At 39.2% G+C, this 72,089-nt stretch overlaps 1 protein-coding gene across 1 annotated transcript; it reads left to right on the top strand.

Annotated features, from left to right (window-relative positions):
• Positions 1–38,175: 38,175 nt before the first annotated feature.
• LOC149148075 (2-methylene-furan-3-one reductase-like) lies at positions 38,176–40,447 on the top strand. The gene is made up of 4 exons (XM_089442063.1): positions 38,176–38,235; positions 39,211–39,405; positions 39,515–39,998; positions 40,078–40,447. Exons 1-4 carry the CDS (start codon positions 38,176–38,178, stop codon positions 40,332–40,334), a joined length of 996 nt encoding a protein of 331 aa, XP_089298189.1. The 3' UTR covers positions 40,335–40,447.
• Positions 40,448–72,089: the final 31,642 nt, after the last annotated feature.

Below are 72,089 nucleotides of genomic sequence, written 5' to 3'. Positions count from 1 at the left end.
GCTCATTTCATGTGCCCTCGGGAAGATAACGATCAGACTGAAATCCACGCAATATCGCGCAAAGGCCATCAGATCTAGAAAGGCAGATCTACTGTGGAGATTTGACCGAGCAGGTTGGTGAGTGGATGTGCAATAGCCATCAGATCTATCAAGGCAGATCGACGGTTGGGATTTAAAGTGCAAAAAGTCAAACTCTAAAAGTGAATTCAGGCGGTGATTGGTCAATTTTGCTGTGTGAGGCGATCTACGGTTAAAAACCATTTAAACGTGGATTAACAGCTTCCGCTTAGCTTTTCATGCTGAAGGAGAATCACAAGTATGTGAGGGAGATCAAATGATGGGAAAAGAGCGAAGGAGAAGATGACCATTAAAGGAACAAAGTGATATGAAATGAGCTCAGTGACTATGTTAAACAACAAACTCCCTGTGAAAACCAAAACCCTGTGCTTTTGGGGTTGCTGCAAGGTTTCTTCCTCATGTCATGGTCCCAGAGGGAGGAGGTAAGGCCGAGACACCTGTGGGAAACCTTGTGGATATTTCCTTTGCTACCATGCTAAGTGAACAAAAGCATAAATAAATCAAACTGAAACACAACTAATATGTTCTACCCTATTGTAATGGAAATGCAGCTACTTAAACAAATAGACAGAAAAGTAGGAAACTGCTTAATTAAATGAACAAAACCAGAAATCTATGCTATCATGCTATAATGGGAATGAACTTACTGAAGCAAATGAACAATCAAACCATGCATTTATGCTACTGCTCTAATGGAAATGAACTACTTAAAAAAATGAACAGAAAGCTATGCTACTTAAAAATACAATAAAGAGGAGCTTTGGTTGCTAGGCTCGAGCCCTAATCCAAGAGCTTCAACCCTCTGAGTTAACTCAATGCTGGCTCAAAACAAAACTCATCTTCATTGTAAAAAAATTGAATTATATCAAGAACTGTTACAGGTCTAGTTCTACAGTCAAAATTTCGAATTCTTACTAACTCTTGGTAACTGACTACTGGTGACTAAAAAACTGAGGTCCTAAGCCTCTCTATTTATACATCTGAAGTTTCCAACAACTTCCCTCAAAATTAAGGAGGTACATCTCCCAACTTAATGATAAACTTGTGCTTTCACTTTCACTAGCTTGGCTGCCTTCTAGTAGGGAGGCTTGGCTCCCAACTCAAGATAAAGTCATACTTTCACTTGCTTGGTTGTCTTCTAGTATACCTGATTTGGTTGTTTGCACTTTCAGCTGATGGAGAGATATTCGAATGGAGGGGCAATAAATGAGGAGGATTTACCTCCTGTAATTCCTCTCCCTTGTCCCATTCGAGTTTTTACCAAGGTCGCTTACCATAGTTCCTTGCTTTTATCTTTTATTCTTGCAATACATGCGCATAAGACCACAAAGCAAAATATCCAACTCTAACTCGTCTCATAAGCAAAATACAATCGAAAGTATGCAATAAGTTGTGAGAATAGTTGGTTTGACTAAGCTAGGAGGTGAATTAAGGCCAATTAAGGCCCATATAATTACTCAATGATGAATCTCATCATCACCCCCCTACTGAAAGTGTTTCTTATCCTCTAAGCAACTTAGTGGCTCTGGTAGCCTCTCTAACATCCTATGCTTCTGTAGTGGTCTCTTCTTCTTGTTCATAGAAGCCTGATTTCCTTTCTACTTCTTCCCACTAATATTCTCTGATATTCAAGCTATGTGGTAGTGTTTTCCATCTCCTTATGCAGGCATGTATATTATCATTTCTTGGTAGCCTAAACATGTCCTCAAAATGTGAAATTGCTTGCTCTTGGGCAGCAAGATATCTAAGTGCCAGTTGAGGATCATTTGCACTTACATTATTGGTGAGGATTAAGGCCATGGAATGTGATTGTTCAACTCCTTCTCTATCCCTAAAGCCACTTAGCTCTTTTGTTTCTTGCTGGTCCTTTTTTTTTCAATGCCTTCTTCCTCTTCTGTTTCAGCATCATGCTCCTTTGTATTAGTGTCTTCTTCATCATCTCCCTCTGTATTAGTTTATTCCTTATCCACCTCATCCCTATCTAGCTCTGTATCTTCTTCTTCTTGTTTTTCCTCCTCCTCACTAATAGAAGGGCTAACACCATAGATGAAGGTTTTGATGTCATCCTCTGTTGGTAAGTCATTGAAGACTGTCCATGTTATAGGGATCCTGGGGTTTAGGAGGGCGTGCTCAATGAGGATTCTGAACAACCCATGGTGAGCCGACTGTTGGGAATTTCCTTTCTTTACTCTGCTGCTGGAGTCCATGAGTGATTGCATCAGAAAATAGGGTATGCTGAATCTTTGGTGGACTGGTGTTTCTACCCCAAAGCTTAGTTCTTAAAGCATTCTAAAATGGTAGCCATAAACAATATTGTATCTACCCTCACATGAGATATACTTGATGAGCATCTTGTTTTTGAGGCTTGAAGAGGAAATGAGAAAATTCTTGAGAAAACAGAGTTTCTTGTGTATGTAATCCACTAGCGCCCCCCCTTTTTTTAGAAGAAACTGGCCTCCTTTTTACTTGCAAACCAACTACCTCTTAACCTTTACAACTTTTGATCAAATGATGCATAGGAGTGAGTGAGCAGGATACTTACTTGTGGCCTTAATGCCACACTGCAATTGTCAAGATCAGAGGTGCTGTTGATAGTCATTCTTCTTCCTCCTCTGATGTTTGTTGATGGTTTCTTGACTGTAGATCTGATACTGCTGAATGGATAGAGGGAGTAGGAGTGTGTGTGACGGTAGGGATGATGGTAATGGATGAGATGAGGGGTCCCTATATAAAACACAATTTTCGCCTAAATTGGAGCAATGAAGGGAAAAAAAAATGGAACTTATGGAGGGATGCATGGTAAGGAGAGGACGAGATAAACATATGTGAGGTAGGGCCCCCTTTGGATCTTATCTTTGCTCCCTGATTGTCTTTTTCATCCTCCTGCAAATAACAATTATGTTTTTTTCCTTTTTCTTATTATATATATATTTTTAAAAACACCTAGGCTGCCTCAGAGAGGTTTTCACCCTAGATATTTGCCCTGGGTGCCTCAAGGAAGGTTTTCGCCAAGAGATATTCTTTTTCTTTCCATTTTTCTCATCCTTGGGTCGCCTCATGGAGGTTTTCAACCCAAAGATGGGAATCATGCACCTCATGGAGTTTTTCACCTGAATCCTTATTCTGTTTTTTTCTTTTTCAGTGACCTGATGAGGGAGAAGCTGAAACTTGCTCCACCATCATCATTGTCTTATTGACAATGTCAATGAACTCTTATTTAGATAAAGGCCTCTTGTACATTTTCAGTTTGTGTCCATTAACTAGTAATGGAATGGATTCTTCATCTATAGTTCATATCTGCACTGAACCGTTGTCATGGCATCTTTCCACCACATAAGGTCTGAGCCATCTTGTCCTCAACTTTCCCTTGAAGTCTTTATACCTAGAGTCATATAACAATGCCTAGTCTCCTTCTTGAAATTTCTTCACCTTAATGTGCTTGTCATGCTAGATTTTCCTTTGAAGTTGAAATATCTCTCTATGGAGGAGGGCCTACATTCTGAATTCATATAAGCCATTCAAATGGAACAGTCTTTATTTTTGTGCATGACTGAGATCCAGATCTAGTTGGGCTACCATCCTGAATGTATTATATTCAAATTCAATGGAAATCAAAGCCTTTTTCCCATAGACCAGCTCATAGGGTGTAAATCCAGTAGTGCTCTTCCATGTTGTATTATAGGACCAGGTGGCCTCAACTAGTCTTTATGCCCAATCCTTTCTATTGTTGTTCACTACCTTGGTTAGGATGTTCTCCAGTGCATTGTTGGTCACCTCCACTTGCCCATTAGATTATGGATGATAAGGAGTGGAGGTCCTATGCTTGATTTTGTGATGCTTGAGCAGTTCTCCAATCATGTTGGAGGTAAACTGGCTACCTTGGTCTGTGACTAGCTCTCTAGGGTACCCAAATTTGTAGAATATATTCTCCCTCAGGAACTCAGCCACCTTTTCTTCTGTTGCTGCCTTAATTTCCTTGGTTTCATCCCACTTATTCAAGTAATCAGTGCACACAATTATGTGTTGTTTTTGCTTTAAAGGAGGATTGATAGGCCCAATGAAGTCCATGCCCCACTTGTCAAATGGCTCAAAATTCACTTGAGGTTGTAGGGGCATTTCATCTCTTGGAGTAGGCTTTCCCATCCTCTGGCACCAATCACACTGACTAATGTACTTCCTCACATCCTAATGAAGAGTAGGCCAATAATAGCCTACTTGCAACACTTTGAATGTTGTCCTCTTTGCTGCAAAGTGACCTCCATAAGGCCCATCATGACAGGTCAAAAGGATGTCAAAGACTTCCTCTTCCCTTACACATCTTCTTAAGATTTGATCTGGGCCAATTTTGAATAGATTGCCCCCAATCATGGTGAAGGGGGCGTCTTTCCTGATTATCTTTTTGCTTTCTCTGGAGGGAAGGTTTGGTGGGAATTGTGTTGATACCAAATAGTTTGCTATATCAGCAAACAATGGGGAGAGCGTTGAAACAGTGAACAAATTCTCGTCTGGTAACTGATCATCCACCATTCCTTCTTCACCTGCAAGTAGATTCATCCTAGATAGAAATTCAACAACAACATTCTCCATACCAAGCTTATCAACAATAGTTAGATAAAACTATTACAGTAAAAGTAACCATCTTATGGTTCTAGCATTTACATATAGTTTGTTCATTAAATATTTAATTACAGCAAGATTAGTATGTATAAATGTCTGATAGCCCGTAATGTACTTCCTAAACTTGTTCAATGAATGCACAACATCCAAGAGTTCTTTTTCAGTCATAGTATAATTTAACTCAGCCTTTGACAGGTTTTTAATGGTAAAATAGATGGCATAAGGAAATTTCTCATCTACCTAACCTAAGGCTGCTCCTATGGCTTTATGTGAGGCATCAGCATGGATATGAAAAGGGAGGGCCCAGTTCGGGCCTCTAAGTATTGGTGCAGTCGTTAATTTACCCTATAGAATGTCTAGGTCCTCTTGACAGCTCTTTCACCATATAAATTCAGAATCTTTGGCCAACAATACAAACAAAGGAGAGGCTAACTTGTTGAAGTCCTTTATGAATCTTCTATAGTATCAAGCTAATCCCAATAAACTCCTGACATCTCTCTGCTTTTATGGAGGTGGGACCCTTTAGATGATGGCTATTTTGTTTGGGTCCACCTGCAGTCCTTGCTGAGATATGGAATGACCTAGCATAGTCCATTCAGTCATTAAGAATTCACATTTTTATATATTGAGAGACAGGTTCATTTCAATGCATTTGCGTAATACTTTGCCTAGGTTAGTCAGGGCTTCTTGGAAATCACAGCCATAAGGTGTAAAATCATCCACAACTTCATGCACTAGTTCAACAAAAATACTCAAGACTGCTCTCTGAAAAGTGGCAGGAGCATTGCATAAGCCAAAAGAAAGGACCCTATAGGAAAAAGTACCCCAAGGACAGGTGAATGTGGTTTTATCATGGTCTTCTGGGCAGATTTGGATTTGGTTGTACTCACTGAATCCATCTAGGAAAGAAAAGAACTTCTTCCCTGCCAGGCCATCTAGCACTTGGTCAATGAAGGGTAGGGGAAAATGATCCTTCTTTGTGGTTTTGTTCAATTCCCTATAATCCACACAAATCCTCCACTTACCATTCTTCTTGGGAACTAACACTAAACGAGAGACCCACTTACTATCAGAGATAGCGTAAATGAACCTCGTATCTAACAGTTCTTGCAGTTCTTCTTTGATGATGTCTTTAAGGGATGGATTCATTCTCCTTTGTGGTTGTCTGACTCGCTTGCAACCTTCCTTGATGTATATGTGGTGAGCACACACTAAGGGGTGTACTCCCTTCATTTCCTTATAGCCCCAAGCGAAGGCTTCTAGGTTCTCTTTCAACAATTTTCATAGTTGTTCCTCTTCTAAATTAGAAAGAGATAGATTAATCTTCAAGGTTTTGTTTGGGCCAAATTCTATGGTTTTGAGTTAGAGTGGGTGGGAATCAGCCAAGCATAAGTCAATTTGATGATTGTTCAGTGTTTGCTTTACTTCTTCTTCTAAGGGTAATGAACTAGGAGTTGGACTTTGGAGCAGTTGTTCAATTAAGTCATCTTCCTCTTGTTGTCCTCTTCCTATGATTGCTTCCATAGCATAAAGTTGGGCAAAATAAAGCTCATCTTATTCCTCCTCCTCCAACCATAAAGGTAGATCATGTTCTAGGGAGGGTTGAGTAGGAGGGTATAAGACTATCTGTTTGGACATATGCCCATTCTTAATGGTCATATTCCCAGCTCTGTAGCTAATGTAGGCATCACCTGTGGCAAACCATGGCGTCCCAAGGATGAGAGGGTAACCAGTAAGCTTAGCCTTATGCTAGAGAACTAGGAAATCTGCAGGGTACTCCTAGGAATCAATGGAGACCATCACATCCTCCACAATTCCCTCAGAGGTGACTGTGGAATGTTCTGCAAGCTGCAGCACTGTTGTGGTCTTCCTTAATGACCCTTGGAGGTTAAGCTTGAGCATGGTGTCCTTGATCATCACATTAATGGCAGCCCCAAGATCAATAAGAGTGTGTGGGACAATGGTTCCATTGATGTGCACATCAACTACAGGGCTTCTAGGGTCTAAGTATTTTGGACATATTACCTGCCCCAACATTAAGTCAGATAACTGCCCAATGAAATTAATGGTAGGGGCATCCCTTTTTCTTCTTCCTGGATGCTTAAAGAACATCTCCTTAATCAATTTATTGTAAATAGGAACATCTTTGATTGCATGGAGAAGGGGGATCTTTACACATGTGTTTTTCAATTCTCCCAGAAGTTCAATTTCTTCTTAGGTAGACTGGAGTGATTGGGCTAATCTTTCAGGAAAGGGTGGATTTTCTTTAAGGTTGCTTTCCTCTCTTTCTTCCTCAACCTCCTTATGTGGAGAGGGAGGTTGGTTATCTGGGAGAATTCTCCCATATCTTAAGTTGATCTCTTGGATTTGTACAGCATAAGCTCAGTATGATGTCTCTCCACCGTATCCTTGTTGATATTTCCTATCGTTTGGGTTTGGATTTGGTTGGGTAGGCATCTAGGGTTGCCTAGGTGGAGCAGAGTACAGGAGTTGTGGTTGGGTAGGTGGTGGAGGCAATAGGGCTGGAACATTGTTGGCTTGGGGCCACCACCCCTGGGGTGGGTTATTCCACTGGTGTTGTGGCTGAATGTAAGTGTTATAGACATTTTTGTGCCTTACAGCATGAAGCATGAAATGTCCATAATCTAAGGGATCCAAAGTCCCTAAACATGTTGTTCCTACCCCTAGAGGAACAAGGTCAGCAAACCACAACAATTCAAATCAGTTCTCCACTGAAAAACACTCAAAAAAGAGGCAATTCTGGATCATGTCAACTGCTCCACTGAGCATCTGCGCTGAATGTCAATTGCTTCATGGTCTACCTGCGCTGAATGTCAACTTCAACAAAGGCTACCTGCGCTGAGCGAGTTTTGACATGTGGAGGTATCATTCCTCAATGTGTCAGTGCCCAGGAAGCTTCCAAAATGACACTTGGATCAAGGAATTCGCCTAGTGATGAGTAAGAGGTTCTAAAACTCCAAGTGGAAGCTAGGATCTCCAAGTGGACTCAAGAACTAAAGAAGAACTGGAGTTGAAGAGGACACTAGTCACACCTCAAGCTGACTCATCTTCTCTTCAAAACTCTATATAAGGATCTCATCCCATGAGATCTGTAGAGGCGGGAATTTTGTGCAAAGAATTGCTGTTGGTTTACAGTTGGAATTATTGGGTGATTGCTTGGAGGTGAAGAGGAGATTTCTTTCCGTCGGGAAGGTGATGCTGGATTGGGCCTCTTATGGTTGTATCGCCACCTGAACCTTACTTTCTTCCATTAATAAAGCATTTGAGGTTCTTCTATTCGCATGTGTTTCAATGATGTATTGTTGTACTTGCATATTTGATTTATTCTAATCCTTGAATCAATTATGAATGCATGCTTCTTGTAGTTTCCTTCTCTTGTCTTTTTGCAGGATCTTGGTGTAGCTGGGCCCGTGAGAGAACAAGGAGCTGGGAGCAAGCAGCAAGGAGAGAAGATTGGATCAACCATTAGCGCAAGACATTGGTTAGTGGATCTCTTTCTTCCTCCCTTTTGCATCTCATAAAGAAGTAATCTTAGATAGCTTTGCTTTGATTGTTGCTAAGGATCTATCACCCTTAGAGTGGGATAGGGTCACTCCGTATTGGATACTTTTCCCAACAACAAACTGGTGACTCCACTGGGGATCGTATCTTGTTGGTAGCTTGTGTTTCTTGCTATTCATTTCCTAAACACAGGGAGTTCCGAATCGAACTGCATTTGAATCTTTCAAATGCAAAGTAGAGGGCAGCTACTCTAGCTTAGTTTCTGGGCATGTTTATGATTTGAAGAGCTGATCCACAAGGACTCTAAATAGCTCTTTGTGATAGTCTTCATCTTCCTTTAATCATCCTCTAGTATGTACTTGATTGATAGCCTTTGATTTGGCCTAAAACAGTTGATTTTTGAGCAATCTGTGACCCGGAACCTGAGAGAAACGAAAGTTTTCTCTTCAGCGCAACTGCAGTGAAGGCAGTCTGCATTTCAACGCAGGTCCCGAAGGGGCTACCTGCGCTGAATGTCAAACTGACAGTGCAGAACCTGCGCTGATCCAGTTTTGACTTGTGCAACTGGGGTTCTCTGCTTTCTGTTGCCCAGTTTTCAGTATTGTTTTTGCAGCCTGTTATCAGCCATTGTACCTATCTGAAACTACCTTTCTTTGCCACTATTCCGCCTCGTTTGTATAAAGAAACTGTGATTGTTCTTTTTGTATTTCTTACTTCATTTATAGTTTCCCATAACGAAAGTGAACTAGTCTTGCTGTGGCCTCTTAGATCTAGACCTGTGATAAAGTGTCGTTTTGATCCTAAGAGTTAGTTTGTTTGCTGTTCATAGCTGATTAAGCTTTTTCTTTCATCATATGGTTCGAATTTAAGTATTTCTAGTGTTGAAACAAGTAAATCTTAAGGTGTTCTTTTGATTTTGGACAAAAGCTTGTTTGCTTTCACTTGAAATTTAATTCGAAATTATACAACAGCTTTCTTTTTGTAATACATCAACATTAAGAAAGAGGAAAAGAAATACCTGCATTGTGCATGTGCATTTTGACAGCTTGCATGTTGATTTAGGAAAAAGTGCATTAGTGTGTGCTCTATGATCTGTGTGAAAAGATGATGTCTTTCTTTTCCCTCAGTAGTTAAGATTTTCATAAGTTGAAAGAATTGAAAAGGCTTTCTTATCATTCTTAGACTGCATTTAGGAGTTGTACCATACATCACATGGTTATCCATAAAGGCAAACTGCTAAGCAAGATCAACCTAAAATGAATTGAATTTACATAACAACGCTTTGAAACATAACGAAAACACATAGAGGTCTAAGCTAGAGACGTGTTCCGGCGTCGTTAAACGTGATATCTTAGCGTCGAGTGGTTGGGTGATTCCTCCACGGTGAAGCGATAAGTATCAATACGGACTTGTGCTCCCACGTACCGTCGCGTATATATTGGGAGACCCCTATAGGAATAAAGCCTTTATCCATAGGAAGCCGTGTCGGCCGCCCTACTGATCGCAATGCAGTGAACACAGCATTCACGAAGATCGACCACCCGTACCGTAAAACGTATTCTGTGGTTTTGCGAAAGGTTTGGCACACCCTATGCCTAGAACTCTAGAGCAGTTTCTTTTGGCCTTTTTCAAACTCTATAACTGAAAAAGTCCATCCGAGCATTTGTCACTTCGGGCTCGTTAAAACATCGAAGGAGACTAGAGTCATCTTTAGCTTTTTCTCGACTCTTAAAAAGTGAAAAAGCAAGTTGTGTCTAAAAAGCGTCTAAAATTAATTCAATTCAGAAACACATTTTCCCCTGTGTATTTTGGTTGATCGAGTAGTCCGCAATCGTGGAAGAAAGTCAATTGAAACCCCGTCATTCGCGGAGGCTTACAAGTCAACCGTCTTTGTCTCCGGAATCGAAAACAGTACGAGCAAAGCGAACTCGTTTAACCAGTTCAAAATCTCCTATCAAAGTTAGAACGAGTGTTCCAACAACATCTGAGGTTCCGGTTACTCCAAACATTTATGGGAACCCTGCCTCTATTGAAGAAGTTCAACAACCCCAGAGGGACAGTAGCACTGATCCTAGTCTGAGAGCAAATACTTGCGTTACTGAATCAGTTCCATCTGTAACCGGTTCAGAGAGTCTTGCTCCTCAAACAACTGTCGCTGTCGAAACAACCCCTTCTTCGGCACCAGAAATATTTTACGGACCTGACGGTCTTCCTCTTCCACCTGGTCTGATTGCAATAGAGGAAATTGTAGAAGATCCGCAAGCAACTACTCCAACCCATTTTGGAGTAGGGGTCACTCTATTTCCCTCTACATCAGAAGCTAGCCTATCACCAGGGGAAGTTCCTGTAGAATCGCTAGGCAATCTATTGGATAGACTCAAAATGTCTGAACAACCGTCAACATCTAGGACTGTGTCAAATGACACAGCGACAGCAGAACCTCCTGCCGTCACTCCGACAATGTTTGTCGGCATACCATCTGTCCCAACTAGCTCTCAACAGCTGGAAGGAACCCCTTCAGGGGCTATAACGACAATGTGGTTTGTTCCAGTTTGTTCTTCCGGGATAATACCCAGTAACTCTTATGTTGGAACTCAACAAATTGATCCTTTTGGAGGCCAGTTTGGGCAATCCGGTCCTCAAGGTTTAGTAATTCCTTTCAGTTTCGGATCACCACCGTATGGGGGGCAGTATGCCCTTTCATTACCCCCTCCGGGAGGTTACCCATACGGGAGTTCACAACAGTATTCAGGTTATACTGGAATGACTACAAGCGGTTGGGTACCTATGCTACCCCAGCAACCAAGAGTTGTGTATTCTATGCAACAATGTGTACCTATGACGAACATCTCGACAACACCAGCGATTGTAACCGTGTCGCAAGTTCAAACGATGCCTATTGTATGTCAACCTCAGATTTCTCAGGTTGTAATGCAACAGCCCTTTGACCCTGCAACTCAACCACAATCGCCAACTGGCGGGGCGACACAAGTACAAACAGGTACCATTACCCCTCATCTTGGTCCCACGGTTAGTATAGCACAACAGCACATGGCTTCGCAACCATGGTTGGTGCAGTACCAGCAACCGCAATTCCAGCAAGTGTATCAAGGTTCTGAGCAGCAGATTTTTGCGAACAGTGGATAACCGTATATACAACATGGTCAAAACCAACCACTTTATAGTGGGGTAGTCCACCAACCGTATCAATCATACCAACATCAATTACATTATGCTGGTATGCAAAGACCAACTGCTCAGGCGATTCCGTCGTATCCTGGATATGCTTCGCCTAATCTGAGTCAACAGTTACCATTCGTGGCAACTCTAGAGTTACCCGATTTACATCGGTTGACAAACGATCCGATTGCTTATGCCCCTTGGTGGCCAGCGATTCCTCACAAACTTCCTTCGGACATTCCTAAATTCAATGGAAATCCAGGTGAAGACCCGTCGAATCATGTGATGACTTTTCATCTGTGGTGTTCATCGAACACTCTAAACGATGATTCGATAAGACTTCGCCTCTTTCAGAGGACATTGACAGGTCCAGCGGCTAAATGGTATATTGAATTGCCAAGAGCCTCTTTCGACAATTTCAGCTCCTTAGCCACGACTTTCTTAACCCATTTTCAATTACCAATAAGGTATGAAACGGGAACCGAAATATTAACCAACTTCAAACAGACAACAGCTACTCACATATCTGATCATATACATGAGTGGCGTCGTCGTCGTAGGATGGTGAAAACGTACGTTCCCGATCAGCTATTAGCTGAATGGTTTATAAAGTCGTTACTTCCGGCTATAACGGAAGATGTGGCCAAGGGGGGGGTCATAACAGAGGAGCAAGTCATTGCTCGTGCTCAATATTTAGACTTAGTATATACTCAGTCTGGCACGCTCTACGACAAAATACATGATGCCCCTAGACCTGAATTTTCAATTCCTCCCCCTCCTAAATCAAATATTGACTCTCATGCCGGCGATGGCGTGATTGGCACTGCAAGCGCGAAATTGAAAAGGGCTTCGTCTCAGAAAGCCCGTAAGACTTCAGATCAAAATGCAAACGAGGAGATTCTTGCTTCGGAAGTAAATGCCATATCAGCAGATAAAGGCAAAGAAACCAATCAACCAGGAAGCAAGAAGAAGCAAAACAAAGGGAAGAAGAAGAAACAAGATGAGTCATCACCTGAAAAACCTTCTTCGAACCCTCCTGGAAATAAGAAATTGCCGTGTCAGATATGTGATGAAGAGGGTCATCGGACAAAAGATTGTCCGTTGAGAGCTGAGCTCAAGAGATTCTTTAAGAGCCCTAAGACCTCAGCAGTCCTAACTGACCCATTTCCTAATCCAGGTCAAAATCTGGTTGATAGTGGAAATGCTTCCCCGTCACAAGTGCTAATGTTGTCGATCTCTAAGCAACAGAATGATGCTTTGATTTCGACAAGGAACAAAGATTACGGGAATCCGCAACTGTCGAACGACAAAGGTAAAGATCAACCAAGTAGTTCGACAACAACTTCGACAGAAGTTGTCCCACCCATAATTCCTGAATTAACAATAAAACCGCCAAAGGGAGTAGTACACAAGTCGACATTTAATCCTCGCGCCAGAGCGGCGCAGCATTATAACATAGTGGAAGATTTGGCCCAATCGCCATCCGCTATGTCGACTCTTGAGGTACTACAAAATTGTCCATCCCAAAGGCAGGCATTGTTATCAGCAATTGGTGGGGTTGATCCTAAGGATTCCAATCTTGTATCCTTTGATCACAAAGGATACGACCCTCAGTTACCAGCTCAACTAGCTTTCCTTATTCAAGTGAAAGCCCTCAACAAAACTGTTCACCGAACAATTATTGATGAGGGGGCATCTACATGTATTATGTCGATGAGTTGCTGGAAAACTTTAGGGTCGCCAACCTTGTCAAGATCTTCGACAACATTAAAAGCATTCGATGGTAGGACATATACCCCTTACGGTATCCTAAATAACTTGAAGGTTGAACTAGGTGGAAAAACAGTAGAAATAGATGTTGAAGTCATTGATGGGAATCTTGATTACAACATCCTACCTAATGGTTCACAAGTTACAGGAAGCATTCCCATGATCCATGAGAGCGACCATTCAATTCAAGATATCGGAATAGTCCTGTTGAAAGACCCCACAATGATGGGAACTTTCGCACTACCAAATCCTATCTACATAGGAAATATACCGTTTGTAGCAACCTGCAACATGATATCTTCCACGAAGGTCGCAAAAGACAAAGTCAACATGGATCGTACAATGGTTTTGCCCCCAAGCCCAATAGAAATATTGTAGAAATCAATGTTTCAGGCATGGGAGGCGAGCCCAAGTCAACGCTCGTCAAGCGTTTGGGTAGATAGGTCTAGAGAATATGGCACCCCTTTGGATCCCTGGTCACGAGTGCATGGAAGTGACGAAGGAATCCTGCAATCAATGTTGATTGAAGGGGCACCATGGAATGATAACCACCATCGTTCCCTTCCTCCGGAAGATACTCAGGATGACCTTTATCACCCTTCAGTATTTGAATTCCTAACAAATACTGTAAATACGGTGGATTCCGAGCGAAACCTATCCAATATTGAAGAGACTACAACCATAAATATCTCGACCAAAACAGATGTTGTAGAGAATATTTATGTCGGCAAAGGTTGTTCCCCTTCAGAACTGGAAATATATAAAGCTCTTTTCCGCGAATTCAGAGATGTCTTTGCTTGGTCATATGATGAAATGCCAGGCATTGACTCGAGTATCGTTGAACATGAAATTAAGATGTATCCTGATGTCAAACCAGTAAGAAAACGGCTTTGGCAGGTGCAACCCAAGAAAGCCGCTGCCATCAAGGCAGAAGTTGAGAAACTTCTCCATGCTGGTTTCATCTACCCGGTTCCTCTAACTGATTGGGTATCGAATATTGTCCCTGTTATGCAAAAACAAGGAACAATAAGAGTGTGCGTTGATTATAGGGATGTAAATCAAGCTTGCCCGAAGGACAACTACCCTACACCCTTTATCGACCAGATAATTGACGAATGCGCCGGATGTGAAATCTTTTCATTTATGGATGGATTTTCCGGGTATAATCAAATAAATATCCGCCCACAGGACCAGTCAAAGACTGCATTTATTTATCCGTGGGGCACATTCGCTTATCGAAAATTACCCTTTGGTTTAAAGAACGCAGGGGCGACGTTTCAGAGAGCAATGAATTATGCTTTCCATGACATCAAGAACATCGTTCAACCTTATCTCGACGATCTTCCGGCTCATTCGCGAAAACGGACTGATCATCCGCAGCATTTAAGAGCGATATTTCTACGTTGCCGACACTACAAGATAAGACTCAATCCGCACAAATGTGTGTTTTGCGTCGGTTCTGGTCGTTTACTTGGCTTTGTAGTCTCCAAGGATGGGATTCGTCTCGACCCTTGCAAGGTGCAGGCAATCATTAATTTGCCTCCACCTTCGAATTTGCTTCAGATTCATAAACTCCAAGGGAAAGCAAACTTTCTGAGGAGGTTCATTCCAAATTACGCAGAACTTGCTAAAGGTTATACCCGTCTCTTAAAAAAGGATGTACCTTTCATCTGGGACCAGGTCGCGCAAGATTCCTTTGATGCTCTGAAAGATTCTCTAGTAAAAGCATCATTAATGTACGCCCCGGACTATCAAAGAGACTTTAACCTGTATCTGGCTGCAGCAGATACGACTATTGCAATGGTTTTAGTTCAAGAAGCCGATGGAATTGAACACCCTATATATTATTTAAGTAAAAACTTAAATGATACAGAGAGTAAATATTCTCACGTTGAAAAGCTAGCACTTGCTGCTGTTCAAGCGATACAAAGATTTCGGCATTATGTCCTCTTCCGGAAGACTACCGTATTGTCAGATTGCAACCCCATGACTTATATACTGTCGCGACAGTTGCTTGGGGGCAAATATTCAAAATGGATAGCAATCCTTCAAGAGTTTGATCTGGAATTTGTAAAATCCAAATCAAAGAAAGCTTTAGTTTTCGCAGAATTATTATGCGATCTCCCATCGTCGTCCAACGATGAAACATCCCAGGATTCAATCGTGGATGAAAGTTTGTTTCTGATATCAGCAAATGATGAGTGGTATGGAGATATAATAGTTTATCTCCAAACCCAAAGGTTTCGGCCAAACACCTCCCACTCGGAACAAAAACGCATTCGATACCAAGCAAAAGACTACATGATCGTCGGTGATACGCTTTACCGTCGTGGTGTCGATACGGTTCTGAGAAGGTGTCTCACCCATGAGGAGGCCGAAAAAGCGCTGAATGAGTGTCATTCAGGCGCCTGCGGGGGGCATCAATCTGGATATGCTACAACACAAAAAATCTTACGAGCAGGATACTTCTGGCCAACCATGTTCAAAGATTGCATAACCGCAGTTAGAAGTTGCCATGCTTGTCAGATTTTTGATAGCAAAACCAGAAGACCCCCCGCTCCTTTACAGCCAATAATAGCTGTGGGGCCTTTCGCCAAATGGGGCATCGATTTCATGCAATGTAACCCCACCTCGACCAGGGGGCATGGGTATATTATAGTCGCAGTTGACTATTTTACCAAATGGGCCGAGGCGATGCCTACATTGGATAATACTGGTGAAACAGCTGCCCTATTCTTTTTCAATCATGTAGTCGCCAGGTTCGGCGTACCACAGGCCATAGTCACAGATCATGGATCGCATTTTCGCAATCACATGATGGTTGAATTAACTGCCAAACTAGGGTTGTCTCACGACAGCTCTACCCCGTACTATCCGCAAGCTAACGGACAAGTTGAAGCAATCAACAAGGTCCTGAAGCGCATGCTGCAAAGGATGGTTGGGGTTCACAAAAGAAGATGGCATTTAATCCTGTACTCGGCTTTGTGGGCCTACCGAACGTCGGTAAGAAATGCGACTGGGTTCACACCGTTCCAACTGGTGTATGGCCTGGAAGCAATTCTACCAATCCAGTGTGAAATTTCGTCTCTTAAACTCGCAATTGATCTCCTCCCCGGAACTTCAGAAGAAGAGGCTCGTTTCTTGGAATTAATCCAATTAGATGAAACCCGTCGTGATTCCGCATTGGCTAACGAAGCCCATAAGAAATGAGTCAAGGCGCAGTTTGACAAAAATGTCAAACCCCGTGTCTTCTCAGAAGGTGATTTGGTCTTGCTTTACGACCAAGAATCCGATAAACTGGGAGTTGGTAAATTTAAGTCTTTATGGATGGGCCCCTATATTGTTAAAAGAGTATTAGCAAAAGGAGCCTACGAGTTGATGGATTATGACGGAATTCCACTGGCGCAACCCCGCAACGGGTTGTACCTCAAGCGTTACTATGCCTCATAGTAACCTGTATGCTTTTGTTACATTTTTGTTTTCGCTAAAGTGTTTGTTTCAGTTAAGTAATCCACTTTTTACGGTTAATGCAGATGTCAAATCCATTGGAACCGTGGGTTGGATATGCCGACGGAGCGAGTCGTAGTTCGAGGAATCTATCCTCTGCAGCATGGGCCATTTTTGATCCAAGCGGCGAGTCAGTGAGTTTCAGAGGAGTTTGTATTGGTCAATCAACGAATAACATCGCTGAGTATAGCACGTTGATAGAACTCCTCTCTGATGCCATCACCCATGGCATACGCCGACTAATTGTCAGGCTAGACTCACAGCTCGTAGTACTGCAACTCACTGGTACCTACTCTGTCCGAAATCCAGCTATTTATCGCAAGTTCCTAAGAGTTAAAATCTTGGAAAGACAGTTTGATTTCATTCAATATCAACACATTTCCAGAAACTTAAACACATTAACCGACTCATTAGAAAACTATGTGTTAGATAGACATTTGCAAAATTGATAAAAAGAGAAGCATCATCAATGTTTCGCACATGGATCACATAAAAACTGAAATAAACCCCGAAAATAAAAAATATATAGCTGTTTACGGTTTACATATAATGTTCTGTAACCAAGACAAAATCGGTCATATGACCCCAAAACTCAAAATGGCTGGGGGGCACCCTAGCCTAGTGATGCTCATGATAGCAAGTCACGGCCTGTGCAATCATGCGCAAGAGACGAGTCCATCGTCTGGGTACACCAGTGGTATGCCGCTGCAACCGTAAAGGTAACTCGTCAATCCGTACATCCGGAATGCCAAGAGTAAGGCCTTCAACCTGTTCTTGCACAACTGCAAGAGTCTCGGCCAAGTCAAGGTCGCGAAGAATAGCTCTCCCAGGAGCCTCCCCTGCTGGGGCAACAACTGGAGCTCTCGGGCGAACTGCTGGACGGACAGGACCAACATCTGCATGCACACATGAGTTTGATTAGAGTCTTGACAGAATAAAGCACAAAGACATTATAAATGAAAACAGTAAACAGTGATATGGTCAAAGATTTTACCAATAGCGCCCCACTGCTCGCCATCCGGTAGCACCAAATCTGGATCACCTCGGAAATCCATACCAACATATGGATACTCGGAAAAAGCCATCTCCTGGCGCTCGAACCACCTGAAGAAGGTATCAGTGAAAGTAATCTGAGATTGACCAGCATGTCTAGACATGTGGTCAACCCACCTCTGCATGCGTGGCTTAGTGGGAGAAGGCAAGTCGAGTGCAAAATATTGAGGCTGCATCAGTGGTATCTTCTCCAAAGCGAAGGCAGTCAGAACTGAACCAAAACCAAAGTTCTTCAGCTTCCCATCCTTTACTTTGGTCAATTGGCTTTTCATCTGAACAAGTACTGCATCACACCAGTTAAACACTTTCGGCTGAAGACACTCCAGGGCGTGCTGCACATAAGACCTGTTGGCAACATGAAGGGATGCACTACCGGCCATCCTACCAATCGTGTACAGTATGGACCTGAGAGACCTGTCAGTAATCTCACGGATAGTAATCTTTCCGTCTCTACTCGGCTGGGACCCTTCCCTACAATACTGACAGACATAATCTCTCACGGAATCACTCCCTCGGGCCGAACCAGACAAAGAAATGGGGGCACCCCGCCTTGACAACCCAGTCAAGAAGTAAATGTCTACTATGGTCAAGGGGATGGACTTGCCCCTGATCTGGAATACTTGGTTGACAGGATCCCAAGCATCAAGCATGTACTGCAGTAAAGATATCTGTGCTCTCATGCTAGAGATACGGAAGAATTTCAGCAGGCCACAGTTCCGCAGCGCGTTCACCGTGACAGGATCATGGAGGGAAATCATGTCCTCTTCTTCATGCTCTCGTTCTCGCCATGTAAGGGTCATTTTGCTCCAATAAACTCTGCAAAACAAACAAGAGGAGGAGTAAGATCCTAGATTTGATGAGAAACTGGCGAAATTTTCATCAAAAAATGTGCAACAGAAGTCCTTTTCTACGCCCAACGCAGGTAGCTAGGTGTTCCACTTGCGTTGAAGGTCAAACTACCCTTAAGCAGCTAGAATTTCAACGCAGGTTTCGAATGGGACACCTGCGCTGATGGCAGAACGCCCTAATGAAACCCCAGGGGCTCATGGGAACAGGAAAACAGGCACAAAATGGAAGAATGAAACCATGAAAAGAAAGAGCTAGGGTTTAGCTCCTACCTGGTCCAGACGGCGCTGAGAATCGTCCACAGAATCTCCCGAAATCAGCTGGTGAAAAATCAAAAGGAAGAGGCACCTCCAGAGCTCCAACAAGCCAAATGCAAATGAAATGGTAAAATGAGAGGTAAAAACACCTTTTAATTGCTTTTTACGTAGTTCAAAGTGAAATATTAGAGTTTTAACCTCATGTTGTTCATTTCTAACTAGTTTGTTGCAGCAATTGATGATACAGTACTATCTCTGAAAAGGGCAAAGCTAGTCATGGTAAAATATAAAATTGACCTTATCAAACGAGAAGTTTTGGCAAAGTTCATGCTCGTTAAAAAATAAACGCAAAATTGAGCAGTTTTAGCACGAGTTCATGCTCATTAAAAAACAAATGCACCTGTGAGCAAGCTTCCCCCAGAGTTCAAGCTCATCCAGAAAAAATGAACCGGTAAATAACCATTTGAGACCGTAAATTCATCAGCCATAAAAGCCTTGGTCGTGTTTGCACCGTCACCTCCACTTTTCATTTGGCCGATCATTCACCTCCACTTGATTGTTTACCTATTTTGAGGAACAGCTGCGAAGAGTGATTTCACCTAGCCATCCTTGTGACATTGCCGTGATTGGAAAATTCCAACCTGTACCTGGAATCTGCTGCTATCCCTGTTTATCACTCGTCCCTCAAAATACGAGTCTTCTTTGAGCTCTTTTCATTGACTCGTAAAATATGAAAAGTTTGCCGAGTTTTGGCCTTCCAGCTCGTTAAAGCGACCGGAAGAGCTATCCCTCCTCTAGATTTTAATCTTTTTGGACCTGAGGGATTATTGCACAAAAAGATCGAGCGCTTGTCTAGTTCGGCTCGATAAAACTATCGAACATTCATCCCTTCTGTATTGTTTTATACTTTTTCGGACTTAAGGGATTAGATGACGAAAAAGGACCTTTGGATTTAACTTTACGTACCTTTTCAGACTCTCTAAAAATGAAAAGGACCGAGTTGTCTTTGTCGCTAGACTCGTTAAATACATTAAATAGCGACAAACTTGTCTTTAGACGAGAACGAGTTTCCCTATCATTAGGCTCGTTAAAACATAGCGATGGGCTTGCCCGAAGGGCAGGTTATAGAACAAGCATATGTTATCCTCCTCAAGCTTGACAAAAATAAAGAGGTACTGGTCAGAAATGACTGGGGAAAAATTGGGAGAATCTCAAAGCTGTAATGGTAGCAAGTCGCTCTTGAACATGACACTTTTGCCTCCGTACCACATCGGGTTGGGTTGTTTCATTCACCGGTCTCATCACCATGGTCTCGCCATACCATCCACATTTGGGGTAATGCTACCGATCCATCACATCAGTGTCGTTATATGTTCAAGAGATGTCGTTCAGAAAGAGTCAACCGTGTCCCATCCACTGCCATACATCATCTTTCATCCTTTCATGACCGCCACCCTGAATCATATTTCACAGATCGTTTTCACCTTCATCACAATCATTAGCTCCATTCCATGTCACTGATGTGGGATTCATTAAGGCCCTCCTTTGACGGATCGCTTCTTGTGGACATCAGCTCATTATCCGAGAAGTTGATCTAGGAACACCCCCCTCAGTACTTTCAAGCTTGCATGCCTCAATGGCAAGTTTCTCACTTCTGGCGACAGGTATACATCAATGACCTTTGACCAGGAGATTTTGCGTGGTGTTCGACGCCAAGTCCTCTATTCACACCACGTGAATTGTACTGCAGTACCTTGAGGGTCATCATCATTATCGGTGATTCCTCTCGTGCTTGTTAATAGTTTACATCATTGACTGGTAATCAAGCGATGTCTTTCCATGTTCGACTCCAAGAAATTCTCACATGGATCGACTTGTACTTAGAGTGAAGATCGAACGAGTTTGAAGACCCCAGATCTAGTTTCATCCATCTGGGCTGCGATATATATTCAGGAAATAAAGACATTGACATGTGCAGCAGATGATCATCCTACTCAAAGGATGATAATTTCAGCAGAGGATTATCAGTCTACCATCAGACGATTGTCTGTTCTATGTACAGAAAATGTATTTATAAAGCTGAGCATGGGAAATGCCCGACTCAGCTAGATCATGAAAGCAGTATGGAAAATAATGTATTGTATTGTATCTTATTATAGGTCACCTCCCGGCAATTGAATGAACTTCGGATCCTCCTGATAAAGCATTTCACCCGATAAACGACCTCATACTTTAGGGGGCAGCTGTTATAGAAATTTTTGTGCCTTACAGCATGAAGCATGAAATGTCCATAATCTAAGGGATCCAAAGTCCCTAAACATGTTGTTCCTACCCCTAGAGGAACAAGGTCAGCAAACCACAGCAATTCAAATCAGTTCTCCACTGAAAAACACTCAAAAACAAGTCAATTCTGGATCATGTCAACTGCTCCACTGAGCATCTGCGCTAAATGTCAACTGCTCCATGGTCTACCTGCGTTGAATGTCAACTTCAACAAAGGCTACCTGCGCTGAGCAAGTTTTGACATGTGGAGGTATCATTCCTCAATGTGTCAGTGCCCAGGAAGCTTCCAAAATGACACTTGGATCAAGGAATTCGCCTAGTGATGAGTAAGAGGTTCTAAAACTCCAAGTGGAAGCTAGGATCTCCAAGTGGACTCAAGAACTAAAGAAGAACTGGAGTTGAAGAGGACACTAGTCACACCTCAAGCTGACTCATCTTCTCTTCAAAACTCTATATAAGGATCTCATCCCATGAGATCTGTAGAGGCGGGAATTTTGTGCAAAGAATTGTTGTTGGTTTACAGTTGGAATTATTGGGTGATTGCTTGAAGGAGGTGAAGAGGAGATTTCTTTCCGTCGGGAAGGTGATGCTGGATTGGGCCTCTTATGGTTGCATCGCCACCTGAACCTTACTTTCTTCCATTAATAAAGCATTTGAGGTTCTTCTATTCGCATGTGTTTCAATGATGTATTGTTGTACTTGCGTATTTGATTTATTCTAATCCTTGAATCAATTACGAATGCATGCTTCTTGTAGTTTCCTTCTCTCGTCTTTTTGCAGGATCTTGGTGTAGCTGGGCCCGTGAGAGAACAAGGAGCTGGGAGCAAGCAGCAAGGAGAGAAGATTGGATCAACCATTAGCGCAAGACATTGGTTAGTGGATCTCTTTCTTCCTCCCTTTTGCATCTCATAAAGAAGTAATATTAGATAGCTTTGCTTTGATTGTTGCTAAGGATCTATCACCCTTAGAGTGGGATAGGGTCATTCCGTATTGGATACTTTTCCCAACAACAGTAAGGTTGAAATGACTAGTTGGCTGGCTAGCTGGGAATGATACTGATGTGCATAGGACCAAGGATGGGGTGTAGACCATGAAGGTTGAGCAGGGAGTCCCCACAAAGGTATAGTTGTGGTTTGGTTGGGTTTGTAATATGCATGGGATGATCCTTGCATACCCTACTGGTATGGTCTAGGCCTAGGAGGTCTCCTTTGGTTGATGTAGCAAAGCTGCTCAGTGACCCTTTCATCTCCTTGATATACAACTTTGAGTCCAGTTAAAGAAGGGTACTTGTCTGTGGAGTGGTTTTCTTCACAGAATGAGCAAATCTCAATACAATTTAATGGGCATTCATTCCTAGGATGCCTCCTGGTGCATCTAGGACAAAAGATGGCCAAGGCTCTCTCCGCTTCCTCTTGCTTCCTTTTGATATTCATGGAATCTAATTGCATGTCAAGGGTTTGTCGTATATCACTTTTGAAGTCCTCCAGCATATTTCCAATTTCACCCTTGATGGATGAGTTGGAAGATGATGTACTGGTCATAGGTTGACTACTCCTACCCTTTTTCCTGGTTTCCCTAGAATGGTTTCTAAAGACAGTCCTTAAATCCTCATAGAGTAGTTGGTAGATATATACTCCTGCTAACAAATGCAAGGTATCTAGGATATTCTCCCTTACTCCTCTAAGCAGGACCAGCTTCAGCGACTCAGGATCAAGTGGGCACCTGACCCTTTTGTAACTGAGCTGTAATCTTTCTTCATAGTCTTCTAAGGATTCATCCTGACCTATGGTCATCCAAAAAATCTATTCTTGACTGTCTTTTGACCTACAGTATTCCCTATATTTGTTTTTAAAGGCCTGTTGCATATGAGCTCAAGTTATGATGATATCTCCGGGTAAACCCATGAACCAACACAATGTCGCATCCTTGAGGGTAGATGGAAACAATTTTAACTTTTTCTCATCCTCTGTATAGTCATAGGTTCGACATATAACAACAAACTCAAACAAGAAAGTGTCAGGGTCCTCTGTGGTCAAGAAATGGAAATAAGGTAGAGCAGAGGGGCTTATATTCTTCATTTTAGTGTCCCCATTGGTTTCCCTAATGGCGAAGGCACTCTCAAATCTCTCTTTATTTCCTCTGTCATCTTGGTTTTCAGCCATTGGTTCAGTAGGAATGGGTTCTTCCTCTTCTTCTTCCCCTATAGGTTCTTCAAATATGTCAGGTTGCTCACCTAAAGGTTCTTCCAATTCACAGTCACTGAAGAAGAGAGAAGGTTGACTGTTGGATGCATTGAGGGTATCTGGCAAGAATTTTCTTGAATTATCCCTATTCCTACTAGGCATGAAAGGGAATGTTTTTGGTTTTTTGTAAGATTTTTCTTTAAAGCTGGAAAGTACTCTGTAGAAAGGAAATTGCTGATTGAATGAAAACCACTAACAAAAAGGAAACTACCTACTGAATTGAAATTGCTGAATGACAAACTACTAACATAAAGAAAACTACTTACAGAATGAAATTGCTTAATTGAATGAAAAACTACTAATAAGAAGAAAACTACTTGCTGAATTGAAATTCTAGTTGCGTAATGGAAAGGAAAGTAGATAAATGAAAAATGAAAGAAATAAACTAGATTACTTTTGTAGAAATAAACTAATGGAAGAAAATTGAAGACTAGAAGTAGAAGAAAAGAAAGTTAGAGACTAGAAATAGAAGAAGGAGCAATAATCACTCCTACTTTGGCACCTCCCCGACAACATCACCAAAAAGTGATGAGCCTAGGCATTGCAACAAGAATTATGCAACTCCAAGGGCTACCATCTTTACTTATCAACCCGAGGTTCTACAAACTTGGAGGTGACTGTGCTATATACACAAGAAGAAGTGAAGGTACTTCCTTTTGTCACTGCTCATCTAGCAAGAGACCCCAGGGGTTCCAAGCCAGACTTCTATAGGGTCAGAAGAATCTTGATTTTGATGGAAGGAGAGAAAATCTATTCTAAGGGAGAGCTATTCTACTGCAAAAATGAAGAAAACAACATGCAATCCTAAATCACACCATAACCTAATTAACCATGGAAATAGCTAGAGTAAGCAGAATTGCTAAACAACACTAATCTAATGCCAACTATCTAAGTTGCAGATGTAAAAGAGCATAAATTATCCTAAGGTGAAAGCAAAGGAAAATAAGCTAAGTCTGTGCTTAAGCAGAAAAATTGTCAAAGATCAAATGGTCAAAGGAGGATGTGAGGGAGCAACAGCGCATAAGAACCGTTGAATCAAGCGGGTGAAAGGAAATTGAACAGTTGAGATCGGATTGCAGGAGGGTACGTAGGTAGATGGGCGAACAAGGTTAACTAACAGAATGGACAGTTGAGATTATGTCCCGAAGGTGAAATCAAGAAATGGACGGGCAAAATCAATCGACAGATGGACAGCGGAGATCGACCAAGCCAGTGGGTGATCGGGTGAAGCGACGATCATCGGATTAGAAGAGGTAGGTCAACGGTGGGAGTTTAAGGCAATAAAGTGATTGGGTGATGCGATGGTCGTCAGATCAAGAGACAGATCGACAGTGGAGATGGGAGTGCTTAAAGGAATGTGCAGAAATGGGGGAGCGGGTTTAGAGGGCAGTAAGTAGTATATCACGCACCCTCAAAGTTGAAAGTGGTTTCCTAAAATTTTACGCGATTAGCCTGCCCAGGCGACATGTAGCACAGGGAAACTGCTCATTTCACGTGCCCTCGGGCGGATAACGATCGGATAGAAAGCGACGCGATATCGCGCGAAGGCCGTCGAATCTGGCAAGGCATATCTAAGGTGGAGATTTGACTGAGCGGGTTGGTGAGTGTGTGTGCGATAGCCATCAGATATGTCAAGGAAGATTGATGGTTGGGATTTAAAGTACACAAAGTCAAACACTAAAAGTGAATTCCGGTGAGGCGATCTACGCTTAAAAATCGTTTGAACGTGGATTAACAGCTTTTGCTCAGCTTTTCATGCTGAAGGAGAATGACAGGGATGTGAGGGAGATCAAATGACACGAAGAGAGTGAAGGAGCAAATGACCATTAAAGGAACATAGTGATATGAAATGAGCTCAGTGACTGTGTTAAACACCAAAATCCCTGTGAAAACCAAAACCCTGTCTTTTTAGGGTTGCTGCAGGGTTTCTTCCTCATGTCATGGTCCCAGAGGGAGGAGGTGAGGTCGAGACACCTGTGGGAAACCTTGTGGATCTTTCATTTGCTACCATGCTAATTGAATGAAAGCATAAATGAATCAAACTCAAACACAACTAATATGTTCTACCCTACTATAATGGAAATGCAGCTACTTAAACAAATAGACAGAAAAGCAGGAAACTACTTAAGTAAATGAACAGAACCAGAAATCTATGTTATCATGTTGTAATGGGAATGAACCTACTGAAGCAAATGAGCAATCAAACCATGCATCTATTCTAATGCTATAATGGAAATGAACTACTTCAACAAATGAACATAAAGCTATACTACTTAACAATACAATAAATAGGAGCTTTGGCTGCTAGGCTCGGGCCCTAACCCAAGAGCTTCAACCCTTTGATTTAACTCAATGTTCGCTGCGAACAAAACTCATCTCCATTATAAAAACACTATATTACATCAAGAACTGTTACAGGTCTAGTTCTATAGTCAAAAGTTTGAATTCTTGCTAAGTCTTAGTAACTAACTACTGGTGACTAAAAAAACTGAGGTCCTAAGCCTCTCTACAATGACTTCCCTCAAAATTAGGAAGGTACAACTCCCAACTTAATGATAAACTTGTGCTTTCACTTTCACTAGCTCGGTTGCCTTCTAGTAGGGAGGCTTGGCTCCCAACACAAGATAAACTCGTACTTTCACTTGCTTGGTTGTCTTATAGTACACCTGATTTGGTTGTTTGCACTTTCAGCTGATGGAGGGATATTTGAATGGAGGGGCAGTAAATGAGAAGGATTTACCTCCTATAATTCCTCTCCCTTGTCCCATTCAAATTTTTAGCAAGGTATTGTACCATAGTTCTTTGATCTTATCTTTTATTCCTACATTACATGCACATTAGACCACAAAGCAAAATATCAAACTCTAACTCATCTCATAAGCAAAATATAATCAAAGGTATGTAATAAGTTGTGAGAATAGTTGGTTTGACTAAGCTAGAAAGTGAATTAAGGCCAATTAAGGCCCATATAATTACTCAATGATGAGGCTCATCAGTTGTATCTACATAGAACCAAGGTAGATGGCTATACTAAATTTATTGAGTGTGCTGACGACAATGGAGAACCAAGAGTCTTACAAGGTAAGAAGAAAGCCACATCAGTTAGGATGGTGACAACTATGAAAGAAAAACGTAGCTACAGGAAGAGGTGCAAGTTGCTTTTAGTACACATTTATAGTGATAAGCGTAAGGAGGTTGAGGATGCGGATGTGTTGAACAAGTATCCAGTTTTGTAGTAGTTTCATGATATATTTCTTGAGGACATTACAGAGTTTCCACTTTACAGGGAGGTAGACTTTTGTATTGAGTTAGTGCTAGGGGAAGCTCTAGCATCTAAAGCACCTTATAGAATGAGAAAATCTAAGTTGGTTGAGTTAAAACTGTAGTTGAAGGAAACGTTAAACAAGGGATACATTAGGCCAAGTGTATCACCATGGAGTGCACCCGTATTGTTTGTTAATAAGAAAGGTGGTACTCTCAGATTATGCATTGATTACAGATAATTGAACAAAGTGACTGTCAAGAACATGTACCCTTTGTCGAGGATTAATGACTTGTTCGAGTAGCTGAAGCGAGCAACACTGTTCTTGAAGATTGAATTGAGATCCAGATATCATTAGGTACGCATCAAAGAGGAGGACATTTACAAGACTGCATTCAGGACTAGGTATGGGCATTATGATTTTGTTATTATTCCATTTGGATTAACTAATGCTCCAACTACATTCATGTGTTTGATGAATAGTGCGATGTGCCTATGTTTGGATAAGTTTGTTATTGTGTTCATTGGTGATATACTGATATATTCTAAAAATGAAGAAGATTGTGTCGAGAATTTAGCAGCAATGTTGAGGTTGTTGAGGGCGCATGAGTTGTATTCTAAGCTCAACAAGTGTAGTTTCTTCCAGACTAAGGTGCACTACTTGGGACATGTTGTCTCCAAGGAAGGCATTATAGTAGATCCAGAGAAGATAAGGGCCCTCATGGAGTGGGTAGCTCCTAAGAGTGTGGACAAGTTGAGATCTTTCATGGGTCTAGCAGGATATTACAGGAGGTTCATAAAGAACTTCTCGCAGATTGCTTATCCCATTACATCCTTGTAGATGAGAGGTAAGAAGTTTGAATGGTTTGAGCAGTGTGAAGCTAGCTATAAGAAACTTAAGTAGTTATTGACACATGCACTAGTACTACAAGTTGTATATCTAGACAAGGAGTTTGTGGTATGCACAGATGCTTGCAAGAGAGGGTTTGGTGGAGTCCTTATGGAGGATGGATAGGTAGTAAGCTAAGAGTCCTAGAATCTAAACGAGCACGAGCAGAACTACCCCACACATGACCTTGAGTTAGCAGTAATCATACATGCATTCTAGATGTGGAGAAACTATTTTCTTCACAAGAGGTTTGTACTTATGAGTAATCACATTGGGTTGAGATATTTGTTTGACCAATTGAATTTGATGCCACACAGGCTAAATGGTTGGCCACAATTAGCGAGTTTGATTTTGAGATTAGGTACATCAAATGTAAAGAGAAAAGGGTGGCATATACTCTCGGTAGATGGGTACAGGTACATCACTTAGCAGCTTTGAGCTCCTATGGGAAAAACTTATAGGATAGGATCTTGCAGGCAGGACAACATGATGTCAGGTATATGGAGATTGTGTACAAGTTGCAAGAGGATGATAATACAAGTATAGGTACAGGTACATGTAGTGTTATAGGTATAGGTGGTAGTGCAGGTACAGGTACAGGTCCACATGTGTAGGGCATGGAATATCGTTTTACAACAAATGGATTGGTCAGGTTCTGAGACAAGATATATGTACCAGATAGGAGTGAGCTCAAGAAGGTGATATTGAGGGAGTTTCATGCAAAAGCATCTTTAGGTTACCCAGGTTATCATAAGACACTAATAATAGTGAAGAGATATTATTATTGGTCAAATTTGAAGATGGATGTAGCAACGTTTGTGGCGAGGTGTTTTGACTATCACCGAGTGAAAGCAAAGTGTAAACATCCAGGTGGATTGCTACCGCTGATCGTGATTCCAGAGTGTAAATGGGACGTTATTTCCATAGATTTCACCACAAGGTTGCCGAAGACAGTGAAGCAACATGATTCCATCATGGTCATTATGGATAGGTTAACAACGGTTTCCCATTTCATTCTAGTGAAGTCTACATTCTTAGCTAGTGATGTAGCCTAGGTATTCATCTGAGATGTGGTCAGACTACATGGTGTTCCAAAGAAGATTGTGTTAGAAAGGGATGCAAAATTCACTTGCTTGTTTTGGAAGAAGTTATTTTCAAGTTTTAGCTTAGAGTTGGCCTTCAGCACAACTTATCATCTGCAGATGGATGGACAGACAAAGAGGATCAACAAGATATTAGAGGACATGTTGAGGATGTATGTGATGCACCAGTAGAGGAAATGGGAGGAGTATCTTCCATTGGTTGTGTTGGCATACAATAATGGCTATCAGGAGTCCTTGAGGATGACTCATTTCGAAGCATTGTATGGATGGAGTTGTAACACTCTCATTAGCTAGAGTGATCAAGTGAGCAGGGTAATTATTGGACCGGACATGTTGACAAACATGAGAAAGAAATTTAGGTGATCAAGAAGAATATAAATGTAGCACAGGATAGGCAGAAGAGTTATGCAGATAGGAACAGGCTTTTCAAGGATTTCCAGGTTGGGGAACAGGTGTACTTGCACGTCAAACCAAAGAAGAGCTCCTTGCAGATTGGCTGATGTGCCAAGCTGGCACCACGATTTTGTGGACCCTTCAACAACATTGAATGGATTGGGCTAGCATCCTATCGACTTGCACTACCTCCGATAGCGAAATTCTAGGATGTTTTCCATGTATCTTTGCTTAAGAAGTATGTTAAGGATGTTGATCATGTGATTGTCTGGTTTTTATTGCAGGTGGAACAAAATGGAGAATTCTAGTTGCATCTTGTGTATATTGCATAAAAAGGTGCTCATGCTCTGGAACTGAGAAATTGAGCAAGTTAAAGTGTAGTGGAAGCACTTTGGGCCCGATGAAGCTACATGGGATATGGTGGATTAGATGCGGGCCATGTATCCTTTCTTGTTTTTTGTTTGAGGCAAGCAACTTCACATGGTAGTTTGGTATTTTCTTAGGGTGGTTTGGTATTTTCTTATAGTGGTTTGGTATTTTTTATGGTGGTTTGGTATATGCTTTATGGTGGTTCAATATATGATTTCTGATGGTTTGATATATGCTATATGATGTTTTTATATGTGCTTAGATATGATGACTAGTATATGTTTGATATATGTTTTGGTATACCATTTGGCATATGTTTTGGTATCTATATTTATGGTAATGTTTCTATATGTACCCATGTGTATAGGATGTGTATAGGTGTAAATATCGTAATGAGTTGTGTTATAAGGCTCCACTATGCGGTATGGGTGTCATGTCATTATGGTTATGTTATCATGTTATTATGTTATCATGTGTTTATGTTATCATGATGTTATGATGTCATGTGGATTGGCACTCAACATGATGATCATTGTAAATACCATAATGAGTTATGATATGAACCTCCACTATGCGGTATGTTGTCATGTTGTCATGATGTTCTTCTCTTGAGTTGATATTTCATTGTAAATGCCGCATCAAGTTCTGTTATAAAGCTCCATAAGAAATATGTCTTCTTTCAATGGGTCGCTGAGGTATATGAGTGATTTAATACCGAGGAAGGTGTCCCCCAAGGGGGAGGGTTCTTTAACAGCCCTGTTGAGAATTCCATGTAATAAAAATTAAAAACAATAACCACGGTCGATGGGACACTTATTCCAAGCTAAATGTTGGGCAAGATATCCTATGGGGTGTTCATTTGTTTGTTTATGGCTAAGGAAATTGGCAAAGGAAATGACTAAGGAAAAAAGGCATTTTTGGCACATTTGTTTATGAAAAATAATGGAAATTGGGAGAAAAAGGAGGTGAAAGGTCATAGGTTGCATGCAAAGAGGAAAATGAAGGAAAATAATGGAAAATGAAGAAAAGAGTGGTCTTATCCATAAAAATGCTTTTGAGGATCAATTGGTAATCTTTTTTCAGTTCAGTTTTCGATCTCTCTTATTACTCTCTCTCTCTCTCTCATACTCTTGGAGACTTAGAGTTTTCTTGGGGCACTCTTGTAGGGTGTGGAATACTTGGATTCTTGGAGAAAGAAGCCAAATGAAGAGCAAGAAAGTGCAAGAAGGCTTCAACATCAACATCTGATTCATATTTTCTTGCAAATACAGATTTGCATGTATGATTTCTTCACTAGTTCTGGCATGCATGGCATATGCATGTGGTTTATTGGTTGTGATTTGTCATTGGCATGGAAGATTTCTTGGATCGACAGTGCATTCCCTAGCCTTTCCATTTCCTGGATAGCCATGGTGATTGTGGGTTTACTTTCATTGTTTGTTTTTGGTTGGTTCTCATATTTCTTTAGGTTGGGTTGAGTTATTAGTCCTGGAAGCCTTGGTTGAAAAAACACTTTGGAAGCCCTATAACAACTTTGGTTGAGTTACTAGTCCTAGAAGCCTTGGTTGGAAAAACTTTTTGGAAGCCCTTGGTGGGTTGAGTTACTCATACTGGAAGAATTGGTTGGACAAAAACTCTTGAAGCCCTGTATAAGTTGTGGTTTGAGTTACTGGTTCTAGAAGCCTTTGTTGGACAAACACTCTGGAAACCCTGGAAGGCTTCGATGGAGACCAATCTGATGATGGTTTTTTGATGTCTGACTATGAGGTGGAATCACTGTTTGATGGATTGAGGTGGATGGATTGAGGAAGCCCTAGATGAGTTTTGACTGATTTGTTCTATGAGATCCCACATTCATGCTTGGAATATGGAATGAGGGTGAATGGCTGAAGAGAGATTTGGCTTAGCCATTCTATGGTCAGGTGGAACATGGTAGTCCCATCTACAGTTGGTTTATTGCATTCATTAATCAGAAATTCATTCCCTTGATTTTCATGCGAAAATGTACTCATGTATCTATGGATTTTGATCGCTGATATGTTTATGGTATTTCTATTCCTATTATGTTGGTTATATCCACATTGTGTTACAACAACTATGTATGTTTCTTAGCATGTTTTTACGTGTACATGAATGGATAATATGTTTATGACCTACTAGATGAAAATGCAAAAAATGGCATGAGAGGACAATGGTTCATATCAATTCTCATATAAGTATGAGATCCCTACACTTAATTATGTTGTTTACACTTGTAGGTTACATGTTCGCGATATGTTTAATGAAATGCTTGTCATGGCTAGTAGGTGTTTGGTTAAGTTCTTGATCAACTTATTGTTTTTGCATGATTGTTTACCTATACATCTCCTAATTCTAAGGTATCATTCCATTCTGGGCAGTGGCATGGGCTTTGGGCATGAAAAAGTGGCTTAAATCAAGGGGTCGCTAGCATAGAACTGGAAATTCTGGTCCACGGTCACTAGCAGGTAGGCCTATGAGAGCGAATTTGGGTTCTGGTCACTCCCTTACCCATAGCATGAGAAAGACTATTGTCCAAGAGTTCTAGAACAACAGTGGGACCCAGGGACAGGATGTCTTAGTGGTTGACTTGTCTCCTAAGGGTTTTGTTGATGATGTTGGATGACTGGTGTGATGTTCTATCGATTCCATTTCCTTGAGGTCATATAGGAGGTCAAATCTGATCATACTAACCTCTCGTCTCATGTTTACCTCGGTTCACACGGTTACATGGGTGGATGTGCAAGGACGTTGTTACAGTTGTGGGTTGAGACAAAGGTCTCTGGAGCCCTATAATAGCTTGTGTCGCTGGAGGCTATGGGTTGGGATAGAATATCTAGAGCCCTATAACAGTTTGGATCCCCTGGAGGCTCTGGATTGAGATAACAAATTATCGAGCCCTGTAACAGCTTGAGTAGACACCATCCTAAAGCAGAAGTTGAGGATGATCATAATGAAGACCAATGGTTAATGCCCAGATGGCACAACAGATTTTGGACTCCTTGGAAGGGGGTGAATCTCTATTTGAGCACCTGGGGTTGAGGTTGGGCACCTCTAGACTCCCGGTGTCGACTAAGTAAGAATTTTCCAGCTGGTGGAATTGAGGAAGGAGGCCCTCTAGAGTCCTGGAATCATATCCATGAGTCACTTATCATATTCCAATGATTGCATACATACCCTACAACGTGTTAATCTCATTCCCCTTTGGATGTCATATTCATACCTTAGTGTCTATTATCATATGTGACGATTATAGAGCACCAAGAAAAGTGGTGGTATCTAGAAGCACGGTTTCTTGATCCCACTGGCCAACAAGACCAATAATCATGGATATTTTTGGCCTTTAAATATGTTACATAAAACACAAATACCATGGGAAAAACCATGGGTGCCCATATACCTGGAGCTAAAAAACCACCAAGAACTTGACCAAGTCAAGTTCACTAGAACAACCCTAACAAATTAGTAATAATATATTAAGATATTATGGGACATTATTCATTGGCTATAAGACTAGAATAATGGAGGTACTGATATTTGAGTTTATGGGTTAAAAATAATGGAAAATCAAAAGAGTAGTCATGATGCACACAAAACTATTCGTATATTACCTTCAAAAAGAAATTACAAGCCACATAAATAGTGCTCATGAGATTCAATAGATTCCAAACAAGGAGGATATTGTTGAGAAAATATCTCATCAAAACTCCAACAACCACCAAACTAATCCTACATATATACTATTGTAAGCATTATTTCCAAGTCCCCACTTTAATGCTTACATTACATCATTACAAAGATTAATGCAAAACTAAAAAATTACAATTCACATATGAGTTGACTGATTTTCAGCGTTACTTATTGCCATGCTAAGTCTCCTAGAAAACGTTCTTTTCACCATCATAATCTTCGAGCTTCCCATTCAACTCATTTAAGACATAACCACCTTTGACCATCATTGAGGAACTTTGTATAATTGATGCTTCTCGATGCGTTTGAAGGAAAATCTCGATATTAGACCACCATATGGACAACTCACATCCATCAAAATGTAGCGAACTACACTTTGATAGTTGTAGGGGTGAGTTGTGTGATTACTATGCATTTTCAGCAGCCAATTATGCAACTGACCTTTCTACACACTAGGATTTCATAACATAACCTTTAAGTGATGCTCTTGAAGCTCGAAGCACAAAAAAATCCATCAATATATAACCAAGAGAACCATTAATTTAATTATATTATTCTGTTGATTAATTCGGCACCTCTTACAAGTAGACTAAAAAACAATGAAACAACGACCTCATAACTACAAAAGCAGTAACTACTCTCCTTTAAGCCAGTCAACTACAACAAGTTAGAGAAACCTCCTCGTCGCCGGTTTGATTTCTGTGATGGTTAATGACAGTTGTAATCATGCCCACATGGTTTATAAAAGAGCAGTATGATTTCCTGTAGCGATCCTCTTTGGCTGAGTTGATTCCATCGAGAGTAAGGGTTACACTCTTCAATTTGGGATTTGGTGAAATAACATCTCAATTATGGAAGGGCCATATTAATCAATTTGCGATCCTTTGATGCCATTAAAAGGAGAATGACCCAGGTGCTAGTAGGTAGAGAACTCATAACTATAAATATCACAATGTGCCTTTGAAATTTCCTACGATCCTCCTTGGCTGAGTTGATTCCATCGAGAGTAAGGGCTACACTCTTCAATTTGGGATTTGGTGAAATAACATCGCAACTCTGGAAGGGCCATATTTATCAATTTGCGATCCTTTGATGCCATTAAAAGGAGAATGACCAAGGTGCTAGTAGGTAGAGAACTCATAACTATAAATATCACAATGTTCAAATTTCCTACGCATTATAAAAAATCATCTACATGCTATACTTAATCCCCGTATACAAAAATCAGTGCCATTACTATTGGCAGAGTTCGATTAGGATATTAAAGTGTTTGCTCGGTATTTTCACTGTAACAACGATCCAATCACTAGAATTCAGGTTGAGATTATAATTGTGATATATCACCAATTCTGCGTCCACCTTCCATAAATAAACACTGCAGGGATAATCTAGACCAATGACCCCATTCTCATTTTCCACAGATTGGTCGTAATGGTAGGAATTATTTTAAGTATATTTAAACAACGTAGACAAACAAACAAAAAAATGGAGTTGTATTTAGAAAACGGAGTTAAATTCATAAAAACCCACCCTATAAACTTCCAAAAAAATCGCACTAAAAACAACTCAAAGAAACGGCCTCTAACCCCCAACGAAATTACAAAATTTCATAAGGTGCTTGACCACATCATTGTGAGATAGATCGAAAGAATCTATCGGCACACTAAAAGAAACTGGGGAAGCTTGTGAAGCTTGTGGTTTACGCACAGAAAACAACATTGTTCAACATAATCAAGGGAGATCTCTTGCTTGAACTCCACGTAGATACACAAACAAATATACACGCACAATAGCTAAACAAAATCTACCCAATCCACTCTCTTATGTTATACTTATTTAAAGAGGATCAGCGAATATTCGCTTCACATATTCTTGGGCTCTCACATGAGAGAGTTCTAATACCATTAGAGCTTATGTAGAAAATTGGAGGAGCAGTCATGACGTACACAAAATTATTTTTAGATTATTTTCAAAGTCAAATTATAAGTCACATAAGTAGTGCTCATGAGATTCAATATATTTCAAACAAGGAGAATATTGTTCATAAAATTTATCAACAAAATCCCAACAACCAACAAACCAATCCTCCTTATATATCATTTTAAGCATTATTTCCGAATATAATATGGCAGAAATTACAATAAATATCCATTCAAGAACTACATTAATTTGAAATATAGCACACACTCCCTCATTTGAAACTTCATTTGAAAATATAGCACACACGCTCTCATTTGAAACCTCGTTTGAAAATATACCACATTCTCATTTGAAACTGGATTTTTATTCTCCACATGAATTTAAAACTTCTCTAATATTTCATTTCTTTTATCTTCAAATTTTTTGTTTTATAAATTTTGATGATCTAATGATATTGATAGACATATAATATTTATATAACATTATGTATGTTATATGTTTTTATTTTTTAACTGAGCCTACCTTATATTATGGCTAAATACTTCTACTGAAGAGACATATGAATCTTAAATGCTAAATGTTTATGTTTACAAACATTTACTCCTACACGTATCCCCATAAATGTCTCCCTAAATATTAAATGTTGAATGTTTACAAATGTTTGTGTACACATCCCCTATATTGGGATGTAAAACACCTCTGGCTACAACAATAATTGCATAATCTTAACACTCAAATAAACAAGTTCTAATATTATAATTGCATAATCATATATATATATATATTTCAAGTTCTCTGTGATCCTTTAGAATTGACATGTGGCTTGAGGAGCCGCGACTTACCGGCATTTAAGCCATCAAAGTCACCTAGGGATCGCATCCGGCCTAGGCCACACTAGCCCTTAATTGACTGTATTTTTTAGCATGTCTGCCCCACTTAGCACAAGGTACAACCACCCCCTGTGAGTTTTGATCCTATGTGATCCTTTAGGATTGACATGTGGCTTGAGGAGTAGCAACTTACAGGCATTTAAGCCATCAAAGTCACCTGGGGATGGCACCCGACCTGGGCCACACTAGCCCTTCATTGAATGAATTTTTTAGCATGTCTGCTCCACGTAGCACAAGGCACAACCACCCCCTGTGAGGTTTGATCCTGGGTCGCCTTGCTGATAAGGCTCATCTTCAGATGGTTGTGCTAGTGAGACTTGACTTAATAATAAATATTAAAATAAACAAGTACAATTTTATTTATTATTTGTTTATTTGAAAGTAAAGAAAGTTCAGAATTTATATATATATACACTCAACAACTACTGACATGTAACTACTATAGAACTTGTCCTCATTAATATAAATCAAGTCACTTCAATGTATATCTTATTTATGATTTCACAAATTTCTAATTATATTCATTAAAATTTTAATAAATTTAAATTAAAAAAATGATTTATTCTCATTATTTCTCAAAAACAATTACTATTAAAAATATTTCAAGTTAAATCGCAAAATTAATAATAATATATATCTATAACTTAACCAAAATTGAAAACATATTGACTAAAAATGTAGCGAAAATGCTTAAATTAGAGCATACAACCACTATAGATACCAAAATTACCAAAATTTCACGGCATAATAGTCCAAATTTTATACTAACAAATTGCCTATTAAAAGCAAAGGTGCTTCGTGATTGTACTTAGTAATATATATCTTGCGAAAGAAACTTAAAATTTTACACTTCCAAAATTACCAAAATTTCACGGTATAATAGTCCAAATTTTATACTAACAAATTGCCTATTAAAAGCAAAGGTGCTTCGTGATTGTACTTAGTAATATATATCTTGCGAGAGAAACTTAAAATTTTACACTTTATAAAACGTGTATATCAGTTTAAATGAATATTTGGAGGAACTTGATGTTGCACTCCTTGTTAATGGCGGTGTTGATCCAACGCTCCCGTGTGTTTCATGGCATGTGTTTAATACTAGCGATGTGTTTGTTTACTAACACCTGTAGGTTTTGGTGTAATGGCAATCGTGTCTCCAACAAGTGGTATCAGAGTCAAAGGTCTCGAGTTCGAAACACACCTGGCTCGGATTGAGGGGTGAGACTGTTGCGCTCCCCGTTAATGGCGGTGTTGATCCAACGCTCCCTTGTGTTTCGTGGCAATCGTGTCTCCAACACTTGAGTAAACCCACCCATTCTAAAAATAGCATTGTAATAGCGGTAGAGTGATCCTGCTATAGAATGGTTTCCAAATTCCCTTATCACGATGGAACATTGATATATGACTACGTTTAATTCGTGACACGTAGTGTTGCACTCTAAACTTCCACCTTATGCAATGGATGTTCTTGTTGAATTACAATGTCAAGCATGGACAAGTTATGTGGAGACACTTTGAAGACAAATATGAAGGCAGGTCACTAAATCGTGCAGGTCCTCCAATTTGTACACCAGAGAATTATGTACCTTCCCTTTGCTGACAATTTGCGAAGGGATGAAGATAAGAAGGGCAAAACTCCAAAGTTGCGTGAACAAGAGAAATAAATATGTTGCAAGAAGGACACACCATACCTAGATGCATAACCAAATGCAAGGCATTCAAAACTGTTTTGTATATTCAATCACCAACAAATAACCACGAATCCAATTATAGTTCCTTCAACACATAATGATTCCTTTGCAACCTATACATGTACCTTGGCTTAGGCCATATAGTGGACATTTAATGGAATATGGGTGGGGTTTTGCATGATAAGCTTCACATATATTGACATTCTTTCATATGATTATGGAGAGTGGAGTTAACTAATACCCCTTCCTCTTTTTAATAACATTATTTGCACATTTTCATATGATTATGGAGAGTGGACTTAACTAATACCCCCTCCCTCTTTTTGATAACCTTATTTGCACATTGATCATCCTTATATTTGTTATCTTGAAGGACATGGTAAATATAAGAAAGGTAAGATGCCACTGAGTGAAGTCTCGAGGAAAAGAGTTATTAGTTTAATTGTGTTTTTCGATTCAACAATAATGATAAATTTAAATAACAAAAGTAAACTAATCACTAAAATAAAATATGTATTTTTATTGAGAATCACAATTGTTGTTAGACTAAAATAGGTATTAGTCAACGATAGCATTTTTCAGAGATAAGGAACCATGTCCCAAAACACACGGAAAGTATTGGTTTATCCAATGTCCAACAATCGCCCTCCTAAGGTGAGTCGGGTGTGTATCGAACTAGTGACCTACCCTCTAATACCACTTGTTGGGAATCACAAGTGTAGTTAGACCAAAACCTGCTGGTATTAGTCAAAGATCGCATTGTGAGAGATAAGGATCCACAAGAGGCCGATAGCATCCTTCAGAGATAAAGATCTATAAGAGGCAGTTAGTCCATGTCCCCCCGAAACACACGGGAAGCGTTGGTTTATCCAATGTCCAACAATCGCCCTCCTAAGGCCAGTCGAGTGTGTATCGAACTAGTGACCTACCCTCTAATACCACTTGTTGGAAATCACAACTGTAGTTAAACCAAAACCTGCTGGTATTAGTCAAAGATCGCATTGCAAGAGATAAGGATCCACAAGAGGCCGTTAGTCTATCTCACTAAACAAACGAAAAGCAATTCTTTATCTACTATCCAACGACTTTTATTTGATTATTAAATACTAAACCAAAATTCCAATTTCCAAATTTATAATGAAAATTATTTTCTCCAGAATTAAAAACCAACCATAATTACACACAAAAATAATAATATAATAAGCACATTCATGATGACCCATTAACGGAATTAAAAACCAACCCAAAAAATAACAATAATTAAACACAAAAATAATAATATGATAAGCACATTCATCATGACCCATTAACGGTCTCACTCATTTTCATATACGTATCTCATAATCCGTATTCTAGAACATTGTGGAACGCTTGGCAGATAATATATATTCAGGATGTAGCGGGTGTAGGGCGAATAATCACTATCTTATCAAAACTGTTTGAATGACAAGTCAAGGTTTTTTCTGTCTAGATGCAATGCATTCTATATAAGTTGAATGTAAAATGCTCCATCGCCAATGCTATATATTGCAGCTTATATCATCATTAATAAAAAAATGCACACTCTTGAGCTCCCCTTGACCACAACACTTTGAAAGTTGGGTTAAGTACGATCCTATCAAAACAAAGAAGTTAATAAGTGCACTCCAGAAGGAGTGGTTCTACAACGAATATGGATCCGTGGACGTGTTGCAGTTCGGGGAAGTCCCTGTGCCAAAGCCGGGGCCGGGCCAGCTTTTAATTAAAGCCCGAGCGGCTGCTCTCAATCCCGTGGACTTTAAAAGGCGGGAGGGCATATTCAGAAACAGGGATTCCGACTTTCCGGTATTGACATGGTTCCATCCCAATTTGCAGCAGTAAATTTATCTTAATCTGGAATTCTTCTATGTATTTTTTATTAGGGTCTTTTCACTAGTTTGTTTGTGTTATGTAGGCTGTACCGGGCAGTGACGTGGCAGGTGTGGTGGCTGAAGTTGGCGATGGCGTTACCAAGTTCAAGAATGGCGATGAGGTCTACAGCGACATCTTGAACTACGCAGGGGGCAGGCCAAAGCAGTGGGGAACCCTTTCCCAGTACACCGTGGCGGAGGAATACCTAGTGGCGCCGAAGCCCAAAAATCTATCGTTCGAGCAAGCGGCGAACCTGCCGCTTGCGATCCAGACTGCGCAGAAGGCGTTCGATATAGCCAAATTTGAGAAGGGGAAGAGCGCGTTCATTGTGGGAGGAGCGAGCGGAGTTGGCAGCCTGGCCATTCAGCTGGCGAGGCATGTCTATGGAGCTTCAAGGATCGTTTCCACGTCTAGCACTCTGAAGCTCGACTTCGTGAAAAGCCTGGGGGCGGATGAAGTCATCGATTATACGAAGCAGAGCTACGATCAGATCCCCGAGAAATTCGATTTAGTATTTGACACCATAGGTCAGTCACTCACTCCCCTTGCTTTGCTTGACTTCTAATACAACCATGAGTTAACCTAATCTTTTTATTTAATTTGCAGGGGATTCGGCCAAGTCTCAGGTGGTGGCCAAAGTTCTGGACATAGCTTCGTTTCAGCCTCAAGGCAGAGCTGAATTTTTTGGGGTCACAGCCAACGGCCAAAACCTGGAGAAGCTGCAGCCGTACATAGAGAGTGGGCAGCTGAAACCTGTGCTCGATCCGAAGAGCCCGTACTCATTCGCTGACGTGAAAGAGGCTTTCAAACATCAGGAAACCGGACGAGCCAGAGGGAAGATCGTCATTTCGCCGATCGATTAGGACGAGTTGATGCAGGAGACTCCATGTATGTGTGTTTGTGATACGAATGGTTGGATGGTTAAATAGTAGTGTGAGGGTTAATGTGTGTTTGTGCTCCGGATGGTTGGATGGTTAAATAGTAGCCTGAGGATCATATGTGTCTGTGATCTGGATGACTGGATTCTATAAAATAATGTATGTTTGATGAGTAATAATGATAAATTGCTTTTTTCAATGCGGAATTATTTTTTTTCATTAATAAAAAGACAGTACATTCTCTGTACATTTTCTCGTTGGTCTGTAACAATGAGTATTTTACCATATGTCTCATACAAAATTTGTCGCTAAATTTCTATACCAATGCCTCAGTCTGCATAGATTCCCCATCTTATTTATGAGAGTGCTACTATATTCTAGTAATTCATAGTTACAGAATAGAAATAAGTTTACCATACCAGCTCATGTTTATCAACAAAAAGGATGTACCAGCCTAGTAATGATGAGTTATTTGGTAAGTAATAATGATGAATGGGTTATTGTACAAATATTGTAGTAATTCATTGTTACAAAATAGAAATAAGTTTACCATACCAGCTTATGTTTATCAACAAGAAGGATGTACCCGCCTAGTAATGCTGATGAATGGGTTATTGTAAAAATATTATTGAAATAGGTTATTGATTCAAACCTTTATATTCATTAAAAAAAAAGCAAAAAAACAATTGGAAAATTTGCATTTATTTTTAAACATTTTTAAAGTATATTTACATATTTATAGAAAATTTGTGTGTTTTTTACACATTTTTTGAAGCATATTTACATGTTAATTCACTTAAAAAAAAAGAGCAAAAAGCAATTGGAAAATTTGAGTTTATTTTTACACATTTGTGTTTTTTACACACTTTTTGAAGCATATTTACATGTTAATTCACTTTAAAAAAAGAAGAAGCAAAAAGCAATTGGAAAAATTGTGTTTTCTTTGCAACTTTTTGAGTAAAAGATATTTGTATGTGTAAGTGTATATTTCTGCCATTGATTTACTCTTTTGTTATTTTAAATAAGATATGTGAGATTTAAATTTAAATTTTCATTTCATATATTTTTCTCAGTTTACAACAATTATTATAGTGTTTTATTCATCAAACAATGTGTAATTTGATAATGAAGAGTCATGGGTAAGTTTTGCAATGTTTCTTTCATTAAATAATGTGTAACTTGATGATCAAGAGTAAGTGTTTGTTTTTCTCAATGCACCACAATTAGCATAGTGTTCTCTTCATGAAACAATGTGTAATGTGATAATGAAGAGTCCTTGCTAGGCCTTTCAATGTTTCATTCATTAAAAATGTGTAATTTTATAATCAAGATTCATGTTTTAATGTGTAATTTGATAACCAAGAGACATGGGTAGGGCTTTCACATCTCATAATGCTTGTTTTCTCAATGTACCACAATTATCACAGTGTTTTATTCATCAAACACAATGGAATGTGATAATGAGGAGTTGTGGGTAAGCCTTTCAATGTTTCATTCATTAAAAAATGTTTAACTTGATGATCAAGAGTCATGTTTTAACGTGTAATTGGATAATCAAGATTCATGGGTAGGGGCTTCACATCTCGTAGTGTTTCATTTATCAAACAATATGTAACTTCATAATCAAGATCCATGGGTAGGGTTTCAAGTCTCATGATTGACTATAATTTGGTGGCATTATTTGATTAGGTTGAGTTCTTAGAGTTATGTGATCTGCATTCATACTCAATTGCAAGTAGATTTTGCTAGGAGAGTTCTATAGATGAGTTTAGTGTAAAATGATTTTTAGATTTTCATTGATTTTATAATTACAAATAATAATTATTTTATGAAGTTAATTATGATATTTTGTAATGATCTAATTATTGGGAATATCTAGTTATTATAATTTGATACCCCTATGTCGCAATGATATGGTTCATTATCTCTTATAGAAAGTAGTTGTGGCATGTTTAATAAAAATATCTCACAAATTGGTGAGTTAATTTTGTTTATCTATAATATCATAGTCTTTTCATATTGTTTTTAAGGGATCTTTGGCCTTTAAGTGTCATATGTGTATCATTAGGTGGTTTTCCACACCAACTATGGGTGATAGGGCTTTAACCATGATTGAGTGAGGACAATAAGTTTCAAAAACCCTATGAATCTCCTAAGTCTCAATAATTGTAAAGGTGCCATCAAACCACCACACAAGACCTTCGTAGGTGACCCTCTAATTGTGGTTATGGATGTCATTAGTAGGCTTTGAACACTAGTAATGGGGCTCAAGGTCTTTATCATGAGTGAGTGGAAAATTTATGGCCATAAGACTTAAATGAAGCTTCTTGGGCTCAAACACAATAACTGAAACCACCCAATATATATTTGTGTGTTTTTTTTTGTTCATCAAAAGTTGGTCTTGGGGCTTTAACCGTGACCAAGGAAAGAAAATAATTTCTTTATGCCCTAAATGAACTTCTTAGGTTCGTGAATTATGGATTAGTCCTCAAATTAGTGCAAAAGACATTGGTCAATGATCCTTGAGATTTACTTATGAATATGGGCTCTATTAACTGGTTTCTCACATTAGGGATTAAAACCTATATGTTGGTTTCAGGAAGAAAACGATGGCCTAGTTTCTTAGTGAAGATTCTTGAGTTGAAGCACCATGCGCATGACCTTAAATCACCAAATGAATCATCTTTAAGGGATCAATGGACTTTAGTGGGATATCATAATCATGTAAAAAAATTGCATACCATTGCTCCTCTAAAATGATAATGGTCAATTGATCATGTCAGAGCATCTAAGATATTTGTTTTGGAGGTTTTGGTTTTGGTTTTTATGGAGGACCAATACATAGAACAAACTGTAAGAATGATGTATTAACACTTTTAGATTGTACTAATAGATAATCAAAGGGTTGTTATTTAACTTCACACAGTGATTTGAATTTATTTGGTGTGTAGAAAGAATAAGTAAGGAGATATGATTAATTTAGATTTGAGACAAAGAGATAAATTATCATAAGTGGGAAAACCTTTCTCCAATGTTCAAAATTTAAACAAACTATGCATAAAATTACATAAGATGCTGACAATTTTATGACTTAGAGGGAGCATTTTAGACAGACAGTCCAATATCTCAGTCTCTTTATGATAATAACTTCAAAAGGAATTTTAAGAATAACTGTAACACATTTATTCTCACATGATATCTCTGTAAAACATAAGCATATGCAAAATAAACATAATGAATTGAAACACAGTGAAAACTTACAGAAGAAAACAAGATTGTATGACACCAAATTCAGAATCCTTTGCTTTATTATCAGTGATCTAGAAAGAGCTTGTACATCAATGCTTTTACAAAATTGTTTATGGAAAGTTACCATCTTTAATAAATCATAGAAGAGAGTTATTTATACAAGTTTAAACAAAATATCCTAAACTGATTACAAAATAGCTTGAAAGAAGATAAGAAAAGAAAAACTGATGCATGATGTGTCCCTATTAGATAGGAAGTTGTTGGTGACCATTCCTTCAAAATCTGTTGTTGTTGTCTTCTTGTTAGAATGAAAATTTAATCAATTGTTTCACACAATTGATCCCACCTTTTGATCCGAATTGGATCCTTGAAAATTATCAGAGTTTCTATGATTGTTCTTAATTATGTCAGACTTCGAAATCTTGTAAACAATGAGTTATCAGGAAGGACCTCTGGACGGTGGCAGTTTGTAGCCAGCATGGAACAACGAGGACCCTCGGTCAAAGCGCGTTGACCGTTGGCCCATGGACACTGCGCAGTGGCGCAAACTAGCAAATAGGGAGTCCATATCAGAAAACGGAGGCCACTAATCGCGCATCGTAGGATAAAAACCTCAAAGAAGGAAAATCCCCGGCACCCAATCATGTGAAGAACAGAGAAAACCATGGGAAAAGCGCTAAAACCGACAGGCGGGTCCCGTGATCCAAAACCGGAAGAATATTGAAGACATTTCAGGCGATAAGTGGGTTTGGCCCAAGACCCAGTGATGCCATACACTGAATGACACGTGTCCGGCGTATGAGAGAGAAAACCGCTCTCATCGCAGGGTAACGTTCAAGCAACTCACCTGTGTAATAAAAGTGATGACCGTAGGATCTGGAGGCCTCAAATCTAACGACGGAGATTGCACCCGATGGGAGAGCAGATTTGACGAAAGAATAGGCTGAGGCATATGAAATTTGGGGTCTGACATGACCGCTGAGCTGGCAAATGAATCATTTCACAGAATAATGGAAATAATGACCATTCGAGGAAGAACTAGCGCTCAATTCGTAAGGAGACAAGTGGCCACCTCTTTGTGAAATGTTACACAGTGGCGATGACATAGAAGCAGGGAATTTCAGTGAACAGAGGCAGGCGATCCGAAGAGACAGAAGAGGGAGCGAACAATCAAGGGACAGATTTGCTTTAAACCACAAACATACAGAGAACAGAGGGAGACAGAGGAGACAGAGAATAAAGAGTGAAGCAAGAAGAAGAGAACAAAGAAGTCGAGCTGACCTGCAGAGCTGAGGCAACATCGAGCAAACAGAACCGAGAAGGCTTGAGAGGTTCAAGCAATCCCTGTGAGGATATCTGTCGGGAACTGAGTACCAAATTAGACTCATCCCATTAAGACCAGTTGAGGTTGAGACTTTGTAAGGGGGAGTCTATGTACTTTAGTGGCTTGGGGAATCCAAGTACCACCCTACTTAGCATCATCTATTACAAGAGACTCGAATTGACCTCCTCATTGTAAAAACTCTGCTTAAAGACACAATAGAAAAGGCCACCACTAAAAGCTGGACCAGGAGATGTAGCCCAGGAGGATTGGGTGAACTCCTTATTAAATTGTTGTGTTTTTGCATTTGCTTACTGTGTTTCTCTTAATGTTTTCCAACGTCTGTGTATTTCACAATCTTATCGATCCATTGCTTAAAATAACATAGGCATACACCAGCACATGAATCTGTAATACCTACATTAATTAACTGATATCATACATAAGTGATTTCAGATCAAGTGGTATCAGAGTTATAGGTTATTAAGGTTAGATAAGCTTGTGCTGGATTTAGCTGTTGAATGCTAACTAGATCAAAGCTCAAATTAGGAGAAGGAGAGTTGGTCGAAACTAATCCTGAAATTGGAAGAGTCTATCCTCAGATGAAATGTCGGAGGAAGGTTCTGTGGAGCCAGACCCTCAATTTATAGATAGTTTCCTAGACATAAGGTCCATGGTAGAGAAAATGTATAAGGACTTTAGAAAACATAAGGATGAAGATTCATCAGGCTCCAAGAAAGATAAAGGAGAAGAAGAGTCTCTCCTCCATGACCACTCAAAAGGCAAAGGGAAAGAAGAAAGATTTCTCACACCTCCTAATAGCCCTGAACATAAAAAGAAGACATCTTTGATTAAACTAGATGTTAAATTTGATTTACCAATATATGATGGAGAGTTGAATGCAGAAAAGTTGGACAATTGGATTAGACAAATTGATGTTTATTGCAGAGTGCAGAGTATTGATTCAGACAAGAGCAAGATTCAGCTGGCCAACCTACGCCTTGGAGGCACTGCCTTACTTTGGTGGGAAAGTAGGACCCAAGCTAACATGAAAAGACATGGTAAGACTCTTTCTGTCTGGAGTGAATTTGTTTCTGCAATCAAAAAGCAGTTCTATCCACTAGCCTACATGCAGCAAGCCATGATGAGCTAGAAAACTCTTCGACAATTGAAAGGGAAAAGTGTACAAGGATACACCCAACAATTTAGGAAGAGAGCATTGATTCTAGGAATCCCATTAGACTCACCTGAGACTCTGTTGAAGTACATCGGTGGTCTACACAGCTACATGAGGCACACTATCCTCATGTTTAATCCTACTAGTATAGATGAGGTATCTGTTCAAGCTACGCATCTAGAAGCTAGAGGAAAGAATGGAAACCCAGAAGTTGGGGATCATCCCAACCCACTACAAGCAAGAATAAGGAGAAAAGAAAAAAGAAATGGAAAGCAAGGAAGGCCAACACTGCACAGAAAAACAAGTCTTCATGCACTCACTGTAAGAAGAATGGACTTGATGATGAACACTGTTGGATTCTGCATCTGGAACTGAGACCTAAGAAGTTCGAGGGCAAGAAGAAGAATAAAGCTGTAGCTATACAGAAAGATTTGGGGCCGGACTCAGGAGATGAAACAAACATTGCAGCCACAAGTATAAAAGGTAAGAATTCTGAAGCATCTACTAGTAATTCTGCACAATCTACTATTGATGAAGTAAATGAGAGAAAAAGACATGAGCTTTTCCATATTTGAGTTATTTCCAAACATCAAAAGATTAATACTTTGTTTGATAGTGGCTCACAAGTAAATTTAATTTCTGAAGCAATTGTAAAAAAGTTGGGATTACTGACTACACCTCACAAGAAACCATACCCATTAGGATGGTTAAGTGATAAAGAACAACTACAAGTGACTAAACAATGCAAACTTAAGTTTTCTTTTGGGTGAGCATTTGTAGATGAGGTTGAGTTAGACATAATTCCTTTGGATATATGTGGAATTGTTTTAGGAAGTCCTTACTTGTATGATAGAAAAGCTATCTTCTATAGAGCTGAGAACAAGTATCTACTCGTTAAAGGTGGAATCGAATACTTTGTAAGACCTCATAAGCTCAAGAATAATTATACTCTCATAAACTCAGGGTAGATGAAACGAATGTAAATTCATGCAAACAATTTTTACTAATGGTTGTAAAGGAAAAGAAACCTAATAAAAACAATGCATTTGAGGGTTGTGGTGCTAAACAGCAAGCTGATTTAGAAAAGGTTTTCAAAGTATGATATCTTGTTTCAAGAAACTAAAGGTCTGCCACCCAAAAAGGGAATAGTGCATGAAATTAATTTGCAGCAAGATGCTCCATTGCCTAACATTGGAATGTACAGGTTGTCCGCTTTAGAGAATGTAGAAATCAAGAAGCAGGTGCAGGAGTTGCTCGAGAAGGGGTTCATCAGACCTAGCACATCACCATGTCGATCTCCAATCGTTTTGGTGAGAAAGAAAGATGGCTCGTGGAGAATGTGCATTGATTACCGAGCACTGAATAAGATAACAATCAAAAATCGTTATCCCCTTCCTTGCATAGATGATCTATTAGATCAATTGAAAGAAGTTGTTTATCTTTCCAAGTTAGAGTTGCATAGTGGATATCATAAGGTCAGAGTTGCAGAACGAGATGCATGGAAGACTACTTTCAAAACAAAGTAGGGATTGTATGAGTGGCTGGTTATGCCTTTTGGATTAACTAATGCTCCTGCTACTTTCATGAGAATAATGAATGATGTAATCATACCTTTTCTTGATGATTTTGTTATTGTATATCTAGATGACATTATGATATTTAGCAAAACTTGGGAAGAACATTTAAAGCATGTTAAGCAGACACTAGATGTTTTTAGAAGAGAAAAAATTTATGTTAAACTCTCAAAATGTGAATTTGGCAAAACATCTTTGAATTATTTGGGACATACAGTAGGGGGTGGTGAATTGAAGATAGATCCCTCTAAGGTAGCAGTCATTGTAAACTGGCCTAAACCCAAATCTGCTACAAAAGTTAGGAGCTTCTTAGGAGCAGCACAATATTGGAGAAAGTTCATTTCTAACTTTTCCTTAATTGCGGCTCCCTTACATGCTTTAATAGGATTGAACAAGGTGTTTAAGGGGGAGGAAAACAGCAGAAAGCCTTCAACACCTTGAAAGAAAAGATTAGTACAACACTAGTACTAGCATTGCCTGATCTTCAAAGACAATTTAAGATCCAAACGGATGCCAGTGACTATGCCATGGGAGTAGTGTTGATACAGCACGATAAACCCATATGTTATCATTCTGAGACATTTAATTCTGTAGTATTTAACTATCCCATATATGATAAAGAACTGTATGCATTAGTATAGAGTGTGAAAAAGTGGAAACATTACTTAATGGGCAAAGAAACAGTTATACATATTGATCATCAACCACTTCAATATCTACACTCCCAGACTAAGTTGCAACAATCAAGACACTATAGATGGATGGGTTTTCTACAACAGTTTCATTTATTCATCAAATATAAAAAGGGCATACACAATAAAGTTGCAGATATGTTATCTAGACCCATTATAAATGAATATACTATACTTAAGCATAATTATGTGTTACATGAGAGCTACATTGATCAATATGCTCAAGATATAGACTTTAAAGATGTATATGCAACTTTAAGTCAAGGCAAACGAGTAGAAGAATTGGATTACCATATTAAGGACCAACTCCTATATCATTGTGGGGAGCTATGCATTCCACAAACTGAAAGAGTAAAGATAATTTGAGAAGCACACACTTCTCTAATATCAGGTCACTTTGGGGTAAGTAAAACAGTTGCATGGCTGCAAAGATTTTGTTATTGGCCAAAAATGAATGAGACAATTTCTAGATATGTAAGAGGGTGTACTATGTGTGCTAAAAGCAAGCCCAGCAATAGAAAACTAGGCTTGTACACTCCATTACCAATTCCTTCTCATCCTTGGGAAAGTGTTTCCATGGAATTTGTTGGATGACTGCCTAAATCTAGGAAAGGTTATGATTATTTGTATGTTGTTGTGGATAGGTTTAGCAAAATGTGTATTTTGATACCTTGTAATAAACAGATTATAGCTGAACAAATTCCAAAACTGTTCTTTCAACATATATGGGTTCACTTTGGATTACCCAATTCCATCATATCTGATCGAGACACCCGATTTGTGGGAAAGTTTTGGTCAAGTCTGTGGGAACTGATGGACACCAAACTGAAGAAAAGCACAACTTTCCATCCACAAACCGATGGCCAGACAGAAGTAGTCAACAGGACAATGATCCAGTTGCTTAGGGGATATTGCAGCAAGCATCCTAAGCTTTGGGATGAACATTTGTGTTATGTGCAGCATGCTTACAACCAAGGCAAACATTCTTCTACACAGAGATCTCCTTTTGAGACCTATTTTGGTTTCACACCAAGGTCTCCCTTGGATTTTGTCTTTGGTAAGGACACAACAGTTGAGGGACACAACGATGTGGACAAGGCAACTAGGTTCATTGAACAAATCCAAGAGATCCACCAGGTAGTACAGGAACAACTAGAAAAGAGCCAGGCCAAATACAAGGCAAGGCATGACAAGCATCGGATGGAGCATAGTTTCCAAGCTGGTGATAAAGTCTGGCTATATATCAGCAAGGACAGGATGCAAGGTGAAGGTAAAAAGCTAAAGCCTATCAGGTATGGACCTTTCAGGATCCTTGAGAAAATTTGTGAGAATGCTTTTTGCCTTGATCTACCAGCTTATATGCACATCTACTCAGTCATAAATGCAGACAGCTTGAGACTATTTGAACCTTCGTTAATTTAAGATCCTGAAGAAGAGAGTCAATTGCCTTCTATTAATGACCCGCTACTTGAATATCTTAATGAATTGTAGGAAGACATAGTTCTGGACAGGAAGGTGAGAACGACGCGCAAGGGAGATGTTGAGTACCTCATAATTGGGCTCAGGGGTTCAAAGCCAAGCAATGCAAAATGGATAGAAATTGGACAGGTGAGAAAGTTGTATCCTCACTTAGTCGATGCTTGAAACCAAATTTTTGTGGTCCAAAAGCTTTTTCAGTCAGAAGGCCATGATCCGAATTGGATCCTTGAAAATTATCAGAGTTTCTATGACTGTTTTGAATTATGTCAGACTTCGAAATCTTGTAAATAATGAGCTATCAGGAAGGACCTCTGGACAGTGGTATTTTGTAGCCAGCATGGAACAACGAGGACCCTCGATCAATGCGCGCTGACCGTTGGCCCATGGAGACCGTGCGGTGGCGTAAACTAGCAGATAGGGAGTCCAGATCAGAAAATAGAGGCCATTTCTGATGCGCGATTAGCGCAATCGCACATCACATGATAAAAACCTCAAAGAATGAAAAGCCTCGACACCCGATCATGTGAAGAGCAGAGAAAACCATGGGAAAAGCTCTAAACCAATAGGCAGGTCTCACGCTCCAAAACCAGCAGAATATCGGAGGCATTTCAGGTGGTAAGTGGGTTTGGCCGAAGACCCAGCGATGCCATACACTGAATGATGCGTGTCCTATGGATGAGAGAGAAAACCACTCTCATTGCAGGGTAACGTTCGAGCAACTCACTTGTGCGATAAAAGCGATGACCGTAGGATCTGGAGGCCCCAGATCTAACAGAGGAGATTGCACCCGATGGGAGACCGGATTTGACAGAAGAATAGGCTAAGGCATATGCAATTTGGGGTCCGACATGACCGTTGAGCTGACAAATGAATCATTTCATAGAATAACGGAAATAACGACCGTTTGAGGAAGAATTGGTGCTCAGTTCATAAGGAGACAAATGGCCACCTCTCTGTGAAATGTTACGCAGTGACGATGACACAGAAGCAGGGAATTCCAGCAGATAGAGGCAGGTGATCTGAAGAGATGGAAGAGGGAGCGAATATTAAAGGGACAGATTAGCTTTAAGCCACGAACAGACAGAGAACAGAGGGAGACAGAGGAGACAAAGAATAGAGAGTGAAGCAAGAAGCAGAGAACAGAGAAGTCGAGCTGACCTGCAAAGCTAAGGCAGCATCGAGAAGATAGAACTGAGAAGGCTTGAGAGGTTCAAGCAATCCTTGTGAGGATATTTGTTGGGAATTGAGTACCAAATTGGATTCATCCCATTAAGACCTGTTGAGGTCGAGACTTGGTAAGGGGGAGTCTGTGTACTCTAGTGGCTTGGGGAATCCAAGTACCACCCTACTAAGTATCATCTGTTACAGGAGACTCAAATTGAGCTCCTGATTGTAAAAAATCTGCTTAAAGACACAATAGAAAAGGCCACCACTGAAAGTTGGACCAGGAGACGTAGGCCGGGAGGGTTGGGTGAACTCCTTATTAAATTGTTGTGTTTTTGCATTTGCTTACTATGTTTCTCTTACTGTTTTCCAACGCCTATGTATTTCGCAATCTTATCGATCCATTGCTTAAAATAACATAGGCATACACCAGCACATGAGTCTGTAATACCTACATTAATTAACTGATATCATACATAAGTGATTTTCAGATCACCTTTTCTCACTAGGTATCTCGAGATTTACCATCCTTCTAAATATCTCATCAACTTCGGTATATCTCTCAAAATTTGGTTTAGTGAGAAAAAGGTGTCTAACTTCATATTTGATGGTGAGGCCAAAGCTCAAGGCTTCCAAAAACTATTTACCAATAATCTGTCTTTTTAACCCTGCAAATTCACTATTGTCTACTGCAATAGTAGATAGTCTCTCATAGTAATCCTCCAATTTTACTAGCTGATCATTCGACGACACTATCTCTAGTAACTCTTTATTATGCAACATAATGAATTTGGAATGAAACCTTCTAACTGTAGTGTTCAAAGCTTCACATTTTGTTTTCAACTAAGTTAACAGATTCTTCTTCACTAGGACGTTCTTAATTTCCAAAACAGTAGTTGTCCTATATAGAATGTTCATCTCTTGTAACTACTACCTAGTTTTAGAGTTTAATACCCTGATCATCCCTGATGCTTCTTTAGGTTTTGTGCCCAATGCTGCCTTCTGGGTCTCTATCTCTGCCCTACATTTAGCAATCAGTTCTTGCTTCTCAAAAATGATTTGTATGGATTGCCATACTTTTGTTATAGAGTGGCTAATATCTAACCAGATGTCTTCTTTGGCTTGGGCCAAAGCATCTGCCATTAGAGTCTTGATCTCTAACTATTTAATCTTGAGCTCTAATTTATGTAACTTTTGCATTTTCTCTACATACAAGGTATCATTTTTTTACCTTTTGTGACACCAGGGTTTGGAACTTCTGGAGTAACTTCTCATTTTGTTGTTTATGTGCTTGTAGCTCCTGTGATAACCTAGTTGTTTCACCTGTTGTTGAAGACGAAGTAATGTTAGCAGGAGATGAACTTAAATATGAACTTGTCATTGGAATTGTTGTCGCTAAGGTCACAACAAGTTGTGTTGTCTCTTTTTCCTTGAGAAGTTGTTCTATCTGCTCCATTTTCTTGATCTGTATGTTTTTATCAATGATGAGCTTCAACATCTCCTCCCTGTGCTATTCATTTTCTGCCATTTCTTTGGTCTGTGGATCCTCAGTTGAAGGCAATTTCAACTATTTCTTCAAGGCTGTAATCTCCACATTCTTCTTTTGCAGTATTTCTTTAATTGTTTTACAGTCCTGGGGATCATATCCAATCTTGATAATGATATCTTATAAAGAATTTAATTTGTTATCTTTAGACAAGGATGATAGCTTCTCAATCTTAAGTTGTGACTATACATTTGACAAAGTAGTTCTGAGCTTGGAAAGAGACATGGCAATTGTAGTCATTGTTGAAAATAACATCTCACTTGATTGCCTATGCAAATCCATTTGATCAATGGGATGTATCTAGTTCACATAAAATGAGAAGATGGCCTTCTTGTAGTCTGTTGTGGATTTGGGAAATGGAAAGTGAGCCTACAAAAATTCCATTTGCATCCTTCCTCTTTCATTGTCAAAGACAGAGAGAAGTTTATGCTGAGAAGTGGATGTCTATTTCCAAACATGACTATAAACCTGAGATTTAGGACTTTCATTTTTTTTCTTGATTTCCAAAAATGTTGAGAAGATATTAGTATCTCATGTTGAGCTTGTCTTAGTTGATTGGATAATCTCCATAGGTTCAGTTGAAGAAGTAGTTGAAGAAGTAGAGGGAGTCTTGGGATCAGTGGTCCCTGTTGATGAAACATCTTCCAATTCTCCAAGATCAATTATTTCTAGTGGGTTGCTTCCTGATGACATTAATAGTCTAGTTTTCAACTTCTTTTGTAAGATATAGTACTCTTTACTTGGCTCTGTAGTTGACTGAGTTTCCTCTCTGGATCTCTTATACTAAGTACTCTGAGTAGCTAGAGTCTTTGTCTGTTGGGTTGATATGACCTATTCATCAGCTTCTGTGAGAGTCCCTTCAAACCATTACTCTTGGTTCATAAATTTTTCCAATTCTGGCTTGGGAGTATGGTTGTAAGGTGTTTCCTTCAACTGCACTCTGAGAGCTAAAATAATCCCAAAAGTAACATAAGACCAATTGAAGCTTGGTTGGAGGTTCATGTTCTTTAGTAATCTGTTTTCCTCTGTACCTGCAAACCTAGTGTTACAAATGAAATTTCCTGCCTTGGCTTTGAGTTTAAACTATGATTTCTTCTTGCCTGAGGCAAAATGGACTTCATCCATATTTATCATATGCTTGATATATTCCAACGAGAATATTCTCATTGGCACATACGTAGCTTGTATGGAGCCAACTCACTGCCATAGATCATAATCTCAGTGTAATTCTGGTATAGGTACCAGTCACCAGTCTTGGTCTACTCTGATAGGTGCAATGTCTTTTTAATTTCTTCTCCAATTCTGGGCTCTACCTCGCTGTTGAGTAGTTGAAGAACTGGATGTATAAAAGAATCAATGAACTGAGAGAATGTCAAAATGGATGATTCTGCTCTTACTAACTTTTTCCAATGAATCAGTGATTGATTCACTCCCCTCTCATCTTGATTGTTTAGCTGAATGCGCAATAGATCTCCCTGTTGGAAAAAAATTAAATGGATTACGACTGAACTCTACCTTAAAACTCCTTGAGTGGTCAAATTCATAAATTGTTCATGTATATTATCAGCAAAAAAGTGACTATAATTATACATGAAGGCAGGTTTATATTCTTTGCTAAAAATGGAAAGAATCCAAGGATGGACTCATCGATAGATTGGTCATTTTCATAAATTAGGAGGTATGATAAAAAAGAGATAATGTGTCTAGTAACTTGAGGGAACATGGAAGATGAATATGGTGGATTTCTCTTAGGTAATGCAACATCTTCTGGTAAGAAAAGTTCAAAGATAAGGGCTCTCTATGGGAAGGTAAGTTTATTGTAGAGGTCCATGAGAGCCGCAGGTGAGAAATGGATGAGGGAATCAGATGGAGTGTCATTAACATTTGATTTATGCTCTGAGCAGTAATGGTGATAAGGATTTTTCCATCCTGAGTCATCACAGTTCTTTGCACAGGGTCATACCTGGCTTGACACCAAGAGATTAAATCAGGAAAGTGATGGGTCTTAGGAAAATAATATAATGGCAGAAGTGTCTCCTAGAAGCGAATGGGGTCCTATTTATCATCATATTTCAATTTTAACCATGAATGTAATTCATAGAAATCAAATTCACATTCATAGTCATTGACCTTAAGAAGGGAATCTACAAGGGGCATATGATCCAGATCAAGGGAGACTTTGGAGGGATTCCCTTCTTCAACAGTCTTTTGTATATTTGCTTTAGGAGACATCCTGCTGTAGGGGAAATTTAGAAGCTGTTTTAATAAAAAATAGATAATAGTGGCAAAAATACACAGAATGACAAATGATGCTTTTGATTTATGGATGGAAGTGAAAAGTGGCAAATATTGGAGAAATGGAGCATTTATAGGTTCAATTGGGCTCAATTGACTATTTAGATCTAACCAGAGGAAATCAATTTGTAGAAGGATGCAAATTAATGCTTAACGAATGTTTAAACTGTTAATTAGGCACAACACTGACTTTGGAGCGTATAGCAACGGTATTATAACATGGCGGGCATTGAATGGGTGAATGAAAATAGATTGGTGACATGGAGGTTCGTTATTGGATAGGGAGATAACGGATGCATATGGCACAGGAAGAAGTCAACGGTCGAATGGAAGAAAATGGTAGCGGATTTCGGGGGCGAGGGGGGGGGGGCATAATGGTTTGTGGTTTCGAGCCTTGGGGGTCTGAAACATTGTGGAGGCGCCACGCCACAAAAAACGATAGCCATGAAAATTGTTTTTTGGACCTCCCCCTTACGTTAACAGAAACGGCTGAAGGGGGGCCGAAAGGCTTCCTCCATCATTTTTTTGGGTGGAGTGAACAATCCTCGTTGAAAAGTGCTCGTTGGTTATCGGCGCCCGATGTGTTGTTTTGTCGCTTCCACCAATACGACAAAAGTGTATGATGTGACTTATTTATAAGGTCATCAAGATTTATTACAACAATTAAATCATAATTAAGGAACTTAAGCATGATTAATTAAAAGAACATTTTCAAAGGTGCATTTTGAGCTAGCAACCTTAATTTTATTTTCTAAAGAAAATATTTTTCTTTTATTGCTTATCTAACATTTTCATTTTGCCTTCTTTTTTTAGAGAAACTATCCTATCATTTTATTTTATATGGACTTGTAATAATAATGATTCCTAACATTTTTATTTTCCAAGTTGTTTTTGGTCCATATCCTAACTTATCATTTTTTGTATGGCATTTTGATTTTTTCATCTAATAGCTAACTTATCAAAAACAAGAATGTTACAACACCTACAATGAATTTTTCATGAGCCTTAACCATGGTTAGGGAAAGGTAAATAACTTTTGTGGTCCTTATGTGAATCTTCCTGGGATCAAACATTGTAAACAGGTTTTGAATCTCCACACATGATATTTGTAAGTAATCCTTACCCATTTTGTATAAACATGGTTGTCAATAGTAGGTTTTGCACACTAAGAATGGGTCTCAAGACATGCACAATGGTCAAGGGATGAAAATAAGGTTGTCAGGCCCTAAACATAGCTTCTTAAGCTCAAGCACCATGAATAAGGCCTCAATCCAATATAGAGATTATATTTAAGTGATATTTTTCTTTGGGTAAGAGATAGGAGCCATTAAAGAAGTTGTATGCAAAAAAAAGGGGTTTTGGACCATTGACCACGACTTGAGGAGGAAAATAGGGGTCTTGGTCCCATAATGAAACTTAATAATGCTTGAGGGCAATGAATGAAACCTCAAATAATTACATAGACATTTATAGGGGACCTTTTGTGTTAGAGTCGAATATAGGCAATATTAGTAAGTTTTCACTAGAGGGTTCGACTTAGGGGACCTGACCATAGTGAGCGGAGAAAACTAGTTCGTTAAGTTGCAAAGTTAGATTTACTGTTGAATATTTCTAAATTAAATCCTTTTAATTTTCTGATTATGTGCTATATTCTTTCCATGACTATTCCCATGCAATATACATTGCATTGGATGCATTGGTAGGGTGGAAGCTCCCTTGAAGAGGGGTTAGAGGCAACACCTTTGAATTTTATTTTTTCTTTTTTGTGAGTCTTTTACGTCTATTTTAGCTATTTTCAACACACAATTTTACTTTTAGCGTTTTTGTGGCAAATGGTGGCTTTCCACACAATTTCATAGTTTAGGTTAAGCAAATACAATTGTATTTTAATACCTGATAAATAGATTAGAGTACAACCATGCTAAATAGTTTCCTATATAAACATTTTAAAGAAATATTTTATATTTATGAAGATTTTCTTAATATTGTCTTAAGATTTTTTTTTATATTGTCTTAATATAAATCTATGAAGATTTCTCTCTCTGAAAAAAAAAAATTATATTTATAAATGTCTTTCATCTAATTTATCACAACCACAAAAGTCACCAAAAACTTTAAACTTAAAAAAAAAATCCTTTTTTTTTTTGTCTCGACACTTTTGTGGTTGAGCTTTAAAGAATCTTCTATCATAGATAAATCCACAACTAACATTTTCCATGGATGTTTTGAGTCGCAAACAAGATCCATAATCAAGACATATGATGAACCATCATCAGGACATAAGATGACCCATCATCAGGACAAGATGTCATGATGATGGACCATATTTTTGCGACTTGAAATGTTGATAAAAAATGTTAAGTGTGGATTTATCTTTGATGCAAGATTCTTTCAAGCCTTTTTTTATTAAAATAAATAAACTTCAATCTAAAATTATTAACATAATTTTTATTTTCCCACCAAAAATTATGTACTTTAATGAATATGATCAGTCTATAATGCTATTATTACATAATTCTAAATAAAATTATAAATTTTCCTTCAGTAAGTAAAATCTTTTTCATTTTTTTAATTTGATTGTAAAAAATTATTGTGATCTTCTTTATTAGGGAAACTAGACAAGTCACAAAACCATAAGTTTTTCAATATCTAAAATTTAACATAGATTGTAAAAATTAAAATTACATCAATTGAAAACTAGAAGAGAAAGCACAATGAGTAAAATGAAAGTAAACATAAACCATCATTCAATCTTAGGGGAGTTTGATTCCTCTACTACAAGTAGTTCTTTGTTGCTTCCTAATAAGGATTATGAATCTAGAGGCAAGCCCAAATGCATTTCAATATGTTGTAGACATTTATACAAACCATGTATAGAGATTTGAAGTTCATCAAGGATAAGGAGTATCTCCTCCTCACCGTGTACATATATTGAGTAGAATAACCATGGATGTGGCCAACATCAGGAACCCAATCAAACGATTTAACTAAGTGCCACCTCAATACCATTTAAACAACCTCGTTCACTTGCAATTTCTTGTTTAACTTCAAAAATTTTAACCTAGATGGAGTGGGGTATATGAGAGCGGAAAAGCGTTATGGAGGATTCTTACCTCTGTTGGGATATGGATCCACCTTGGTCAATGTAATAGGTATCTTTGTGCCAAATTTGGGTACACTACCATGGAATTTCTTTCACCAACCCAAGAACCAAATGAAGTGTAGGATGTAAAGGGTCAAGAAAATAGACAAAAGCAAGAGGAAAGAAAAGAAAAAGAAAAATATGATGGGTAACAAAGAAAAGTGAGTGAATATGAGGGAAAATATTCATGATAGATTGAGAGAGTAAAGAATGAAGAGAGACCCTAAGTGATTGGGAAAAAGGAAATTATTTATGACCAGAAATGGACGGAGAAGAGGAAAGGAGTCAAAGTTTATAACAAAAATTAGAGGTCATAAATGAAGAGCTGAGAGTGAGGGTGACAAATCCAATCAAGAGATAATGAGAGGATGAAGCCACAATGTCTCTAGAGAGTGAGGAACAAGGAGAGGGTATGAATGGATAGACGGGAGGGAAGGTTTCACATCCATAAATGGAAAGTGGAAGGGAAAGAAAAGACAAGACCAAGAAACTTACTCAACATACAAGTTGAATAGAGAATAGAGAGAAAATATTGCTCCAAAATTAAAGAGTTGAACAAAGCTAACAAACATAGAGACAAAGAGAATTTATGCATTGTGGTGCTCATTTCTTGCAATATTCTCAATGTACATGAGGTGTTAAAGACAAGTGGTTGTTAAACCTTTTGTATTTGAAACTTATACCATGAAATAACCCATGACACATCAAAATTTTCAGCATCAACTGTGAATCCCACTTCACTGAGAATTACTTTAGCCCACCATTCACATCAAAAATTGTTTTATTAATTCCCATACTCAATGCCACTAAACAAGATCTCCCCCCTTGTTGAACCTACATTATTCTCTCGTGTACGAACATTGGTCTCAAATCTAAGATGTGAAGTATAGTTGATGAATATTGAGGGTTTGTTGCCACATATATCACCATTAATTCTTTGTTAGATCATGGCCACCAGCACATGCACCCCCTTGCCCTTCCCCCTTGTTGGCATCCCATCTAGGGACAGTTGCAATTATACTTATCATTCATTTCTTTAAAGTTAATATATTTTAATAAAATTTCTTTATTTAAAAAAAGGATTTAAGTTTTATAAATTTAAAAAATCTAATATAAATTAATATTACCCTATTTATAAAAATGATTTAAAATTTTCCCCAATGGGGTGGATGATTGATGTGAATGGAAACTCAGGGGAGACGGCATGCTCGCCATCCCACCGACTCCCATAATTATAAAGGACAAGGGCAGTGTGGCATATTCCCCATGCACCATATGTGTGGAGTTATTATCCTTAAAATGCTTCGAGCTTTAATTCATATCTAGATCATTCGTCAAGGTTGCATGAAACGGTGAAGTGCATGGGTTTTGAGAAGGTTGTAGGGGTGCTCCATCAACAACCCCACAAGTTTGTACCTCATCCTTATAGACATAAACTATGTGAGGGAGTGGAAATCTTCAGTTGTTTTTTCTAACTAGGAGAGGAAAGCTAGGAGCCTCTAAGCAATTAATCTTCCAACCAATTTCATTCTTCCAATTTTGAAAGCCTTGGATCCAACTTTCATTGAGAAGGAAGTTAAAGTTCACAAGGCTTTTGGTCTGAGAAAATTGCTCCATGATTTCATATCACTATGGCGGGACTCCAGTGTTTTGCAGTTGACCCTTGCTAAAGTGGTTTTGATGAAGCTAATCAATAGGTAAACTATATGGGTCACAGTGCCACTCTCCAGATTATTAAAATTAACTTTTCTCACATTTATTTACACACTTTATTATATTTTTCTTAGTGAGAAAGGTGAAGGTGAGTTACTATATCATGGCCTAATATGTGTTAAATGAAGGAATTGAAGTGGTTTTGGGTTGACTTGAGTGTAGGAAGTCGAAGTGGGCAAGCAAGAGAGATTTTAGGAGATTGGTTTCCCTCCTTAACTCCTCCAATCATTCGAATATTCCACCACCATATCTCATCAGCTCTGAGTTACTAGTAGCTAATCAAACCAAGTCCACTGGAAGCCAAGCTAGTGACAGTTAAGAAAGAGTCATTCTCAAGTTAGGGAGACAAGTCTCCCTATTTTCTAGGGAGTTGTTGGGATCTCTAGTTTTTTATAAATAAGAGAGCCAAGGGAATCATTAGAATGCAATTTTTTGATGTAGCAAAGAGAAAATTTGAACTTAAACATTGTGACTGTTATTGTATTGTTGTATTTGACATTTTGATGATAATGAGAAATTTTAACTTGATCCAACATTGAGTTGACTCAGAGGGCTAAAGCTCTTGGGTTAGGGCCTAACCCTAGCAACAGAACTTCCTCTTTTTGTATATGTATTCTTATATTAAAATGATAGTTAGTTGTTGAAGTTACTTATGTTTTGTTTAGCTTAAGAAGTATTTGAATGGTTGCTTACTATTGTTTCCATTAGTTTGAAGAAGTAGATCAGAGGTGCAGTAGTGAAGGAAGGTACTCCAAAAAATCTTGTGACAGTGGCCTCTTCCTCATCTCCCTCATGGGATCATGATTAGAGGGTCCCATTCTCACAACCCCAAAAACAGAGTTGTCTTTTGGTCATTGCATTGATTAGGGTTCATCTTTAGATAAATATTTGTTTATGATTTCTTGGAAGCACCTATAGTTGTTATTTGGTTTTTTGAGTTTGTTATAGCTTAAAACGTTATTCCATTTCATAGATCTAGTCATTAGAAATAGATACGTCATATTTCTCAAATTCGATTCATCTTTTCCATGTTGATAGGTAGTGATGCATTAATGAAGAGAAAAATAAGTTTTGTTGAAGGGATTATTGATCTGCAGGTAGGAGCTCATCCAACCATGTTCACCTAAGTCTTCTTCACCTCCTATCAAGGCATACAAGCCCATAGTCCAAATCTTTGTTTTGCAGCCACCGTGAGAAGACACCTTAGGCAAATCCAACCTCCCTGAAGTGTTGGGCTTATCCTCAGGAAATATGCACCTTCCCTATACCTTCTCCCATTGTCATACATTTCTCCAGCACCTCATTTCACTATTATTTCCCTCCTAAAGCTTTTAGCTAACTTCGTGTAGAAAACCAAGACATCTTGTAGCAAACTAGGACATCTTGTAGCCATAACCTTCCACTTTATCTCATATATTAGGATACTTTACTAATGAACATGTAGATGAATCCATCTTGGGTTTCCTCTCTATCTTTAGCCCAGACCAACCTCTAGCCATAACCTTCCACTTTCCTCAATACCTATCAGATTCTATCCATGAGCAGTTAGTTAAATTACCTGAAGAAGGTGTGTTCAAGTATTCATCTATTTTGTTTCATATGTTCTTATAATGCCAATCTGAAAGGTTTGCATTAAGCCTCCAAAAACTAGACACTAAGGGTAACCCACAATCTGTTGTCTTCTGGACTTCCCTAATTAGAAAATATTCCACAGAGTTCACCTACAAGGACTTCATTGACTCCTTTATTCATCTAGTTGCCAACATGCTGAGTAGTGGCAGTCAACCTAGGATCAATGAAGAAATGAATAAAATATTACAGTTGTGAGAGCACAATAGAACATGAGACTGGTATTTGTACCAAAAACACACTGAAATCACGGTGTATGGATGTCAACTCACTCCTTACAAACAGCCCAAATAATTCTCATGAGGTTATTTGAACTAGAATATATCAGGCAGATCCTAAATTAAGGTGAGGTTAATTTTCTATCAGCCAACAAGAAAACATAGTTTAAAATCAAGAACGAGATTGGTCTTTTCATTATCAACAATAGAAATGTTGATCAACAAGTAGATAGGTGTTTATAGGAATTCAAGTTCAGTGATAGTTTCAAGTGGAATTATGATACTTTAGGTGTCATAAGTAAATTAAGAGTCAAATTCAAATTTACCCCTTCATCCATGAGTCAAAACCTGAAATTGAAAAGCATTCCAACCAATCAGAGTGGTTGGAAAACACTCTTCAAGAGATGGATAAGAAGGTTGATACTAGTTCCATCCTACATACTCCAGACCCACAAGACAAAAGTTCAAAAAGGGCTAGAGAAGAAGGATCCTACTCAGCTGAAACCACCTCTGATACTAAATTCAAACTAATGTACAGAAAGAAGCCCAAGCTAAATCCTGTAAATGAACAAGAAGAGATAGTTGAGACAATTGAAATCATTAATACAGACACAATGGTTAAAGAAAATGCACCTCCAACAGTTTCAGAGGAAACTCATCAGCCTTCAACCTCTAATACTCAGATTTTTTAGAAGCAACATAGTATTGAAGTCTCTTCATCAAGAAAACCAATGGACAAAGAGAAAGATATCATGGGAAAATACAAAGAAATTAAAATCGGGAGGAATTAAAGGCTGCAATATGTACACAATACTGGAAGCAAACTCCCAGTGATCAGAGTAGGTTATTTTCAGCTTTTGAGCTAAAAACTAGGAAGATGCAAATGACCTTCTTATATCCAAAGGTAAAGGCCCCAAAAACTTTAGAAGATTACAAGAAAACAACCTTTGAAATTCATTCTTAGGATGTACACCCAATTGACCAGATTGAATTTCATAAATAGGCAGGAGAAATGATATATTCAACCATGACACAAAAAGCTCTCAGTGTCCAGAAATTGAAGAATTCTCTAGAAAATGTACAGTCACCGTTAAAGCTGGAAAGGGCCTCATCACAAGAAAAGGACAATAGGATTAAGTCACTAGAAGAGTGGGTAATTGAAATTGGCTATCATTCATCTGATATCAAGGCAGCAGAGGAACTTATCAAAACGAAAAGGGCAGACATAGCTTCACTCAAGAAACAGTTAAAGTTACCAACTACTGAACATCCACAAACCAAGGAGGTGTTGGATACACTTAATCAAAAGGATGAGATGATGGACTTAATCTTCCAGTTGAAAACTCAACTAAGAGAAATGGAGACAGAGATGGACAAATTGGTACAGGAAAAGAAGGTCAACATGGAAGCGGTTACTGTCACTTCCATTCCTACAGTTACTAAAACAGTTCCATCTACTTCATCAACTCCATTACCAACAACACCTATAGTTACTATAACAGTTCCATCTAGATCAGCCACTACATCAGCAACAGATTCAACAACAACAACAACTCATCCCAATGATGAAGTAGGTAAACTGATCAAAGCCATGCATGATATTTCCATTCAAACAACACATATTAATAAACTTAAGGAGCAAGTGAAGATCTTGTTAGATGAAAAGAAATTAGTAGAAGTAATGCATCAAGCTGAGAAACATAAAGCTAATAAATTGAGTGACAGGATCCACCAGCTAGAAAAAGAATTGTCACTAAAGGAGCCTTTGGCCCAAGGAAAGAAACATTTATGGGTAATATTTGAACAAAATGATTTAGTGAAGGAAGCCAGTGAGGCAATTCAAAAGGTAAGAGAAGATCTTGGGGAGAAACTAGAGGAAGCCTCTAAAACAATATTTTTTCTAAATTACAAAAACAAATATGAATTAGAGGAGCTTGGGATAGCTGATAGAACATAGACCATTCTAGAAGTGAAGAAAGTTATTTACAAGAGAAATCTGATGATACAGCTTGAGGAGAAGTGTCAAAACATGAAACTTGCAATAAACATGTTTTCTAACAAATTTGAAGTATTGAGAGTTTGACTAATATTTTGGTAATCAATGATAAACTGATGAAACATGAAGATTATGATAAGAAGATGAGAGATGTAGCCAGAGAAACTTCCAACAGTTCATTAATGAAAGGTGTGCCCATAGGAAAAGTGCTCTATCAGAATTTTGAGAATCTCTTTTACCTCTGGCATGAGGTAAAACATCTCTTTATAAACAAGCCTACTTTTTCAAAGTACATATAAGTTGATGAAATCTACAAAAGAATGGTAAAAATCAAATTACCAGATGAAGAGGATTGGGAGAAACTGAATGATTTACTTTGAAAAGTAAAAGTAAAACAGAAACAGAGCAGTCAAATATTAAAAGTAAAGCAGTAACATAGTTTAAAGAGTATCAGATGACAAGGCAGAGTAAAGATGTAGCCAACTTGAAAGACACTAAACAGAAAAAGAGATAAAGCAGCAAAATATCAGTGAAAGCAAACAACAAAGCCAAATAGGTAGGGATAGCTTGCATTAGTTATATAACTTTCTCTATCTTATTACATGAAGATATTTCATTTTCCTTGAATATTTCTTAAATTAGTTTTAGGATATTTTGTAGTAGTTTTTGTATAAATACATCATAATTCAAAGTATTGAGTGTGGAGATCTGAATATTTCTATAGTTGAACTCATCTACAACTTGAGGGTTTATTGTACTTTTTCAGTTGACAAACAGGACAAATAATAGAAGCATTTCTTTACAGGATTCATGTGTTGAGCCACTTCAGTGAAGTATATTTCAATTGTGCATGTTATTTTCTAAAGTATTCCATAAACTTGAATGTTTTTCTTCTAAATTTGAATGATATAACATGACTTTTATTGCAGAATCTATTTAAGTAAACTCTATTTTGAACTATTATTCATGTATATGTTTTATTTTGATATCTGGTTTAAATCCTTAATTTCCCTCTAATCCCAATTGACCTCCTTCATCTTCCTTCATTATCCGGTTTAAGGAATCCTTAACTTCTCCTTGATCCTAATTGAAAATCATTTGACCATTCCAGCCCTAAAGATCTATTGTTGCTCAGTTACCTTGCCCTGTAACACTGCTTTTATAATTGGTTTATGTTTTGTTTTCTTGACAAATTGACTCCATAGCCCAATGGAAAATAGACAAGCGCCTATCCATCTAAATCAGTAATTCCATCAACAAATCAAAATCAAACCAAATCAAGTAAACATAACTAGCCTAAAATCCATTAAAATAAACAAAGTTAAATGATATAGAGAGAGACCTCTTTGAATTTAGGAAGGCTAGGTCCTAAGCTCCAAAGCAGGTTTGTAGTTACCTCTGATATTTCTTTTTAACACATTGAACAACCCTTGGAAATTTTGGAGTGATAACAGCAGCTACAGGATCTCCTGTAGCAACCTGTTTGACCCTATTTTGACCAGAAGTGCTAGTATGAGAGTAGGTTAGGCCATCATCTTGGATTCCATGCCTATCATTGTGTTGACAGTGCTGGACCCACCAACATTCAGGGGATCTCCCTGGTATGAAGTCCCAACTAGACCTCACACAGTTTGGTGTGCAAGTCCCATCCAGTACAATGGCCTAGTTGCCATTATCATAAATATTTTCCTTAGCTCTTCTTTGTTATAAAATGAGAGTGATTTACTTTCTCTTAGAACAATGACATTCCTGTGCCTGGTGAGTGCTTAGTGTCGCTTGGGTCGAGGTTTTTTCATTACAGAGGGAGAGGGTGAGAGTGAGTCTCAAGTCGAAAGGGAATAGTCCCAACTCTGTTAGAGACACACAACACAACAGGACATGCGCAACTTCTTGAGGAGTAGTCCACATGGATGTGATAGTCACAAACACAAGGTGAACAAATATCACGTACAACACCCAACAGAATATTCAACACGAGTGCAACGATCGTTATAACAAGTTTACACTAATTAATCTATCGAGTGTCCAATGACATAGTCCACACGATTGAGACAACGTTAACAACTGATACAACACATTTACAATAACATATGTAATAGAACAACGGAAATAGTTCAACTATCTTAATACAGGTTAAAGCAAAATGCATTACAAGTGTCTAAAGAATAGTCTTACAAACGAATACAATACATGTGTGAAAACGTGCTGGCATGTTAATAGGCTTCTGAATTAAATGAAAGTTCCAAGAAACATTCGCACACCATTACATCACTAACCCTTATATCCAGGTGTTGGAGCCACTGTTCACTTCTCAAAGAAAAGACTATATAATTTCAAGGCTATGTGGGAGGAGCCAAGGTAAAAATTCCTTTGCACGTACAAATGAGGGGTATATATAACCAATGGTGAACTTGACCCTTGTGACTCTTCGACCTCCCTCATGACTGGTTGACTTACATGACTCTTCAACTTTACATGTGGGTCTCTTGGACTTCCACATTACATTACATTGGTTACAGTAGTATGGCCCACAGTGGTGATTTGGTCGAGATGACTCATGACATGACTCAACCTAATAGTACTGGTATGTTCATGTTGATGGTGTTGTCTTGGTTGAGCTGCAATGCTGCTGAGTGATGAGCGTGCTCTTTGGGTATCATAGCTTCACCTCTACATGGAAAAGTGTGGGGAGTCTTCGATGGTATTCTTATTTCTTTATGTTTCACGTTCTTGTATCCCCTTCACTAGTACATGGCATGCTTCATGTGTTCATCCATTTGTGAACAAGTCTCCTAGCATGCGCTCCTTATTCATCCCGTTCGTCGTCGCTCCATGTCTCATCCATGTATCTGTATCTACAATCATTCATGACGAGATGACATCAAATCCAGAAATATTCTATTCTACCATGATGCATCATCTTTCATTTTTGGGTACGGGTGACATGGAGAGAGGACAAGGCTCTGAAACTGTGCAGAGCACATTCCAGGTCGGGATGTGGGGCTTTGGGACACTATCAAGGAAAATTGAACAGAGGTCACTAGGAGACTAGGATGGGAATTCTGGAATAGCAGTAACATTTCGCGGGATCCGACTCAGCAGGGAGGGAGAACTGTGCAATTGTTTGAGGGAGGTTTTGTGTGCATGAGGGAGGACACTGCCATTGAAAACTACACATATTCTCAAGGGAGGCTAGGAGCGGGTTGTGGGAACTTGCTGACCAAAACTGCATAGAACTGGGAGGCATGCTTGTAGGGCATGTCTACGCAGTTTCCAAGCTGAGCGGGGTGTCTTCCAAGAGGTTATCGTAGGCAAGTAGATGTTTAGGAGAATAATGGATTATTTTCCATAAACCAGGAAGTATGGCGAAGTGTTTATAGAGGGTTTGGGTGCTACGCGGTCAACCCATAAAGCATTCGTCAAAGCATATCACAAGTTACGTTGTTAAGAGTAAATCGTCTTCTTGATGATGTAGATAAGATTTTTATTTGTGGATTCTGCGAGACCATTTCCCTACGTGTGGTAGTTAGATAAGTGTTTAAGCACTATACCATATTGCAATGAAAAATCATAAAGCTTTAAAGATGAAAAGTAAGTTTCATTATGAAACACAAATGATATTGGAACACAAAATCGTGAGATGATATTCTATTGGAGGAAGCTAATGACTTCTTGGTAATTCACGTGCTTAAGAGGAACTCCTTTTGTCCACTGTGTGAAGTAATATGTAGCTGTTAAGATGTATTGGTCTTGTTTCGACAAATTTTGGAAGATTTCCCCAATGATGTCCAGGCCCCATTGTTCGAAATGTTCAGTCACTGCAATAGGGTGTAGCGGCACTACTGAACTTCAGGTTTTGTGGTGCATTGCTAACAGACTGGGCACTTGTAGGCGTAACTGTGTGCATCCTTGAACAATGTGCGCCAGTAGAAACCAGATCGCATAACCTTGTGCGCAATGGTATTTCACACGAAGTGGCCCCTAGGTGGTCTGTTATGCAAATCATGCAATACCTTCTCTGAATCATGTACCTCCAGGCACTTGAGAAAAATTTTGTTATTGTGCTTACTATAAGGCACTCCATGCACCAACTGATAAGATAAATCTTTGACTCGAAGTTCTTCGTACCAAGAGTTTCTGCATGAAGTGTGTGGTGCTTGCTCTACATCATACATCTTGATTTCTTGCTCCCAACCAACAAGCTCTTCTTCTTCCTCCTGTGCACGGACTGCTTCAGTTTCGATTTTGTAGAGACCATGATCCTTGATAGTGTGAACTGGCTTGATGTCAAGATCATACTCTTGCAAGCTTGTCATCCAGTTTTCATGTCTTTCACCCATCTCTTGTTGTACAAGTAGTGATTGGACTATTGGGTGTGGCACAAGGACTAACTATAATGGTTCGTCAACAAGTAGGGTTTGAAGTGCTTCACTGCCTTGTATATTTCATATGCTTGTTGTTAATGGTGAGCTAGTTGATATTGGGTCCCTGCATACTTGTGCTCATGGAGGATATGGGGCGTTCATCGTGCAACTCATCCTTCTGAGTGAGTACTGCAACAAGCGAGTTGTCGGAGGCGAAGGTGTATATCAAGAAATATTTGTTTAAATTTGGGTTGTAAAGTGTAGGCGCATCTAATATAGCCTACTTGATATGGGTGAATGCATTATTTTCCTTCCTGCCCCATTTTTAGACTGCATCCTTCTTGATCATGTCTTGCATAGGTTTCACTATCTGCACATAATCCAAGATGAACTTCTTGAGGAAGTTTATATTTCTTAAGAAGGACTGCATTACTTTCTTGTTGGCTAGGTGAGAAATCTATGTAATCATCCGAACTCGGTCCAGATCAACCTTGATCCCACTTCTGGAAATGATTGTGCAAGGAGGTTCCCGTCAAACACTGCAAATACGCTCTTTTTAGGATTCAACGAAATCTTGTATTTTCAACATCACTCGAATATATTCTTCAGATGGCATATGTGGTATGACCATTTTCTGGAAAAGACAGTCACATCATCAAGGTGCACCATGACGCTCTGTCCTATAAGTCCACAAAAGGTGATGTCCATGGTGCGGTGGAAGGTGGCGATTGCATTCACAAGCCCAAACAACATTCTCCTGTATGCGAACACACCCCACTTGGTACGTAAGGTAGTTTTTAGTCTATCAGGTTCCACTACCAGAACCTAGTTATATCCTAACAAAACATTGAGTAAGGTAAACATTTTTGCCCCAAATATTGTTTGTAAAATATGCTCCATTGACGACACAGGGTATTTGTGTTTGTCCAAGGCATGGTTCAACTTTAGGAAATCAACGCACAAGCTGATCTCCCCCAACTTCTTTCATACAGTGATCCAAATTGGATCCATAGAAGACTGTCAAAGAACCATGACTGTATCAAGTCGAACAAATCTCTAAAGAATTTCAGAACAGCGATCAAAAACACCCTGAACCAGTGGTAATGGCATCCAACGTGGAACGATGAGGACCTCCGTCAAAGCGCGCTAACCGAGGCCAATGGACACTGCGCGGAGGCCGAAGTAGCTCCTGGGAGCCCCAGAATGGGAAAAAGAGGTGATTTTTTATCACACATCGCTAGGCGAACAGGGCCAAAATGGGAAAGCCTGAGCACTCGATCGCGTGGGGGAACCAGAGGACCGAGGGTGGAAAAGGGAAAAAGCACTAATTGTACAAGGCGGGATCCACGCTCTGGAAACCAGCGGTTTTGATTGGGGTGCCCTTAAACGGTAAGAGGTTTTGGACGAAAGCGGAGCGATTCCATACAACGATCGACACGTGGCAGGCAGAGGTGAGAGAAAACCGCCGTTGATCATGTGCTATCGATCAAGCAAGTCAACTGCACGAAACGTGCGTATGGCGTCGGATCTGGAGGGCCCAAATCAGACGATTGAGATCACGCCCGATGGGAGGAAGCGAAATTTGCAGGGAATTAAGCCACGTTTTAAAGGGATTTGGAATCCATTTGACTGCCATAGTGGAGGAAGAATTCATCCACGATGTAACTGAAGAAATAAACTGACAAAGCATGTTGGCACCGTTGAGAGGAAGACAAGTGGAAACTCCCTGAGCACTGATGATGACGCTGAATAGGGAACTCCTAGCACAGCTGCAGAAGGTGAATCGACAGAGGCGGAAGAGGAATTGAACAGGCATAGGGATTGAATGGCTAAAGCCATGAATATGGACAGTCGAATGGGAGTGGAGTTAGACACAGAGAGACAGAAGTCAAGAGATGAAGAAGTGGAGCAGTGAACCCTGAGAGGAAGACTGAACACAGAGAACAGTAAAGCAAAACAGAGGAGACAGAGGGCTAAGATGATCAGCAGTAGCATCGAGCACCAGAGAGCTTGAATATTCAAGCCATCCCCTAAAGGATCTGTCCGGGTTGAGCACCACATTGGGTTGTTGCCATTGTAGACCAGAAGGTCACAAAGTTGGTAGGAAGAAGAAGAGTTGGTGTACTCCAGTGGCTTGGGAAATCCAAGACCACCTTGCCAAGCAAAACCTGCTTTAGGTGAACTCACATTGAGTCCCTATATTGTAAATTCTTTGCCCAAAGGCACAATAAAATAAGGCCACCACTGAAAGCTGGACCAGAGACGTAGCCCTAGAGCATAGGGTGAACTCCTTATTAAAATTGTTTGTGTCTTTGTGTTTGCTTACTATATTTCTCTGCTGTCTTTCCATTTTATTGTCTGTGTATTGGCAATCTGATCGATTCGTTGCTTCAATAACACAGAACACACACCAGCACATGAGTCTGTAATACCTTAGTTTAATAAATCTTTAACTGATGTCATTCAAAGGGTAAATATCAGATCAAGTGGTATCAGAGCTCTAGGCTGTAAGTTTAGACAAGCTTGTGTTGGTTAGCTGTGAATTCTCATAAAATCAAAGCTCAAATTAGGAGAATGAGAGTTGGTGGAAACTAATCCTAAAATTGGGAGAGTCTATTCTCGAAAGACAATGTCAGAAGAAGGTTCTGTAGGGCCAGACCCTCAATTCATAGAGAGTTTCCTAGCTATAAATTCTATGGTTGAAGAAATGTATAGAGAAAGCAAAAGTTGGAAGATGCATCAGGCTCTAAATAAGATAAAGAAGAAGATGAGTCTCACTTCCATGACAACTCCAAAGGAAAGGGGAAAGAGGAAAGCTTTCTCACACCTCCTAATAGCCCTGTGCATAATAAGAAAGCATCTTTGATTAAGTTAGATGTTAAATTTGATTTTCCTATATATGATGGAGAGCTGAATGCTGAAAAGTTGGACAATTGGATTAGACAGATTGATGTGTATTGCAGGGTACAGAACATAAACTCAGACAAGAGTAAGATTCAACTGGCAAGCCTATGCCTAGGAGGCACTGCCTTGGTTTGGTGGGAAGGCAGAACCCAAGCTGATATGAAAAGACATGGTAAGACCATCTCTGTCTGGAGTGACTTTGTTTCTGCAATAAAAAAGCAGTTCTATCCATTGGCCTACATGCAACAAGCCATGATGAGCTAGCAAACTCTTCGGCAGCTGAAAGGGCAAAGTGTGCAAGGGTATACTCAAGAGTTCAGAAAGAGAGCATTGATATTGGGTATCTCACTAGACTCACCAGAGACTCTTTTGAAGTACATTGGTGGTCTACACAACTACATCAGCCATACCATCCTCATGTTTAATCCCACTAGTATAGATGAGGTATCTGTACAAGCTACTCATCTAGAAGCTAGAGGAAAGAATGGAAATCCAGAAGTTGGGGGACCATCCCAACTCACTGTAAGCAAGAGCAAGGAGAAAAGAAAACAGAAGTGGAAGGCAAGGAAGGCTAACACTGCACAAAAAGCTAAAGCCTCATGCACTCACTATAAAAATGAGGGGCATGATGATGAGCATTGTTGGATTCTATATCCAGAGCTGAGACCTAAGAAGTCTGAGGGCAAGAAGAAGAAGACAGTTGCAGCTATTCAGAAAGATTTGGGGTCAGACTCAGGAGACGAAACAACCATAGTAGCCACAGGTATAAAAGGTAAGAATTCTGAAGCATCTATTAGTAATTCTACTCAATTTGTTATTGATGAAGAAAATGAGAGAAAAAGACATGAGCTTTTCCATATTCGAGTTATTTCCAAAAATCAAAAGATTGATGCTTTGTTTGATAGTGGCTCACAAGTAAATTTAATTTCTGAAGCAATTGTAAAGAAATTGGGATTAGCAACTACACCTCACAAGAAACCATACCCATTAGGATGGTTGAATGATAAAGCACAACTACAAGTGACTAGACAATGCAAACTCAAATTTTCTTTTGGGTCAGCGTTTGTAGATGAGGTTGAGTTAGACATAATTCCTTTAGATATATGTGGAATTGTTTTAGGAAGTCCTTACGTGTATGATAGAAAGGCTATTTTCTATAGAGCTGAAAACAAGTATCTACTTGTCAAGTATGGAATCGAATACTTTGTAAGAGCTCATAAGCTCAAGAATAATTACACTCTCATAAACTCAGGACAGATGAAAAGAATGATTAACTC

This window comes from Pinus tabuliformis, chromosome 9 (genome assembly GCF_031772625.1).
Source record: "Pinus tabuliformis cultivar Carrire ecotype Pingquan chromosome 9, CPIR1, whole genome shotgun sequence".
Classification (NCBI taxonomy): Eukaryota; Viridiplantae; Streptophyta; class Pinopsida; order Pinales; family Pinaceae; genus Pinus; species Pinus tabuliformis.
The sequence above is the reverse complement of the archived record's forward strand: the minus strand, read 5'-3'. Positions and strand labels throughout refer to the sequence as shown.

Bases quoted from the DNA above. Each gene is read 5' to 3' on its own strand.
- LOC149148075 (XM_089442063.1), top strand. From the start codon at position 38,176: ATGTCCCAAAACACACGGAAAGTATTGGTTTATCCAATGTCCAACAAT. The intron at 38,236-39,210 runs GTGAGTCGGGTG...ATCAAAACAAAG, and splicing joins CCAACAATCGCCCTCCTAAG to AAGTTAATAAGTGCACTCCA. The intron at 39,406-39,514 runs GTATTGACATGG...TGTGTTATGTAG, and splicing joins ACAGGGATTCCGACTTTCCG to GCTGTACCGGGCAGTGACGT.